This window comes from Prionailurus bengalensis, chromosome B3, assembly GCF_016509475.1.
Source record: "Prionailurus bengalensis isolate Pbe53 chromosome B3, Fcat_Pben_1.1_paternal_pri, whole genome shotgun sequence".
Taxonomy (NCBI): Eukaryota; Metazoa; Chordata; class Mammalia; order Carnivora; family Felidae; genus Prionailurus; species Prionailurus bengalensis.
In genome coordinates, this window is record NC_057355.1 from 11,807,406 (window position 1) to 11,878,932 (window position 71,527).

The 71,527-nt window shown below is 50.0% G+C and overlaps 1 protein-coding gene and 1 long non-coding RNA gene across 2 annotated transcripts; one reads left to right on the plus strand and one right to left on the minus strand.

Moving 5' to 3' along the window:
- Window positions 1–11,098: 11,098 nt before the first annotated feature.
- LOC122468269 lies at window positions 11,099–12,137 on the plus strand. Its single transcript, XR_006293180.1, has 2 exons — window positions 11,099–11,789; window positions 11,912–12,137. It is a non-coding gene; the product is annotated as an uncharacterized LOC122468269 (long non-coding RNA).
- Window positions 12,138–22,442: 10,305 nt separating this feature from the next.
- FAM174B (family with sequence similarity 174 member B) lies at window positions 22,443–56,576 on the minus strand. The gene is made up of 3 exons (XM_043554762.1): window positions 56,197–56,576; window positions 34,134–34,265; window positions 22,443–22,988 (listed from the first exon to the last, which is right to left on the minus strand). Exons 1-3 carry the CDS (start codon window positions 56,559–56,561, stop codon window positions 22,985–22,987), a joined length of 501 nt encoding a protein of 166 aa, XP_043410697.1. The 5' UTR covers window positions 56,562–56,576; the 3' UTR covers window positions 22,443–22,984.
- Window positions 56,577–71,527: the final 14,951 nt, after the last annotated feature.

The following is a 71,527-nucleotide window of genomic DNA, read 5'->3' on the forward strand; positions in this document are numbered from 1 at the left end:
TTTTAATGTTTTATTTATTTTTGAGAGAGAGAGAGAGACAGAGCACAAGCATGGAAGGGGCAGAGAGAGAGGGAGACACAGAATGTGAAGCAGGCTCTAGGCTCCGAGCTGCCAGCACAGAGATGGATGCGGGGCTCAAACTCGTGAACCATGAGATCATGACCTGAGCTGAAGTGGGATGCTTAGCAGACTGAGCCACCCAGGTGCCCCTAGCAAAAGCTTTTGGATCATGAAGTAAATGAAAGTGATGATCAGAACAGAAGGAGTTATCTAAAAACATATCAAAAACAATCTGCACAAAACATAAAAGGAAATGATAAATCGGCTAAAAATATTTGAAGGAAATGAACAAAGAGCTAAAAGGTTTAATACAGCAAATACTTTTATACATCAATAAGGAAGACAATCCTGGGCAGACAGAGAATCCCAAGCATACAATTTTTAGAAGAAATACAAGTGTGTAACTAAATTCATGATAAATGTTTGATCTCAAGGTTAATCAGAAAAAGGCACATCAGCAAAATGAGATCTTTTTTGCAGTTAATAACTGTGTATTTTAATTATATTCACAGTTGATGAGGTGAAGAGGGGTGGCAGGGGGTGGGGCTGTTCAGGCCCCCTTCCAGGGAGCCTGCCTGGGAAGCCTGGGAAGCAGAATTGACTGACAGCTCTAGCTGCCTGCCCCCTGGTGACCCCTAAGGGTCCCAACCACAGCTTGAGAGTGACAAGGGTCCTCAGACCAGCCCATTCTTGCAAGAAACTTTGGTTTGGGGGTTCCCTACCTCTGCTCAAAACTTTCTTAGAATCATGCCACAGTCTGAGCCACTTCTCCACTACCCTTTCCTCTCTCGCCTTCCCAAATTTCCGTCTGAAGGCTCTTCTGCTGGCCCTGCCCCCCTCCTCACCTTCCCCTTCACACTGGCATCACCCCCATCCAAATGCATCTGGGTGCCTGCTTCTCAAGACACTATAGTGACACAGGAAGTGATGTGGGCACCGTCCTACTCTGCTAATGGGACTGCCAATGAGCACAACCTTTTTGGAAACTACCAACGATGGAATTAACGGTGTTTCCTCATTGAATGGGATATTGTGTGGTTGTGAACCGTCAGGTTTGGAAAGAACCCTGATGGGAAAATATTTGTTTTATAATCTTAACTGGCTAAAGTGAGAAACTACATTGACAGCATGACATGAGTTTCAAAGAACCATCACATAAAATAGATGGACACATAGAAGAAAGACGGGCAACAAACCCACCCTGATGTACGGGGTGGCTATGTCAGAGGAAGGGGCTGCGGATGACTTTTTCCTCTTTATACGTTTCTGCGTTCTTTGTATTTTCTGCAGAAAGTAGGTATTATTTCATAGTCAGGAGCTTTAAACAACAAGATTTAAATGCAGGCCAGAACAAGAGGGGGCAATAGAACAGGAGCCCAGTGTAATTGCACAGGATCCACTGTGATGGGCTGGGAAGGGGAAGAGGGCCCCTGGCCCCAGGCCTGATGGAAAGGCCGCAACAGACATTCAGATGACTGGAGTGGCCATGGCCACAGGCAGGAATTGCATGGTCTGAACCATCAGTGGGAAGTGGGAACAGGGTTGGTTTTTTTAATGAGAAAAACAATAGGAAAGATTGAGAAGCTCAAATCAGAACAGGAAAGAGTCTTCAAGTGCTAAGCCAGTCTGTGGAAAGCCTTGGAAGTTTCTTTGGCATTGCCAGCTGACTGATATTCCCTTCTCCCTGCCATTCCTCTGAATCCCCAGATTAAACCCAGAGAAAGCACCCACAGCGAGAAGCAGCTAGAAGGAGTTTGAGGTTTAGTCGTCATGTGCTCATCTACCTGAGTGCATGCAGCCTAGGCAGCCACGGGCCCCCGGGGGGAACTGTCCCCACCCCTAAGGGAGGGCAGCCTTCCCTTGAAGTGACTCTTCCTCAGGAGTTGTTTTTCTTCTCTTTTGCTTCATCTGCCTCTCCCTCACATGGGCGAGGGGGCGGAGATCCATGCCTCTCAGTCTGGACTCTTAGAGAAACCCCTAGAATCCCCCTCCCTTGAGGACCCGTCTCTGGTCACTTCGCCTTTTTGCTTTTTTACTCCTGTATCTGCGGCTAGCCACAGCTGTCTCTCTCGGACAGAAACCATGAACTCTGGTCCTGGATGACTCCTCCCACCCCCAACGCTGTTCCCAGCCCCAGTAGGATATTTCTGGGCCCCTGGGGGCCTCACCTACCCGGAGGAGGGTTCCAGCTCCCCAAAGGCTGCCCTGTTCCAATCTGCCCCTGCCTGTGGAGGGAGAAAGGAGGGAGGCTTGGGGCGGTGGGGGCAGGGGCAGGAGGCGGGCAGGCCAACCCCCTCCTCCTCTTTCTTCCAAGCGGCAGCAGGCAAACCCCTCTTCTTCCAGTCTGGGCATCTCAGAAATGCACAGGATTCTAGAGATGAAGAAAAGCCCGGACATGTCGTTTATACTTTCACAGCTAACTGCCGAATCCCTTTCAGTCAAATGCCCAAGTACACGTGGCAAGACTTGCTCCAAGAAGTGATGGGGCCTGAGGCTCAGGGCGGTCCCTCAGGCCCAGAAAGGCTGGGTCCAGCGACCTTAGATGTTCGAGGGGTAAGGGGGCACCGGGGGGGCATTCCACAGCTAGCCCAGGAAGCAGATGGAAAGGCTCCCCCCTTCCTCTGCGACCTTCCCCACACGCCATTCTGGGCTCACTCTGCACGACTCCAGGATTAGTCGGGGTCGGCTGAGATTCACTCCAGGAGTGACCCCGGACCACAGTAAGAAGCGCCTATGATGTGGGTACCCATCACACCCACGGGTGCACTCCAAGAGGAAGCGTAAGTTTCACAAAACAGTACTTACCCCAGTACGTGTAGTACACACTGATATTTTCTCTTACGGTTTTGATGTTGTTCAAGACCCACTAAACCATTTCATGACTCACTGTTGGCTGGCAGCTGGCAGTTTAAGGCCCCCGGGCACCCTGACAGCCTCCCATCAGGTGTTGGAGAGGAACCATCCGAATTGGAAGGCTTTGGTGACGGGCCTCCCCTCCTTCTCTGTTTCTCCGTGCTAGGTCATAGTAAGCACCTGGCACTTTTAGGTTAAGGGGGGCCCTGGGGGGGGGGGGTGATGGGCTGGTGCCTGTAGGAAAGATGCCAGGGGTAGGAGTGGAGAGGGAATCTCGGAGGGAAACTGCTTCGAGGTATGTCTCATATCCAGGTCAGGGCTCAATCTGCACGGCAGAAGCATAGGCACCTGTATTTTCTAGGCTTTTCCCATTCTCGATGCCAGGCACCCCTCCTCCTCCCTGCTGGGGAAAGACAAAGACTATTTACCCCACGGGATATCCCTCGGGGAATCCTGGGCTCCCAGGCTCCATTCACCCGTCCCTAAATGACCAGAGTTTAGGAGCAGCTGGGACTCCTTTAAACTCCAGCTGGGAGAGGGCAAGATTGAGCTCACCTGATATCTTTTCACAAGGGATACAAGAGATTAGTGATTCCCTCTCCCTGTACCCCTACAAGCATCTTCGGAAAGATCCCTGGGGGACTGAAGCAGGGAAGGTGGGTGAAGTGCCCCAAAGCCCTCCCACACAAAGCCCTGCTTTGGGCTGCGGTCCATTCTCAGTATCCTTGCCTTGCCTCGCATCCCCAGCTCTGGGAAGCTATTGTCCTAACCATTGAGCCTAGTGTTTCCAGGAACATGGTAGTCAAGTCTCCAGTGGCATCCCTCAGACCGCCAGCACCCTGGCATGGTCCAGACGGCCCCGAGCCTCAGGGCGCTGCCCACTAGGATCTGACCCTGCCAGAGCTGGGTTCACTGCTGCTGAGCCAGGTCAGAAGCCTTTCCTTTTGTTGTTCTCTCCTCTTCTGCTCCAAGCCACCAGGGTCTGGGCCGCAGGAGGGGTGTGGTCCATCCCTGACATCCAAGAGTCACTTTCATCTCCATCCGACTCAAGTCACTGCAGCGTCCCCCAAGTTCTTATAAATGCCACTGTCTACAAGTGTTTACAGAATACTCACTACACTGCACTCAAGCCCAAGGAAACAAGGAAACAAGACAGATTCCAAATGCTCACGGAGCTTACAATGCCACAGGGAAGACAGCAGTCCAAGCCATGTATGAGTGCCTGCAAGAGGCCAAGCTAGGCGTCTAGGGGGTGGGAGCTGGGCGGGATGACTGGGGTGCTGTGACAGGGGGCGGTGTGAGGGGAGAAGGAATTTGAGGGGAAGAGAGGGTGGCCACACCAAAGGGAAAGACTATATGGCACCATCCCAGTCCCCCAGGACCACAAAAGATGGGCTTCCCGTGCAAGTCGCTTCTCCCTCCTCCGTGTCATATTTTTGTCAAGTGACAAAAGCCTGTGTCTGAGAAAGACCCTTCCTGTTTTCTTCCTGTAGACTCGATGTCTAGCGTTCCTCAACGTCCTAGATCAGAAAGTCAGCTTAGATACATGATGGCAGCACAGCTCTGTGAGCGGGGAGATTTATGCTTGTGCTGGGTTGGCCATCAGACAAGGAGATCCCGACGATCTCTTCCAGATCCCAGATTGGCGAATCTCTCTACTCCCTCCCAAATCCATCCTCCATTTCCAAGACTGTCAGGTGTCTGGTTGACCAGCTCTCACCATTTTCCTGTCACGGTCGATAGGCACAGCCATGGGGCTGCGTTCTTTCCAGTGTGGAAAGAAGGTGTGGATGACTTCCAGGTAGCCCAGAAAAGCATTATACGCTCCCACATCCCATGAGCTGGAGTGATGATGACCAGAATAGCAACCCTGGAAGCCACTTGTTGAAAATGGCAGAGCCACTCTCCATGTGGGTCCTATAGGAATACACAGAGCAGTATACTTTCTGCCCCATCTCCAACCATCCAAGACATGTGCCTGGACTATTAGGTGAGAAAGAAAGAAACGTCTCTTGCCCTTGAGCTCTATTGTATCTTGGGTCTATTTGTTAAGAGCACTTTGGCCTACCCTAACATAATCTCAAAGACCTAAGTTTTCCTTTATCAGTCAAACAAGTGACTCAAGAATGGTTAATGAAACTCAATTACTTAAAATTCTGGGTATTGATAACTTAGGGAAAGAGAAAATTAGGTGGCAATTTAAATGAAGGGTTACACATTCATAAACTTGCCCTAAAACATTTTGGAGATGTCAACTTTAGCTTTGTATATCTCCATTTGAATTTAAAGACAGAGTTGGCAGCCAGTTCCAAGGAGGTGTCTAATTGAGGATTGCTTTTCAATTCAACAAACATACCCCAAGAGTCCCCCCTGCCAGGTAAACCCAACTCTTAGAAAGGGAGCTGGATACAAAATGGAAGAAGTGGCCTTCTAGAAACAACGGTACCCTTTACTGGGCTCCAGAAAAGCAATCAAATACAGCCACCCAACGGGTTCTCACCTACCGAGCTCTTTCTGCAGGCCTGGAGGATACTGACATCATGCAAATGTTGTGTCTAAAAGAGAAAACCCAAGGTGTTCTGGAAGGAGGGATGGTGCTTTCCCTCCACCCTTAGAATTGTCCTTTAGAGGAGAATTGTGTCTTAGGAAGAAAACTACCGCTGTCAGCACAGCACCAATCATGACCAGTAGGAACCTAAGGCGGTACCTGGGCTGGGGACGGAGGCCTGGCTGTCAGTGGCTAAGATGTCTTCCTGAACCCTCCAGGATGCTTTTAGAGTTTATGTTTTTAAGCACACGCAAAGCGCGTTGTTGACATGTTGCACGGCAGAACCTGATATATACTCTCTCCCCAATTCCCAAGTAAAATATCCCAAAATGTGCTCGCAATGGGGAAGGCCCTCAACTAACCGCTGTATTCATGGTGGCAGCCTGCTGGTGACTTGCGCGTCGTAGGGGAGCTCGGTCACGTACGTGTTTTGAGAAGTGCTAAATTGCAATCATGCAAATATGTTATACATCCCATTTCTTAATCCATGTAATGGAAAGAAAATGCAAATGAAAGTATCCAGAAGATACCGTAACTGGATCAAGTCTTTTTTCAATTGCTACAGTCTTCTGAAGATAGACCTCAAAACCCCAGCAATGCCACGACCTGGGGTCCTGACATTCAAGCTTAAAGCTTCTGCCGTCACTCCCTTAGCTGACCTCTGAGTCCCAGGCAATGTGCCACGGGCTGCATCTGGCCCCCTCGCAGCCCACCCCCCAGCTTGAATTCCTCCTTTGGCAAAAGCCTGCTGGTGCCAGCATGGAGCTCTGCTCTGCCCCACGGAGGGAACTACCCAGCCCCAAAAGGTTAGTGATGGAAGTTAAAGAAACTCCATGCACCTGGGCTGACAAATACAAGTCCTAGAGCGGGGACCGTGCTGGTTCAGGAACAAATAAATCTGGGGGTGCGGGGGGTGACTGGGAGGAGAGGGATTCTGGGCTGGGGGGGTGACTGGGAGGAGAGGGATTCTAAAACATTCCTGAGATTGTGAAGCCTACACAGGTGTAGGGTTTTTGGTGTGTTTTGTAGATCAGTGTGTCCCCAGTGCCCAAAATTGGACTTGGCACATGGTAGGTGCTCAGTAAATATTTGTGGAATGAATGAATGAATGAATGAATCAAGATGGGTTCCTTACTGACCAAAAGTAGACGTGTGGAATTATGTAGTTGAAGAGAGCCCCTGCCAGCTAGGCTGCCCAAGCTGGATGCCAGAAAGGCCAGCTGGCTCACCACCAAGGTGCACATTTCTCCCTAGAGACCACGGGAGGACAGCAGGAAAGTGGAGGACCTCCCTCCACCCAGCCCCTGCAAGCTCAGAAGCCTGGTTTTCCTGGGTATCCAAAACTGATAAACTCCAAGGCCAAGGGTGATCATTAGAAAAAAAGAGGAAGACTTCTGTCCCAGGGGACACCAGCAGGTCCTGCAGACACACCTCCCTGGTATCTGCCCCTTCCTCTCTGATCCTCTGAGGTCTAGAGTCTCCTCCATCACCCTGGACCTCTCCTCTCCCCTCCTGGGCTGTCTCCAGGATGCATCTGGAGTCTACCTTAGGGCTGGGAAGTGTGGAATCAGGACAAGGTAGGTTAACAGGGGCGGGGGGTGGGGCCACTTGGGCAAGATTTACATCATCGTATGTGGCTTCTTGAGGTACTGACTGGTAGCAACTCCTGGTAAAGGCAAAAACGACTATCAAATATACCAAGAATCTTTGCCCTCCGTGACCCACTTCCAGGAATCAACCCTTAGAAGTGATGACAGGAGGCGTCGCAATACACCTTAAAAAGGATGCTTTTGAACGCATTAATAAGGATGGGAACTTGGAAGCTACATACACGCCCTGGAGAGAAGGGTTAAGTGAGAGTGTGGTCCTCAGGAAACCCACTTATGCCCCCAGCATGCCGCAGGACCAAGAGATGACAGGAGCCTCCAAATGTAATTAAACCATGCCTGCAAAGGATTTTAGAAATTTGCACGAAGGGTAGGGGTTTGCAGAGATGGCTTACCCTTGCAGCGCGCATGGCATTTCACTCCAAACAGAAGGAAAAAAAAACCCTACACTCAGCTCCTGTCCCCGGGGCTCCCTGGGTATGTCCAGCCCCTGAGCACCCAGCTGTCAGCCAGACCCTCTGGATCCAGCATCCCCCATGGCCTCTGTCTTCTTCCTTATTAGATATTTATAAAAAGAGAGATCTAAATGCGATGGGCTCCAGGCCAAATAGGGGGTCACTGGCACAGGCACCCACGAGCACGGCAGAAGCGGGCCACTGTCAGAAGGCGCTGTATATACATATGTATGTATGTACTTTTATCTATGTAAAATACATACACGGATGAAAAAAGAATCGAGGCGAATGTGAAGAAATGTAAATGTCATTTGATTTCCACTTAGGCCTCTTTTTCTATACCAATGCCTAAGTTCAGAAAAAACGTGGACTATCCTACCGAACGGCCTCGGCAGGGGTCCCCTACAAGTATGCGGGCTCTTTGTATCTGCATGCAATTTGATCTCTCTTCTGGATCCTCCCAAGGTCTGCAGGCTTATCCAGCACTCCTGCCTCCTCTCTCCTTGTGGGTGGTCCTCATGCCCAAAACCCCTTAGAGAAACACAGACTTGCCAGCTGGTGAACGAAGGTGCTGGTTCTGGAGGCTCCCTTCGGGTGGCCCAGATGCCGGACCCTCCAAGCCTTCCTGGGAGCTTCGGACGGGAGGCTGTGCCTCTGAGCTCTTCCTGCTCCAAAGGCCCGGATGCGCCTGCCTCGTCTGCCTGCCCTAGAGCCCAGCCGGCCTTTCTCTGCCTTTCCCCACTCCCCACCGCCCGACTCCCATCTCCCACCTCCACACCCCCCCCCCACCCCGCACCCACCCCACAAAGAGCTCTGCTGGATGAAACTTCCCGCCGGCAAAGAGGAGCCTAGAGAAGTAACTAAGACTTCTGTTTCTGGAAATGGCCCATCAGGTCACTGAAAACGTACCCCCCCAAAAAAAGTTATTCTTTTTTAAATTAAAAAACAGATAGGATATTATAAGAGAAAGACTCTTTTTAAAGGCATCAAAGAGATGACAAGCTAGTGAGGAATTGATGAGCAGAGTCGCAGAGAAGAAAACCCAGAACGCAAAACCCAGCTCTCAAATCTGCTCTTGCCTCGAGGGCACTGGGATCCAGATGAATCTGCTTAGAAACTAAGCTGTGATTCCGATGGGCTCGTGGGCAAAAGTCACCGCCCAGCGCCCACCACAGTCTGGGGCCCTACTGAGCACCCCCTCCCCTTCGCCAACCACTACCCCGAAGGCGTACACCCCCAGAGCAAAGGAAAACCAGAACTGAGCCAGCCCTCCGTGGGCCTGTGGCTTCACTCCGCGCCCTCTGGTTGACTCAGGGAACCCCAGGCCTCGAGCCTGCATGATGGTGGCCCCGGCTCTCATACTGCCAGCAAGTGTCTGTCAGAAAAGCAGGGAAAGTCTTCTCTGGAAGAAGGTTAACGTCACCCTAGGCCTCAAATCATTCATACGCAGGAAGAGCCATCCTTGAAATGCGGGAACTCCTGGCAGGCCACCTCCCTGAGAAGGACACGGAGGTCACCTCACAAGGACACTGGAGTGCCCGCCCCACGGGGCAGAAACCTACCTGACCGCTCCCCATGCTGTCACGAGCCCTCACTGTGCCCTTTTCTGGGATGAAGCTGGACCCAGATGCAGGTTCTCTTTGACCTCAGAGCTGTGTGCATGAAGGAGGCCCCTTCTCCATAAGAGAAATGCAAACACTTAGAAAACTGAAACCACTAAAACCCATCACCATCTTTTCCCCCAGTGTTCTTTGCAAGGAGCCAGGAGGGTTTCTTGGGAAGCAGGTGGCCCTGCCGGGGGAGGGTGTCTAACACTGGGAAAAGGGCTCGGCCTCTTTGAGAGGAAAGTACCCCTCTTCCATGGGCTCCAGGACACATCCCACCCCTTGGCCATTTCTCCTGAGGCTCACTCCCAGGCCTCCCTTGTCCCATCGCCATCCCTTCCTGCCCCTTCGGATCCAGTTGAGGGCCCACCACCGCTCCCACCCCTTAGAACTCTCCCAACAACGGGGCACTTTCATCCGCTTGACGTCTGACTTCGCTTAGTACGAATTCCACAGACACCCAAGCCAAGACTGTTATGTCCACGAGGGTGTTCACAGTTCCCAGAACACTGCCTAGCACAGAGGAGGGCTCAGCCGTTTGGTTTTTTGTTGTTGTTGTTTTGGTGGGGGGTTTTTTGTTTTAATTTTTTCCCCAAGCAAATGAATGAAATCACAGCATTTCCTGTGAAGCCCGGAGACTCTGAACAGCCAGCTACAGGCCTTCCCCCGGCCTTTGCTTCAGTGACGGACTTCCTCCTCCTCCAGGAACACTGGGAGCCCTTCTCCTTATCTCCCTTCATTTTCCTCTTCTTTTGTCTCCTTTTGTACGAGACTTTTCAGGCGCCTGTGTCCTCCGGCGCTTTTAGAGTAGACTCTTCTAGGACAGTGCCGCTCGACTCTTTTCCATTTTCAAAACACTCCCAAATCCATTTACCGGCAACGTCCTCAAACTACCGTCATTGTCGCTATCAAAAGGGGTCACTGCCTCACTGGTGCCAGTGGGAGACCCCGTACTGAGCACAAAGAGAATTAACAGTCTGTGTCCGCCTGGAAGCTGGAGGGAGCCTCACGGGGAAGGCGGGGCCAGTGAGTGTTCTCTGATGATGTCACAGATACGTCAACAAGTGCCTGGGGAGGGAAGAGGGGGGAGGAGGGCAGGAATAGCTGTGACACCTCCCTAGAGAAGTAATGATATGGGCGGGGGGAAGGGGCACGTGGGAAAGGGTTTGATCAGTCCTTGTGGTAGAAGGTGAGGGCCCCAGAGCCTGAGGGCACGGGGAACAGGGTGAACCCACTACTGCACGGGGACAAGCAGGGGGATTTGGGATTTTTTGGTTGGGGGTTGTGGGGGGGTGATGGGATGGGAGGAGTAAGCAGGGCGAGGCAAGAGGGCAAGTAAAAAGAGTGTCCTTGGCAAGAGTAGGAGGCTGGACGCCGCTGGCCTGGGGCCAAGGGAACATTCCAGTGGCAGGGATGGGGGACAGAAAGAACGCTTACAGGCAGGAACGTCCAAGGCACCCTTGTAAAAGTGTGTGCATGTGTTTGCGGTGCACAAGGCAAGGCCTCTCAGGAACACGCCCGCGTCCTCCAGAAAACCCAAACGCTGCCTCCACGTCTCTTATGTGATAGAGTTTTGATTGCACCTGACACCCAGGGTGATGTGGCGAGGGGAGCGTAGATGTACAGAAGGCAAAAATCAGGAGGCAAAGACGACCCCATGGTCACAGGCCCCCAGGCCTCCAAAGAAAGCCCACGACGGCGGGATTGTGCCTGCCTGAGCTCCTTAGACCTTAAATCTCACCGGGGCCTGGACACCTCAGAGAATAAAGCTCTGGGGAGACAGGGCCGTGGGTTGGTAGGCCACGGCACCACGTAAAAGTGGGGCTGGAACTGGACCTCGACTGGGGGGCGGGGCGGTGCAGGTGACATGGCGCGGAACCGCTGAGGACACAGCTGCACACGGGCACTGACGAAAGGGCTGTTCAGGGACAGGCAGGGGGCGGGGGCAAGGGGGGTCCCGGCAGAAGACGGAGCAGCCTTCGGAGAGACTCCTAGGCTAAGTTAAAGAGTTTGGACTTTTAATCTGTTGGCAATGGGGAGGCAGTGAAGCTTTATTGACCACAGAAGCACTTGGGTCAGAGAGTGCCTGAGACCACCCCCCAAGGGTGGTGTTTGGGCTTCAGCCCCCCAGGCTCTGCCCCAGGGTCTCTCAGAGAGCCGCTAGGAGACTCCACAGGAGCTCAGACTGTGGGAAGGAGGGCCTGGAGGGGAGGAGGGCCACCAAGGCCAACAATGGCGGGGGAGGTGAGGAAGTGATGAGAACCCGAGAACCCACAGCGAGCAGCTGGCTGGAGGCAGGGAGGGAAGAGGAGGGGAGGAGGGCAGACATTGAATCAAAGATGATGCGGACGACCTTGATGCTGGGGAGAGGTCTGGAACCCCGGGGGACCCTGGCGAGATGCAGGTGGGGCTTGGGGAGCACCGGCTGGCAAATGCTCCAGGTGAGCACACACAGGAGGGAGGGAGGCAAGGAAACCTTGACTCACACTGCTTTTCTCAAATGCAGACTTCCATAACACATTCTCTGTCTTCTCAAGTGCACAGAGGCTTCAGGCCATCTTCCTGCCCTAGGAAAGGCATCTGCGTCTCACTGGACAGAGACATGCGCTGCCCCCAAATGCCCACTGGGCACACTCACACACCCAGTCTGCAGCACCGGCAGGTGAAACAGGCAGCCCTCCCCTCCTCGTCGCTCACTTCTTCTGGGGGTCAGGCCGGGGGCCCACCACCCTGCTGTCCTCCTGACCCCACTGTCTGCCCATTTGCCTTTTCTCTGACACTCAGGCGCAAAGGAAGCCCTGAACATATATATCTGCAGTACCCCAGGGGCAAACGTCTGAAATTCTCACCACCACCCCCCCCCCCACCAAAACGCTGAAAACGTTGAAGATCTCCCAAAGAGACAAGTTTGCCAGCCTCTGGCACGAGCCTCCTGACCCTCTACCTCCACTTGCAAAGTTCGAACCTGTAACCTTTTATCTACTGCGACTGAAGTTTTCCGGGCACTTTCTCTTTCTCTTTCCTCTGCATCTATTTCTTCCCCGGGCCACTTTGTGTCACCGCCTGGTTAGTTTCCAAATACTCTGCTCTATTCCTCCTCTCCATGCTCATCATTTCCCTGGACAGTGGGAAACTGCCCCATTCGCCATCTTTCTCTCCCAAAAGTGAGCTCTTCGGCCACCCAGGCGAGCGAGCGTCTGGCAACGTCTTTTTACGTTTGAATCCTCCCCTGCCCCCAGCCCAGCCTCCCCCCACCCCCGGCGCTGACAGATTCCCCGCCCCCCCAAAAGCACTGATCTGTCCCTGCCATACCCGATGACTGCAGGTCCCAGCCGTGGCCCGTTTTGCCTGACACCTGCCTGTGTCACACTTGGGAGGGTGCCGGGACCCGGCTGGGACGCCAAGGTGAGATCTTCTCTGTGACAACCCAGCCTTTAGTGTCCAATGGGCTCTCAAGGGCTTAGACCTTCTCGCTTCTGAATGGGAGCTTTTTTTTTTTTTTCACTTGTAGGTTGCTGAGAAGGAAAGGAAACTGTAGTATAGTGGCTTTGTTTTGTTTCTTAAGTCTTTTCTGCTCAGGAGAAAAAGCCACATGTTCATGTGCTTTGGCAACCAACCCTCCTACTGGGCTGCTTCTCAGACATCAGGGCCATCTTCCTGGCTCCAGCCATCCAGGATGGTTTCCATCCTGGAAACCCCGTTCCTCCAAACAAGGTGGCCCTCATGGGCATGGGAAGGAAGCCATCACCCCATTCAAGTCCCTGCTCCCGGCCCTCCTGCAGGGCGCCGGGCCTCGGTATCAGGGATGGTCTTTGGAGTCGGCACGTGGGACCGTCTGGCTAGGACCTCCGTGAGATTCTAATACAGAGGGCATCATTGTCTCTGGGGACCATTGTGGAAGAGGGGGCAGGTCAGAGGTGACCTCAGAAAGTCGAGGAGTGACAATGAAGCAGGGTACAGGAAAAAAGCAAGCTAAACCCTTGCTCTTCAGGATGTGGTTCCCTGGACCGGTACCTCCGGCCTCCCCGGGGAGCTTATTGGAAATGCAGAGTCAGGCCACAGGCCTGCGAGTTCTCACGAGTCTTCAAGGCTGTGTGGCCTTGGCCTTGGTGGGCCTCACAGTGGTCCCCAAGTGGGCCTCCTGTGGGGCCCGCTGGCCTGGCTGTTGGCAGTCCAGGGCCCGGCTGCCATCTCCCCGCTCTGGGGACTCTGGCACCCCCACACAGAGCACCCAGCTCCAGCACTGCCTCCTCTCAGGGCAGGCATGTTCCGGCACAGCCCCCAGACTGAGAGATATACCGCCAAGCCCCAGCAGCCACAGCCATGGTTGGCCACAGCCAGTGAGGTGGGGCCACCGCTCTCCCCAGTCCTTCTCTGTCCCCCTGAGGACGAAGTTCAAGGCTTTCAGACTCCTGAGTCCCTTGGGTCACCGAGCTGCTTTCAGGAAGAAGCACCTTATGGTGCTTCCCTTTGGTAGCCCCACATTGTGAATCTGAGGTTCTTTATAGATGGGCCCATATCCACTCTCTGCCCCGAGTGCAGTGGCCACACCCTTCCCAGTTGGGACACGGGTCAGGTGTACTGTGACCGCCCCCCCCCCAACACACACACCCTGGCACCCTTGCCTGGACAGGGTGGGAAAACAATGAGGCACAGGTGTAGAAGAAAGAACTGGAAGAAGAGGAGGGGCCTCCTGCTGAGTCTTGCTTAGGGCTCTGGGTGCAGGTGACCGGGCCTCAGAGGGAGCTTGCCCTCCTGTGGAGGCAAGAGTTGGAATTCCCATAAACTCTAGGACCCCAAGTCTCCTCAAGTGTATGTAGCACGAGGACACTGGACTCCATGACCCCAAGTGACAAATCCCCCCATGTCCTCCTGTTCCGCAGTGCGGGACCCTCTAGCACAGACTTCAGGTGGGACCTAGGACCTAGTACCAGGACAATTACCAACACCATGGAGCTAAGCTAAGCAAAAGCTTTCAACAGGAAACTTTGACATAGAACTTAGTATATACTACCACAGAGGTGACTGTCTCAAGTCAGTGGCTGAGGGACAACTAGATGGAAAACAGGTAAGGTGGAATCCCAACCTCACACAACAGCTGTTTTCAGGGCCAGGCAGAGCCCAAGAAGACTGGTGGTTCTGAACCCAGCGTGCACATCAGAACCACCGGGCGCTCCTCATGGGGCGATACCTATAGGGGGACAGGCTGGCGGAGCTCTGAGGGGTTGGGGGGCTTCAGCTCACTTTCGCCACAGAGCCCTCCCTGGGCAGGCTCCACGTGGCCGGCAGCTGACCCTCCACGGGCTCCGGTCAGTGAGGCACAGATGGCCACTGAGTGGCCGTCCACCAGGGGAAGGACAGAAGAGGGTCAGGACCACACACAACCCAGTGGTGACTGTGGGCCCGGCAGCGAGCCGAAGCCCCCTGGTCACGCAGAGGTAAGGACGGACAGCGGTGGGCCAAGTTTCACACTCACACAGGCTTCAGCCTCCTCTTGGCCAGGCTGAAATAGTTGGAAGGGGCATAAAGGGGAGGAAAGAGGAGGAGGAAAGGAAACTAGCCATTATCTGGGCTCCACTTGGGGGCCAGTGCAGACCCCAGAGGCCTCGCTCCCTGTACCTGGTGCTGGGGCCTCTCCCCTCCTCAGCCAATGGAGGTTAGGGACAGGGTCACTCGGTGCCAATCCTACAAAATCCAATTCTAAGGCTCCCATTTAAAGAATTGTCTTAACTATTTACGGACGCACCGGAAACACTCATCGTATTGAGTCTAGGGGCGCCTGGGTGGCTCAGTCGGTTGAGCGTCCAACTTCAGCTCAGGTCACGATCTCACAGTCAAGTGAATTCAAGCCCTGCATCGGGCTCTGTGCTGACAGCTCGGAGCCTGGAGCTGCTTCAGATTCTATGTCTCCCTCTCTCTCTCTGCCCCTCTCCCATTCTTGCGCACATGCTCTCTCTCTCTCTCTCAAAAATAAACATTAACATTTTTTTAATAAATAATTGTCTTAAATATTTACGGATGCCAGAAATGCTCATAATAGCAGCACCAAAAATGCTCATAATACTGAGTGCAAAAACCCAGTGCTATGCCACAATGTTGTAAAGAAGAATGTGAAGGTCACCCCCACACAAGTCCAGAGGTCACTCATCATCCAAGCAGAGCTGGTCCCTCCCTTGTCAGGGCTTCTGAGTCCCCACCCCAGCCCCCAGTGCCTGTCACAGCCCTTTCTTCTCCATCATCCCGGAAGTCCTACATCTGGTCTTTCTCTAGACTCAACTTCTTGAACCTCCCAACTAACACAGAGCCTGGCATAAGTGGGCATTCAATAAATGTTTGCAAATGATGAGTGGATAAATGATGGATGGAGGGAAGGAAGGAAGGAAGGGAAAGGGAAGAGGGGAGTGAGGAGGGGGGGAGGGGAGAGGAGGAGCCAGAAAGGAATGAAGAGGAGGGTAGAGGAAGGGAAGGAAGGGAAGGGAAAGAGAGAAGGGAAGAAGTGGGGGAGGGGAGGAGACAGGGGTAAATTCAGAGGAAAACACAACCAAAATGTCGAGGGTTACTATTCCCTGGCTAACTTATTTTGCCTCCTTTTCAATTGCCTGTCTTCCAAAATGTCACCAATTTTTTTTTAATCACTTTTATAATAAATCCACTTTTTATCAGAATTCTATTTAAGTCGCTCTGAAATGTTTTCTCATAACATTCCAAGTCCTATTTTAGGTGAGTTGAGAAGACACTGGTGCTAGGTGATGTCTATATGGTGCCCACATGTTCCAGAGCCAATACTGGAACACATGATCCACAAGTTCCCAAATGCTCAGAAAAGATATGGAACGGAGTAGCTGGATTCTGGGCAAGACCCCCACATCTGAGGAATAGGCATGCCCCTCGAGAAAGAAAGTAGTACCCCTGGGGGCTGTGGGATCCCTTGGGACGATGGGCCAGTCTCACCCTGAGGTCGGCTGCTCTGAAAGGCCCATGGCAAGGATGGAGAGAGGGAAACGTTAAGGAAGAAGACACCCTACCCGGGTCCCATCTTCCTTCCAACCTACTTTGCGTCCCCAAGGCTGAACTCATTCTGCTTTTAGGAAATCACTCTCATCCCAGAGGAGGAGCTGGATTTTCCAAGTAAAGGCAGACCCTCCAGTCCCCACCCCACCCTCCCTTCTCCCCTCTGCCCAGGCGCTACACCTGTGGACCCCACTGTCCCAAGCACGAGCACCTGTGGCCACGAACGCCCTGCCCAGGGGGAAAGAAAGCGGCCTCAGGAGAGCCCTAGGGGCCCGCACCGTCTCTGGGCCTCTGGAACCGTGTGGCGGCAGCGGGACCTCCAGGCAGCAGGCCCTGGTTGGAACGTGGCCTCCCGGGCTGGGACCGAGACCCAGCACCGGGTAGCGACGCAGCACTGTGCACAGCACTCGGGGCTTTGGACCTGGGCACGTCCACTACCATCCTTCGGGTTCCTGGCTTGTAGAGCAGAAAGGATACCAGAAGCTACTTGAGCGGTGCCAGACACATGAACACATTAGTGCTGATGACACGCCCACTTTGCAGCGCCCCGATGAGGCGGGTGCCACTGCGCCCCTTTTACAGATGAGCAGAGGGGCTCGTGGGGAGGTCAGAGCAGTGCCCCCCAGGTCCCGTGGCTGGTAAATATTAGAACCAGGACTCGAGTCTGGCTCCAGCGCCTGAGCTCGCAAGACGGCGTCTAGAAGCTGTTTAAAGCACGACCAACAGCAGCCGATGCTCTGGTGTTGCAGATGTCTTAGTAAAGCAGAGGGTGGCCAAGGTGGGGCTCTGTGTGCCAACTGCTTCCTTCTACTCTACCAGCCTTCCAAGACAGAAGCATGTCTGGACCGTTCACCTCCGTGGCCCAGCAGACCCCCCATCGTGCCTTGTGGCTCCCTGAACACCCGCTGCACAGGTGATACAATGACACATTTATCAGGCACCCACCACATGCACCTTATCTCATTCAAATCTCTCCCTCCCTCCCTCCCCCACCCCTCACACACACACACACACACACACACACACACACACGGTGTGGGCAGCTGAGAACTGCCTCAGCCAAAGGGTCCAAGCTAGGTGCTGGGCATGCCCAGGCTGGCCTGCCTGACCTTGCAGCCTCTCCACGATCGAGGGGTGAACGTGGAGGGATTCTCGAGGCAGAGCAATGTGCCCCTGGGGTAGCTTTCAAATGAAAATGAGATGATCCCATTTCTATAGCATACAACTCCGTTGTTCTTCACTTTCTATTCCATAACGTGCCCAGCAATTATTTCCACGGATAGTGATTCCAAGTAAAATAAGAGAAAAGTACACAGCTGCCCTCCAAGACCTCGAGGGACTTGGGAGGGAGAGTGAGGGCATCAGAAAACAAGGGCTGATGTCAAGGCCCGCTGAATCAATAACGGTCTCACATCTTATAGTGAGAGAGTCATTATAAAGAAAAACAACGCTATCTCAAAACAGTGGCAATGTCAAAGCACAACCCTACTACATCTTTGATTTCCAAAAAAAAAAAAAAAAAAAAGGAGACTGGGAAGATCCCTTGTGAACCCGACTCCAATCTAGCAAACGGTCCATCCTAACGGCACGGGCACCCAGAGCAGGCTCGTCATCACGCGTGGGCGTCCGCTGGTCTCCCCGCCATTGGTTCTCACGTTGCACAACAACGCTCACAACAAGGATGGAGACCACACACACGGTTTTCCCCGATGCGCAGCCGGTGTCAGTCCCCCAGACTGGGCCCACCCGCTGCCGGCGTCTGCTGCGTCCAGGTCAGGATTTCAGCAGAGGGTCCCGGCCCCCAGCCTGTTCCCCTTCTCTTGCATCCCCGCCTGGTCCGCATCGTGAGGGGCCCTGTGCACACCTGTGGACACTGCAGCCTGCACACCCCCATCCCTAGCTGCTCAGCCAAGGTGTAGGCACACCAGGGGCCCAGGCAGGATGCCCGGAAGCCAGGGACGTTCAGGCAGAGAATTCAACCGTGAGATCTGAAAAGGGAAGGTCATGGGCCCGTGAAGAGGCCACAGACAGAAGGGGGCCTTCCAGAGTGTGGGGTGCCTATTGGGACGTGTGCCTCTCAGTGTTCTTGACCCAGAGCTCAGACGTCTTAGGCCATCCCGCGAGTAAGCTGCAATGGCCTCTGAAGAGAAGCTCCCTGCCTCCTTCCCTCAGGGGAAAGTGCTAGACAGCCCAGGAGACTCACAGCCCAAGATCTGTCCCCTTTAACCAGCAGACCCCGCAGTGACAAGACCTTCCTGATCCTGGTCCTCTAGAAGACCAAGACCATCCCCAGGCTCCCCACGTGGTTGGCCGCACTCCCAGGCTCTTAAGGCACTAGGCCAACAGGAGACTTGTTTTCCAACGGGGATCCCGGGAGGAGGAGGGGTGGCTCTGGATGGGAACAGCCCAGGGTCCGTGGGAAGGACAGCGGAACCCCAAGTGGGTTCCAGGAAGGACACCTGCAGAAAGGACTCTCCAAAGAACTGAACAAGAGAGTGGATGCAAACGCACCTGGCCCACAGGAGGGACTCGAACGCCTCTGGTGACGTGGCTGGCAGCAGCGACATTGTCTCGAGTGACTCTGTGCCAGGCACCTGCAGCGTGCGCTTTGCTAGATCATTCCTTTGATCACAACAATCAGAGGAGCTTTGCTCTCATATGGCCGTTGAGAGGAGTGAGGCCAGGATCCCCCAGTTGGTCAGCAGCCAGGCCAGGAATCGCACTCGGGTGCGTCCGTCTGCCTCCCAATCCTCCTTCCAGTCCCCAACCCCGCCACACCACACTCAACGCCTCAGCTGGTCTTCCTGCAGACTCTGAGGAGAACCCCCCCCACGCCTACCTGCCTCCAGCTCCCAGGACAGGCTGGAGGTTAAATAACGCGGCCAAGACTCCAGGCCCCCTGCTTTGCCAACACCCTAGAGCTCTCTGTGCTCCTGTCCTGTGTGCAAAGCTCCTGGAAAGCCCATCCCCAGGAGGACGGAGCTTGCAGATAAGCCAACCAACCACACCCAGAAAAGACCCAACAGTGTCTCACCTCAGCACATTTTTTTTTAAGTTTATTTATTTTGAGAGATACGGAGACCACGCGAGTGGGGGAGGGCAGAGAGAGAGGAGAGAGAGAGTCCCAAGCAGGCTCCACACTGTCAGTGCAGAGCCAGACATGGGGCTCGAACCCGTGAACCTGTGAGATCATGACCTGAGCCAAAACCAAGAGCCTGATGTTTAACCGACCGAGCCACCCAGGCGCCCTCCACCTCACCAGGCGCACATTTTGAGTATACTTTACAAGGAGACCCACAGCCAGCTACTTGGTGGACCAAAGACTCGGGTAACAATATAGGGTATGGCTCACAACCACCTGAGTCTGTCTGGTTCCCCAAAATCATGCAAAATAGACCCTGTTTTCACTACTGTGTGTGTCTGCCCTTGAGTCCACATCAAGTGCTCTTGAATTCACTCATAAAATCACAAGAATGTTTCAAGATGCCATTACCACCAGGCCCAAGGTCAGCCCTGGCCCCCACCTGTCTCAGCAGGAGCCATCTGGGGGGCTTCCTGGGGGAGACCCTTTGTCTGCAGTGGGGGGGGGGGGCCTGCAGCAGACACCTCCCCAGGCCCCAGAGCTCACTCACCCCTGGCCCTGGTGGTTTCACAGGATGAAACCACCTAATTGCCTAAGACAAGACCTAACCCCGAGCCCTCAGAAGACCCAGGGAACTGTTAGTGGGGAGAAATGTACGGAATACTGGGTCCTGCAAATTCACGGTTCCGGGGCCCTGGGAAGAGGTGTGCAGGGGGGAAGTGGCTGCAGGCGGCTCTATCAGGGAGGACTGCCCGGTGCCGAGTCCCCTCCCCTGCCCTGCCCTCCCCTTTTCTACAACTCCTTTCCCTCCCCTTCCCTCTTCAGGAAATGATACCACCAATGTCCACTCTGCTGACATGGTTGCCACAGTCTCACCGCAGGACTGGGGCATGGGCACACCCCATGATCCTCTCCCCCTGATCGCACTTAAATGGTATCCAAACACAGGAATCCCACTGAACAGGGCAGGGAGGAGAGACAAGACTTTCAGGGACAATGTGCCAATTCCTTACAACACGTCATTTTGCAACAACGCCCCAAACTTTCTCGCACACCCCCCCCCACCCCGGCCACAACGTGAGAACAGCCATATAATGACTACGTTCAGGACAGCACACATGGGTGGTAGAGGGAAGGGGTTGATAATTATGAGTCTCCTTTCCCTTCATGCTTTCTGTAGGTACCAACGACACACCGGGAAGGGTGGGTTTGCTTTGTGTAGAAGGGGGCGCACTGCGGGGGTTGATCCCCAACTGAATCCCCCAAAATAGAACGTTAGGTGAGGTGTCGGCCAACCCTGGGGGCCTCCTGCCGACTCTGGAACACGCCTCCTCTCCGCACCCCCAGCCCGGCCCCTCCCTGGATGCCCACAGGACCCTACCCCACAGGAGACCCTCCGCCACGGCACCTTCCCTGCAGCCCTGCTGGGAGAAAGAACCGCCCCGGACGACTGCAGCTGCAAGAGACGTGAAGAGCAGGGCAGACCGCCCCCCCCCCCCCCAGCTTCTCCAGAACATCTAAGGACACCACGTGAGGACGGAAGCAAATAGCCAGCTTTCCTTCCCGGCGCTCACTCGGCCGGGCGGACCCAGCCTGGACTTGGCCCGTTCCTGCCCCTCCAAGCCAGGTAGGTAGGAGGCAATAACAAGCCAGCACGTTCTGACACTCTCTTCCCTGGAGACACCCCCAAGATTCTCCAAAATCCCCGCGGCAGCTCCCAGGAAATGACCAGATGTGCCTACACGTATGTGCACAAACACCGCACGCCCGCCTCTCCCCCAGCACCATTCCCGTTCTCAGCTTTTCCCTAAACCACCAGGACCAGGTGCCTCCCCCTTAGCCCCCCGCCTCTGCCCTCCTCCAGACCTTGTGCCCGCGCCCCTGATCACCAGAAGGCACCTCGCTGGCCTCCGGCTTAGAAAACATCCAACGCAACAAACCGACGCATGCATGGGTCATGCCAAAAGGGTCATTTTTTGGTTTGTTTGGTTTTTTTTAATTTTTTTTTTATTTAAGAGCCCGCAGCGCTGCAGCTCTGGAATTTGGAAGGTCATTCCTGGCGGCCACGCCTGCCAGGCCCGGTGGAAGGCACCTGGAAGGCGGCACCGGGGTTTCTGTGTAAGGCGGAAGAATCCGGCTTCCCTGCACAGGGTTCCAGTCCCAAGGTTCAGAGGGCACACAGCTGCTAGGCGCCGGTCCCACTGAGTCACCGCTCTGGCCCCCGAGTACCCTGTGGGGGGAGAGGTAAAGCAGGCCCGCCCCAGGGACAAACAGGGCGGAGAAGAGCAGGAGGAAAGTCAACAAAAGACGTGCGAAAGAGGGAATAGAGGCACAGCTGGTTGTACAGGCAGGCTCTGCACCACGCCCTTGCCCCAGCAGTCTCCCCAGACACCCCCCTCTCTCCTGCAGAGGCCATCGCACTGTCCCGACAGCCAGGGCCTGGGGAACCCGTGGACACCGCAGCACTGACGGCCCTTCTCCGGAAACTGAATAACCTGAGAACAGGCGAGTCAGAAACGGCTACAGAGTTTTCACCCACAGCGGTGGTACAGGCCATAAGCCGGCAAAGTGCACGAACCCTGCAGAATGCCAGAAAAGAGGGGATAGAAAACACAAAACCCCTCTCCAGAGAGAACAGAATCCCAGAGCCCCAAAGGCACTGCTCAAGCAGCTAATCTCAACCTCGGGAAAAGAGCAAGACGGAAGGTCTCCATCCACCGGAGAGGTCAGCCCAAGGCCCTGTTTCCGGAAGCCAGCACATGTCTGGGCACACAGCTCTGAAACGAGCCAGCCCCCCAAAACCCCTGATCCACACCTTCAGGAGGGGCCTTCCTGCTGTCACCTCCTGGGTCCCGGTGGGTGTCCGGTCCAGCCTGGCCTAGAACAACTTCAAACGTGGTCCCCGACACTGTGCCTTTTTCAGGCAACCAAATCCCCATCCCTCTGAATCACCACGGTGATTTTCTAAAATTACATTTCCAAGCCCCAACAGTGTAGAACAGGGCAGAGAAACACACGGAGGATGTTACTAACCAAAGGCTGCCTCGTGCTGTCTTTTCCTCCCAGAAAGGGAGAAGTTATTTCACATGTGCACACGCGTGTGCACACACATGTACACATACACGCACATACATATAGGTTTTTCCCTGATACACAAAATTCTTTGTGAACTAGCTATGTCTAATTCTGCTGGACCCTTTTTTTGAAAAAGGAGAGAAAAGAAGCCACAAACACCAGTATATTTCTGCTAGGGCTGGCTGGCTCTAAACATTTCAACTTTGAACTTTCACATAGCTGTCACCAAAGGCCAGAACTTGGCCAAGCCCACAAGACCACTGAAGGGTCAGACGTCTAGAATGTCGTAGATCCAGGAGAGCAGAATATCAGAAATTAGAAGCTGAATATCCTCTAGGGTTTTTTTTTTTTTTTAGGTTCCTGTTAACTTCTGATCTCTTTACTTTTGTGAACAGTTGCCTTAAAGTTACTTTTTTTAAGTCAAAATGTTTCTATCCCTTGCCCCGTAGCAAGGCAAAAACCCTCTTGAGGAAGACAGGGTGACATTTTAAAGGGGCATCCAGAGGGTAGTAGAGGCGACTCTCCTGCAGTGATATTCTGAGCTGATGTGCGACACACACAACTGTGCCAGAGTTTCATAGTGTTTGTTTTGGTTTCAACATCTCAGACAAGACAGCTTCCAGATCCTTCACATCCCAGGCTGCAGCTGACCAACGTTCCACAGGATGCTAACATGCTGGATATAGATTTTACCTAAAAGAAAAAGAAGAACCAGTCAATGCCCTCGGCAGAACCCTGCATCCATTCTGACCCTCACAGTCTCCATCCCATAGGCCACACTCACCCAACCACAGGACCTTTGAACATGCTATCTGGAAGGTAACTCCTTCTGTCCCTTCAGCTCCTCGCTCAGGATCCTAGCTCCCCATGCAGACCCCCTAGTACAGAGCTGCTTTTCTCCTTGTACTTCTCCTTCCTAGCAGTGCTACTGGTGTTTACTCCAGGGCTCCACAAAATTTTTCTGTCGAAATCCAGACAGTAAACATTTTCAACTTTGTGGGCCCTACATTCTCTGTGGCAACTACTCAACTCCACCCCTGTGGAACAAAAGCCACTGTGGATCATAGGAACATGCTGGAGCATGGCTGTGTTCCAATAAAACTTTATTTGTGGACACTGAGATTTTATTTGCAAATTTTTACAGGTCATGAAACGGTAGCCTTCTTTTAATTCTTTTTCAACCAGTAAAAATCATTCTTGGCTCACGAGCTGTACCGAAACCAGGCAGACAGCCATATTTAGCCCATGGGCCATAGCTTGCAAATCCCTGGTTTATGCAATTATCTGATTCATGTCTGGCTCTTGCTTAGGCTGGGGGCTCCTTGTAGGCAAGACCCATGTCTGAGCTCACTCATCTTTAAACCCCCGGCACCAACCACAATACCAGGAGTGAAAGAAAGCCTGGAAACTAAATCCACTCAAGACATCATCCAAAGAGACTCAAGAGAGGAGGGAAAATCTGTGAGGTCAGAGCCACCAATGTCCTCTGCTCATGTTTGATCATGGGCATCAAAAAATCATACATGTAAAAATAGTGGGGATTTAGGAGAATTTACAAAATAATTTCTTTTCATAATGTTCCATGACCCCAAATATAAATACTATCATCATCATCAGGTAACTATTTTCTAAAAGATAACAAACATCCTATTTTTAGGAAATACACACTTAAGTATTTGCCAGAAAGGAACATGATATATGTAACTTGCCCTCAAATGGTTCAGGAAAAAAAAAAAATCTGTATGTACACACACACAGAGCCATCATCATAAGGCAACTGAGGTGAAACATTATACCAGGAAAATTCGGGTAAAGAGTATACTATTTTGGGGAGCACCTGGGTGGCTCAGTCGGTTGAGCATCCGACTTCGGCTCCGGTCATGATCTCACAGAGACTTCAAGTCCCGCATTGGGCTCTGTGCTGACAGCTCAGAGCCTGGAGCCTGCTTCAGATTCTCTGTCTCCCTTCCTCTCTGCCCCTCCCCCACTTGAGTTCTGTCTCTCTCTCCAAAATAAACATTAGCAAAAAAATGTTTCAAAAAAGAGTATGCTATTTTTGTTTTTGCAACTTCTTTTAGGCTTGAAATTATTTAACAAAAACTTTCAAGAAAAAAAAAAAAAAGCAGGGGCTCCTGGGTGGCTAAGTCGGTTAAGCATCTGAGTCTTGATTTCAGCTCAGGTTGTGATCTCACAGTTCACGACTTTGAGCCCCACACTGGGCTCTGTACTGACAGCACAGAGCCTGCTTGGGATTCTCCCTCTCCTCTCTCTCTCTACCTCACCCCCACTGTCTCTCTCAAATAAAAAATATACTTTTAAAAAAAGAAAAAACACAAAGATACACTCATATTGGCCACTAGGATACCCTACGCAGCAGACTGGTGGGCAGAAAAGACAAGTTGCCACAGCCGTGTCCAATCTGTGCAGGGTGGCTTTTTTCCAGCATCCACATGCGCCCTCCTCCCTTGGGTTGGGGAGTGGGGGCTAATCTCCCCCAACTGAGATCCACGGAGCCCAGATGCTCACCCCCACTCTACAGATGCAGCCTGAGGACCTCAGATGTAAAGACTCCCACCAGGGCTGCCCCCCTCCCACAAGAGTCAGGCTACATCCACTGCGGGTTCAATGTAGGGGGACCAAGGGACTGGGGACCGAGCTTTCAAAGCTTCCAAAGACCAAGAAAGGGACCCGAGTGAAGGGACTGGATTCCCAATGGCTCCACCGAAGCGGCCGTGCCTAGGAAGGGGAGCAGACTTGGGCGCTGGCCTGCTGAATCTGGGAGGAGCAGAGCATGAGGAGTCACAGAGGCACGGACTTCACGTAGGGCACACAGGCCGGAGACTCACCTTCTGATCCGGGGACATACATCTCAGGGATGACGTGAGACCACACCCAGGGTCGTCCGCCAGGCCCCTGTCTGTGCCCACACCCCCAGGCAGCCACGAACACCCCTATGCTTATAGAATAAATGTGCTCGAAGGACGGAGTGGGACGGGGCGGGCGCAGGGGGGCCCCCATGAATCACCACGCTCTGCACAACTACTCAGCTCCTCCACAGCACAGTGGGACGGGGGGAAAGGAAACAAGAGTTTACACACACCTCCAGAGGGGAGCAGTCACCCTGGGTGCCTGCGATCGCCCTCAGGGGGGTCACCAGCTCTCCAGAAGCAGGCGAGCCCCATCACAAGTCTGGGCCGTGGGGTAGGCTTCAGACTCTCCGGTGACGTTGTGACTCAGGAAGCTCCAGGGGACCGTGGACACGGACACTAGGGCTCTCTGTTTCATCTCCCTGCCTCCCCAAGGCCATGCAGATTTGGGGTTCTCCCCCGGAGGGCCCCGTGGGGTGGGGGACAAGCTCACGGCTGCAGCTCCCCCGGCTCTCCCTCCACTCGCTCAAACCCACACACATCACACATGCTGTCGACTCTCCCCCCCTCACTCCTCCCCGCCCCTCAGTCCGCCTTGGGGTGCTTCCTTTCAAACCCACCATGAGCTTCACCTCCTCTGGAAAGAGCTTCCTGCCCCGGCGAGGTAACCCTCCTGGCTGTCCACAGCACCCCGTTCTTTCCTCCCAGCGGTTCCCAGGTTTCTGGCTGTCCCTCCCCAACCCCTGCCCCGGTCTCAGCACAAGCTCCCGGGGCACAGGCCAGGTTCACCCAACCTCACTCACAGTGAATGGAATTAGCAGGCTCGCGAGCCGGACACACAGAGGTGGGGGATGCGCAGAGATTTCTAGAAAGACTCTCTCAGCCTCTTTCTCTCCCCCAGAACAGCCAAACTGCTAACAACACTCCTGCTTCATCAAGAAGAGAAACCCGAGAGGGTCTCAGAGCTGAGCCCCCCGCCCTCCCTGGCAGCTCCCTGAGAAGTGAAGACACATTTGGGCTCCATACCCCATGCTTATTCCTTTCAAACCTCCAAGCGTCCTGTGCAACGACACTGGGTTATAACCATCCCGGAGAAGGAGAAGGGCGTGTCCCAACCTGTCTGTGTCCTGTGCTTTGTCTGTCAGCAGAAAAAAGCCCTCGGGGCGCCTGGGTGGCTCAGCCAGTGAAGCATCCGATTTCCGGCTCAGGTCATGATCTCAGGGTTTGTGGGTTCGAGTCCTGAATGGGGCTCCGTGCTGACAGCTCAGGGCCTGGAGCCTGCTTCGGACTCTGTGTCTCCCTCTCTCACTGCCCCCCCTCAAGAATAAATAACATTTTAAAAAAGAAGAGCCCTCAACACACAGGGTGTTGCATCTCTGTACCTGTGAGCACCTAGCAGCCGACCTCTCCGCACAGCAGTCCAGGACACCTCAGGGAGGTGAGGCGAGGACCACCACTGCATGTCAACCGTGCTCCCGCTTTCATCCAGGACACCAACCACAGTAAGGAGCAACCAAACAACGTGGCCAGCTTTGCAAAAGCATTGCTAAGATTATTTGTGCTAGGTTTTGGGTTGTTTCGTGGGGTTTTTTTTTTCCTTTGTTCTTTTCATTTGATTCTTCTGTAGCCCTATAAGCTCTGGTGTGTGTGTGTGTGTGTGTGTGTGCACATGTGTGTAGGCAGGAGACAAGTCACATTCACTTCGTGGTAAATTTTCATCGCCACTCAAATTCCTGTTGGTATAGGTTCTCTGCTCAGAGACCTAAAACTCAAATAGTTTTACGGTGCATGATACCTTAGCGGAGGACTGCCCCCAGATGGCCAATACTGCTCTTCAAAGAAACAGAAACGTCCCCTGACATGCCCGTCTTTCAGACAGAAGCTCAGCCTATACAGAAGAGGGCTGGCAGAGCTTCGTCCAAGCAGGTAGGGGGGTGACGCCCTGCTGTTGTCTGAGGTCCAGGTAGGTTACTCTGGCATCTTCTGGGGAACCTGTGGGTCGCTGATTCCTTCCCGGCCTCAGAAGCTCACCATACCCCATTGCCCCCACAGCTGCCCACATGTTGATGCTCCTAACAGCTTCGTTCCTCACTCTAGAACCTTCGTTCCAGAAGACGAGGAAGCAGGGAACAGAAGGGCCATTTGAGCCCAACCTTCAAGAAGTCACTGCTCTGGGGCACCTGGGTGGTTCAGTCCATTAAGCATCTGACTTCAGCTCAGGCCATGATCTTACGGTCCATGAGTTTAAGCCCCGCATCGGGCTCTGTGCTGACAGCTAGGAGCCTGGGGCCTGCTTCAGATTCTGTCTCCCTCCCTCTCTCTGCCCTTCCCCAACTCTCTCTCTCTCTCTCAAAAATAAGTAAACATTAAAAAAAAAACATTTTTTTTAAGTCACTACTCTGTGCTTAGCAACTTCCATAAGGTGCCCAGGACTCTGAGCCCCGGGCTCAGTCTAGCACAAGTAAGTCAATCTGCTTTCTCCTGCTCCCAGCCTTGCCTCCAGGGGCCTCTTGCTGCAAACAGCCACCTAATGCCCTTTGTTCCAAAGACAAGATGCCAGGCACAGCGCCTGGCATCCCAGAGGAAAGCTCATGGCTTTCTAATGAGATTCCCACAGGAAGCTCTATTCACAAGAGGGTGGGAGGCGGGCACTTGTAGAATGCATGCCTGGATTCCCACAGGCCACATCTTTTCCAAACCTAAGAAGCAGAGGGACGTAGCACGCAAGCTTGGGCGGGAGGAGCAGTGGGTCTCCCCGGCTCCCAGCACCCACCTTTGCACCCCACGTGTCACAGCCACCACTACCACCTACAGACAACCGGGAGGAAGGGTGGCACCTGCCTCGCCACCGGGGGACACGCCCAACGGGTGTCACAGGGGACTCCTGTAGGAAAGTGGGGATGCACGAAGACCCAGAACATCAGCCACAGCCGCACGCCAGGCCAACCAAGCTCAAAGCACAAACAGCCGGGGTTCAAACGCCTTTGGAAACATGGAACCATTCCAAAACCCCAGGGTTCTCTGTACTCCGGTTAGCTGTCATTTATTTCTTCTAATTAGCCTTTTTAAGGACAGAACGGGGAACACATTTCCACAGACTTTGTTTCCCTCCACGCCCCCGCCCCATCTGGCCCTAAACGTTGGAGGTCTTATCTCATGGACTTGAACATCCCAGTTGCCCAGGAGCCTAAAAAGAGGGCTACGCACAGAAGTCGGGAAGCCCTGGCCACCTTCTCTCCATTTCCTGCCTGGCTGATGCGGGCCAGGCTCTGCGTCCCAAAATGTCATCAAAGAACAGCACGTGTAATAGTACGGACCAAGTTACTGCCTCACTGCCCTGGGCACCGAAAACACGACTTTCCTCTTTGCAGTCACTCATAAAATAACCCAAGGTCATAGTTCAGCTGCATCGATTTAAATGCAGTCTGTTTCCCAGAGGGAACCCCAGTATTTCGCTGAGCTAGGTCTAAACAGGAAAGACAAGTACCTGTGAAGAGATTATCAGGGGCAGACAGAGGAGTTCTCCAAAAACACTAACCCGAACATAAAACTGGTCTTAAAATTCGTGTTCTTTCAAGCTTATTGACCTATGAAGTTGTTTGTAACATTCCGTCCAGGTGGAAAACTGTTCCAAAGCAGCACGTGTAACACACGGTCCTACTTATACAAAAAAAGAAAACTCACAGATATGTACTCACACACACTCTAGTGGTTGCCGTTAAGTAGTGAGATTACAGCAATTTGATTTTTCCTTTCTCTTCTCTGTAATGTCTATAGCATACATGACATCTGTAACAAGGAAAGCTGTCACTCTCAGTCTTCCTAAATGGTCGGTCATCTCCGGGCCTGAGGGCTAGAGCAGTCTTGTGTCTGGTGACCCAGCTCCAAGTTCGCTCACGTCCTGGTATCATTTCAACCACAAACAACACAACCCGGAGCTGCTTGAAGTTCAGCAGACAGGAGGATGGTGCCTGGTGATGAGGAAAGCCTGTGGGAGGCAGCTAAAGTAGATTGTTACAGAATCAACACTGGGGCGCCGGGGTGGCTCAGTTGGTTGCATGTCTGACTCTTGATCTCAGCTAAGATCTTGATCTCAGGGTCATGTGTTCAAGCCCCATGTTGGGCTGAAAAACACAAAAAAAAAAGAAAGAAAGAAAAGAATGAAAAGGGGACCGTGTCTACACGATTCAAAGATTAAAAAGATAGTAAGAGAATGCTGTGAGCAACGTTGGGACAATAATTTGAAAACTTGGATGAAGTGGAAAAAATCCCAGAAATACGACCCATATCAAAACTAACCCAAGAGGAAACAAAGACTATGTAGTCCTATCACTGTTCAAAGGACTGAACATCAATAGTTTTTTTTGTTGTTTTTTTTTTTTTTTTACTCTTTGCACACAGAAAACATCAGGATCCGGTGAGTTTCAGCATGTTCTACTAAACATTTAGGAAACAAATAATTCTAATCTGATACAAACTGTTCCAGAGACACGGCAAATAAGGAACCTACCCTACCTTGCTTTATAAGGAAAACGTGTCTTGCTGGTAAAACATTTACCAAAGCCTGACAAAGATATCACAAAGTAGGAAAAGGACAAAGCAATCTTGGTCACTCAGACAACCAAAGAAAGCCCTAAATAACTATCATCAAAGTAGAGGCAGCGACGTGCATGACAGGATAACACAATGAGAATCACGCTCCTTTTGTTGCACAGACGCAAAGTTGGTTTAATATCAGAAAAACCTAACACAATTTCACCACCGTAACAGATGGAAGGTTAATAAACAGTATGACTGACCCTCTCAACAGAGCTAGAAAAGGCATTAAAATAAAATTTGACATTAGCAAACTAGGGACAGAGGGAACCTTTGCAGGAAAGAAATTCTACGAAACCCTACGGCCACCACCACTCTTAGTGGCCAGCATGGAAAGCACACACTTTAAGGTCAAGAATAAGGCAGAATGTCTATCGCTTCTATTTAACAATGATTTAGAGGCAGAGGCGCCTGGGTGGCTCAGTCCGTTAAGCGTCTGACTCTTGATTTTGGCTCAGGTCGTGATCTCACAGTTCAGGAGACCAAGCCCCGAGTGGGGTCTGTGCTTGGGATTCTCTCTCTCCCTCTCTCTCTCTGCCCCTCCCCTGCTCATGCTCTCTGTCTCAAAATAAATAAAGAAATATCTTTTTAAAAAGTCACCACGTGTTGAGGGGCCCCAAGTACTGCTGTGTCATGTGGAGCTGGAGCCACCCACTATGAAAGTGGCCAATGACCTACTCCAGAGCATATGCTCTGAGACCCTGTTTCTTTTTTTTTTTTTTAATTTTATTTATGTTTGTTTATTTTTGAGAGAGAGAGAGCACGAGCTGGGGAGGGGCAGAGAGAGAGAGGGAGACCCAGAATCCGAAGCAGGCTCCAGGCTCCGAGCTGTCAGCACAGAGCCCAACGTGGGGCTTGAACTCAGGAACAAGGGGATCATGACCTGAGCCGAAGTCGGATGCTCAACCGACTGAGCCATCCAGGCACCCCTCAGACCCAGTTTTTTACCTGTTCTTGCCCTTGAAACAAACCAGGGAGCATACTCAGACTTTCGTAAAAGCAAACGTGAGGCTCCCGGGTGGCTCAGTCGGTTGAGCATCCGACTTCGGCTCAGGTCATGATCTCATAGTTCATGAGTTCGAACCTCGCGTCGGGCTCTGTGCACACAGCTTGGAGCCTGGAGTCTGCTTCAAGTTCTGTGTGTGTCTCTCTCTCTGCCCCTCTCCCCTGCTCACACGTGCTCTTTCTCTCAAAAATAAACATTAAAAAAAAATGTATTATCTGTTACCTAACACCTACCAGGGGGTTCAATTTAATCATCTGCTTTTAGAAACAAAATCACTATGCCGAAGACATACCTGCCTTCCTATGTTTACCGCAGCATTATTTATGACAGCCGAGACATGGAAACAACCAAAGTGTCCGTCGACAGATGAAAAGATAAAGAAAATGTAGTGGGTATATATATATATGTAATAGAATATTATTCAGCATAAAAAAGAAGGAAATCCTGCCATTTGCAACAACATGGATGGACCTTGAGGGCATTATGCTAAGTGCAATATGCCAGACAGCGAAAGACGAATACAACATGATCTTACTCGTATGTAGACTCTCAAAAAAAACACACCATACTCATAAGAAAAAGAGACCAGATTTGTAGTTAGCAGAGGTGGAGGGTCGGGGTTGGGGGACTCGGGTGAAGATGGTCAAAAGGTGCAAGCATCCAGTTAAGAGATAATACGTACTGGGGATAGCTGTGGCTAACACTGCCTTATGGTGTACCTGGAAATTGCTAACAAAGTACCAATGTCAATTCAGCGCGTACGGTCAGCCTAGAAGAGGCACTTGCTCCATTGGTTGAAGTACTGAGATGAGCCGTGGAATTTTCTTAATCCGACAGTGGTTTCAATACTTCTTTTCATGATACCAGACACAATACCAATCCAGCAGTCTTTAAGCCACAATAATACTTGTGTCCATGTGCTCAGGAAAGGGCCCCTTTGGGGATGCCTGGGTGGCTCAGTGGTTAAGCATCCTACTCTTGGTTTCAGCTCAGGTCATGATGTCACAGTTCATGGGTTCGAGCCCCACATTGGGCTCTGCGCTTAAGAATGCAGAGCCTGCTTGGGATTCTCTGTCTCTCCTTCTCTCTCTGCCCCTCCCCCGCTCACCCTCTCCTTCTCTCTCTCTCAAAATAAACATTTTTTAAAAATGTTAAAAAAAATAAAAGAAAGAAAGGGCCCCTTTTCCTACCTTACACTAAAGTACAAGCCTAAAGATAGACTATCTGGACAGACTGATTGATATATTTCTTTGTTAGGGTCTTTTCCTATTTAGTGAGATGCAAGGCTTCCACAGCTAGTTCAGTCATGAAGTATGGATGAGATTCTATTTAAGTGTCTCAGCATCAAAATAGTACATTGAGCCCCGTAAGCCCACAAGGGCTCCCTCCTGTATAATACTTCCAGGCCTCCAGGACACAGCAAACCCTCTTCATTGTGACTAATAACGAGGACAGAGTTTTCTTCATGTTATGTTTTATTTCTGTGCATTGAACATGAGACAGATGAAATGGCTAAGCAATAAAACCAGTACGACCACGAACTTTCTTACGTGTATATTATGTGATAGTATGGATGAACATCACTGATTGTTCCCATTCTAGTCAAAGGGCTACTATTTACCTAACATGCAAATTATAGCTAATGGTTTTGCTCTGCTATCTACTATAATCAATCCATGCTTTAATGTTTGTGTATTCTTAATAAAATGTAGGTGTGATTTTTTTTTAATGTTTATTTATTTGGGGGGGTGGGAAATGTGAGCATGAGTGGGGGAGAGGCAGAAAGAAAGGGGGAGACAGGATCTGAAGCAGGATCCATGCTGACGGCAGACAGCCCGATGCAGGGGTCAAACTCACAAACCATGATATCGTGACCTGAGCCAAAGTCAGAGCCAAAGTTAAGAAACCGGCTGAGCCACCCAGGCACCCCCAAGAAAATAGCATTTTTTTAAGTTAAAATACATACCTATATATGTAAAACACCTGGCAATATACGTAACAGAAACTTATAAAACATTTATGGAGACATTTTTGAAAGTACTGAAAGACATTTTTTTCTAAATACCTAAGTAAATGGAAAGTCATCCCATATTCATGGATTGGAAGGATTCTCACAAAGGGGCTGATTTCCCCCTAAACTGATGCATGGAGTCAAAATCCCAAACATGCTTTTGTTGAACCTGACAACTGATTTATAAAGAAGGGCCAAGAACAGCTGTGCTGACAAAGAACAAGTCAGGAGAGGTTGTGGAAGACTGGCCTTCTCAGGAATGGAAACGCTGCATGTGCTGGTTAATCTGACATGTCAACTTGACAAGAGTCACAAGGTGCCCTGACATTTGGTCAAACATTCTGAGTGTGTCTGTGAGGGTGTTTCTAGAGATTAACAATTTTATCAGTAGACCTAATGAAGTAGATTGCCTTGTCTGATGTGGGTGGGCCTCGTCCAATCAGTTGGAGGCCGGAATAGAACAAAAGGCGGGTAAGAGGGAATTCACTCTCCCTGCTGACTGTTTTCAAGCTGGGCCACTGGTCTCCTCCATCACTTGGAATAGGACTTACATCCCTGGCTCTCCTGGTTCTCAGACCTTCAGACTTGGACCTTTATAATAAATCTTTCTTTATGTAGATACATATCCTATTAGTTCTGTTTCTCTGGAGAGCTGTCCAGGGAAAACTCAGGATTGGGTCCAGCCTGGACCTGTAGTTCCCCTTTGTCGGCAATAACTGAAAACTTAAGCAAACAACTTCCTCTTCTCTGAGGCTTTGAGCCCTCATCTCTAATCTACGCTCACCCCCGTCCTTACATTGAGAATCTCATACTCCAAAGAGCACACTCCAAAAGAATCCAAAACGCAAACTACAATCCTGAAGTCACAAAGTCATTCTGACTTTCCTACAGGCTCCCTTTCTCATCGGTAAATTCCAGCCAAGGAGTAACCCTCGCCCCACTCCATGCTCTCAGCCATCAGTTTTAGAGTGGCTGAAAGAGAAGTGTCCATTTGTGGGCAGTCTGTGGCACAGGCAGCTGCCGGAACCAGATCCCCGCAGGCAGTGCGCGACAAGCTCGTCGTCTGATATTCAGTGCCCCTTTTCTTCACGCAAAGCTGATTCCTCCAGCGTTCGCATTTGGGGAAAGTGGGAATAACCATTTCTCTGCCAGCTTTCTGGGTGCTGTGCATTCTAGGAAGGGATCAAAGCGGTTCCCCCCATAAGCAGAACGCCCCAAGGTCAAACACATAACCAAAGAACAAGGACACGTGGACGCCACACCTGGCCTTGCGGTGTTTTCCAAGGTGAACCGTCCCACCACCCCAACACCCGAGGGCCCAAGGAGGAAGCTGCTGCCCCCCCCCCCAACCCCCGTACCTGTATTTGATGTCAAATACTGTGGAGTCCTCATCCTCATCATCTTCTTCGTTCAGCGGGGCCATTTCCACTCGCTCGGCTGGAGTAGTGATGATGTCATACTTGCGGGTCTTCTTCAACCTCTTTCCCGACCTGGAGGAAGGGAGGCACGTTCCTGAGAACTCTATGATGCCCAGAGGTAAGTGACGTTGCCCCCTCCCACTTGCTCCGGGCAGCCCTGGCAGACGTCCCAGCTCCCTCCCTTTCGGCCATGGGAACTCTTACAGATTCTGGACCTCGCCAATCCTCTTGGTCCTCACCTGCAAAGTGGAGATGATCATGCCTGCCCTGAGCACTGAAAAGCCCAGTGAGCAAATAAATAGTACCCCAATGCAATATTTTTTTTTTCAACGTTTATTTATTTTTGGGACAGAGAGACACAGAGCATGAACGGGGGAGGGGCAGAGAGAGGGAGACACAGAATCGGAAACAGGCTCCAGGCTCCGAGCCATCATTAGCCCAGAGCCTGACGCGGAGCTCGAACTCACGGACCGCGAGATCGTGACCTGGCTGAAGTCGGATGCTTAACCGACTGCGCCACCCAGGCGCCCCCCAATGCAATATTTTTAAAAGGGCAAAATTAATGCAAAGAAAATCTGCGATGAGCCAAAGATGAAAATGTTCAATGAAGACAGGATCCAGCCCTGGGTTTGCATGGGCGTGACACATCTGTCCCCTTGCCCCCTCCCCCCACCTCCCCAAGCATAGATGTCACAGGTGGCACCGACAGGCCAACCAGGTGGGATCTGGGTCAAGGCTCAGGTACTCTCCACCTGTGTGATCTCAGGCAAGTCGGTTAATCTCCCTAAGCCTCAGTTTCCTCCTAAATAGAATAGGATACAGACAGTATTTGCCCCTCACAGCCAAGAGAGAATTAAATGAGATGGTGAATTCAAGGAGCCTACACACAGGAGGCTCTCGGCAAAAATTACTGTTAGTAAAAATAATAAACAAACAGAAGTGCTAAAGCCTCTCTCAGATGACAAGGGCTTGTAAAAAAAAACAAGTCAATATCATTTCCAGCATGAGGATTTATGGGGACAGTGAGTTATAACACGAAGCTTTTACCTCTGGGATGGTAAAGGGTCACCGCGAGCCACCGGGAAAGTGCTAAGACACGTCCTTCGGTCTCTGGCGTTAGTCACTCTGCACGAAGGATGCTACATTTATCAGGGCAGGGCTGAAAGTTTATAATGCCACTGGGAATAATACTATTATCATGACTACTGATGCTCTTTGCATTTATTTCTCCACTATCTTGACTATTTTCCCAAATGCCTTGTATTCTACGGTGTCTCTCCGTTTTGACTACATTTGATACTGTCTATGAGAAGCCAGACAACCTCCTCCCTGCAAATAATCATAAATGGGGCACTGAAGAATCGTACACTCTGCACATTCCTCCTGCAGACTGTCAGCTCTTCCCAGGTGGTGACCACATCCAGGATACACGCAAGACCTCTTTGTCCCCCACATGCAGAAATTCTTTGCTCAGTTAGTAAAATGATGAAATAAGAAATTCACTTTAAGGTTTCTTTTCTGTATATCATTTTTTAAGTTTATTTCTTTATTACTGAGAGAGACAGAGCACGAGCAGGGGAGGGGCAATAGAGAGAGAGGGAGACACAGAATCCGAAGCAGGCTCCAGGCTGTCAGCGGTCAGCACAGAGCCCGACGCGAGGCTCGAACCCACGAACCATGAGATCATGACCTGAGCCGAAGTCAGATGCTTAACTGACTGAACCCCCCAGGCGCCCCAACTGTCAGGTTTCTCATAATTTCTTAGCAACAGCAAATTGTTCTTGTTTTACCTGGTATGATTTACCAAAAACATGAAAGTGTCACTTACGTAGAAGAAGTATATGTTTATCTGTATGTGTACCTGTATCTTCGGCATAAAGCACCCTATACAACCTCTAGTACCTGCTCCTTGTGGTTTTTCAGGGAGAGACTTCGAGAGACACGGAGAAACCAGCTATAAATTCTGATGATTGGGGCACCTGGGTGGCTCAGTCGGTTAAGCATCTGACTTTGGCTCAGGTCATGATCTCGCGGTTCATGAGTTTGAGTCCCACATCGGGCTCACTGCTGTCAGCCTGTCAGCACAGAGCCCACTTGGAATCCTCTGTCCCCACCCCCTCTCTCTCTGCCCCTCCATTTGCCTTCTCTCAAAAAGATATGAAACATTAAAAATAAAAAGTCTGGTGATCACACCCTACCATAAAGCTATCTGCCCTACCTGGACAGACACACACACACACAGAGGCATGGGTGTGATTGCTTGTATTTCAAACGTGAGATGAGGCATGGTACCAGTACCCAGCTTGGGGGGTAAGAGGGGCACAGCCAGTCGTCTCCCCAGTGGTCCTGGACAATGGCATTTTAGAAGGAGGCTTTATGCAAGAGTATAAACACTAACCTTGTAAACACCACTAGTCCTACATTCTGAACCCTCAACAGACTCTTCTTTTCTATCCACCTCCCCCCAGAGGAGTAAAGTAAGTCTCTGCCTTCTGCCCTAGCTGACTCATAATCCTTGACCAACTCCATCTCCGATACTGGACAGGGGAGATTAGAAACAGCTCCAGATGCCACAAGCCACCCAGGACAAAGGCACAAGGAACCACCCATCCCCAAGCCCTGAAGACGGGCCAACATCCCCATCTACGCAGACCCTCACACCACACCTTTGTCAGGAAAACAGCCCCACATCTCCACCCAGATGACTCACAGCTGTTCAGAGCTCTCTGCAAAGCCTGGCTTTGCAAAGGTTTTTGCCCAAAGAGACTGACAGCCTGATGGTTTCGGGCTGAGGAATCACAGTGCTGTTTGCAGCTCTTTTTCGGGTACAAGGAAGCCTAGAAAATGCGAAATCTGATCTGAAAACCTCGTTGTACACTCGGAACTTGAAACCTAATTTAGTCATTGGCCCTGGAGCAGGACTGACTGCTGACTCTGGAAGAAGGTTCTGGAGGCTCTGACTTTAGCTCTGCTTCATGGGAGTGGATCCCTATCACCCCTAAAATCACCTCCCTTCTTCCTGATGGTTTATAGAGTCTCGCCATGAGAAAATTAACTTAGCTAGTTTAAAGTAAGACCCTTGAACAGTTACCCAGGGGAGAAACTGGAAAACACCACCAGCTTCTAGAATGTCACGGCCTACTTGGTTTAATGCCACCCATTCCAACCATGTGACCTCAGCAAATAATTTTAAACCCCAAGATTACACCAAAGGTGTAATGGTTAATTCTATATGTTAATTCTGTATGTCAACTGCCACAAGGCGTTCAGGCATTTCATCAAACATTACTTCTGGGTGTTTCTGTGAGGGTATTTCTGGATAAGATTAACATCTGAATTGACAGACTAAGTAACAGACTGCTCTCCTCATCCAATCAGCTGAAGGTCTGACCAAAACATAAAGACTGACCTCCCTGCCTGACTGCCTTTGAGCTGGGACATTGTTTTTTGTTTGTTTCTTCCCTATGTTGACAATTAAGCTGAAAAGCTAGCTTTTCTTGGGTTTCAGGCTTGCCATCCTTGGGATGGGAACTTACACCATTGCAAGCTCTTGGGTTTCTAGATTGCACGTTCTCCTTGCAAATCTTGGAACTTGTCAGCCTCCTCAATCTTGTAAGCCAATTACTTAAAAAAAAAAAAAATATATATATATATATATGTATGTATATGTATACATGTATATATACATATATATATATCTATTGAGTGATTATATACAAGTGATTAATGTTTTAATAATATAATTCATGTGTTACATATTGATATATGTTCCATGGCTCTTAGAAAGATAGAAAGATAGATCGATCCATCCATCCATCCATCGACCCTCTTGGTCCTGTTTCACTAGGAGGACCCTGACTAGGGACAAGAGGCCACTAACAAGGGCCCTCATGCATGCTTTAAATGCCAGTTCTGACGTAATGAGCTGAAGAAATTACATTTCAAATGATCAGCTCTCTGAGACACAGAAACATCACAAACAAGGAGCGATGTCACTGCTCCATGGCTGGATGTGGTAACAGGGAAACTGGGACCCAGTGAGAGGCTGAAGAGACCCAGACGCATGGACAGCGGCCTCCAGGGACAAGTGCCTTTGGTGGAGGGGGGCAGTCACGGTCAATGCACAAGCTATGCACGCATTCAGGTGGGGTGGGATGGGAGGCTCCCCACATATTTGTCACCAGAGGAGGCGAACCCCTCCTTTCCTAGCAGTGCCCAAGTCAGAAGCAAGGAAACACGTGAACAGTGAGCATTTCCCGCAGACTCCAAGGGTCCTGGGGCTGGAGAACAGTGTCATCCTGCTTCAAGGAGGGAGAATGGGAGAAAACAGAAAACGGATAGTTCTCCAGCCCGAATAACTTCCCCCAGTCCTGCTCTGTCTTCTCTGAGTGTGGACACTCTAATGTGTCTTTTCTAATTAATACCAGTCCACGACAGGTGAGCTCTTGCTGGGCTAAGTCATTTACACATACGATCACGTGTCACAGCTCATCAAGCACTCTACAAGGTGCCGCCGCCTGCCTCACAACTGAGGAAAAGGGGGCTCAGAGAGGTTGATGTTCCCACGGCCAAGGCCAAAGGCTGCCCCAGAACAAAGCTCCCTGGCGGTCACCTTGAACCACCCGTGCCTGCCAAGAGGCAAGGCGCCAGCTATCTCTAGATACTTCCTGCTCACTCTCAAACGCAAGCCCACTCCGCACCCCCACCAGACTCCACCCCCACTCCACGTTAACACCAAGAAACTCTCTGCCCTTCTAGGACCTGCCACTTAACAGAGCTCGCACATTCCTACTCCAAATTGATCTGCACACACTCCTAATGAACTCGCTCTAAATCGTGGACCCTCACGACGTGAGTCGGTTCAAAGCAGGCCAGTTTCCATTTCCTCTCTCCTTTCAGAGTCTATCTTCAGGGGCCTGGGTGAGTCCCCTTCCCACGTAGTCCCCGCGGTTGAGGGGACCTGGTCACCTACCACACCCCCAGTTCCAGGAGTAGCTGTGGGACTGAAGCCCGAGCCAATCAGTGTGTTGCAATCCCCAGGCCACGGCAAGAGGGGCGGGACTGGGGACCAATCAGAGCCAATGGCCTTTTGCTAGGAAGGCTGGACCGGGGGCAGTAAATGCTCCATCCACTGGTCTTGAGACCCAAATGAAGCAAGCCATCTTGCCACCTTCTGGAAATGGAAAGTAAAGGGTTGCCTGGGCAGCTCAGTTGGTTAAGCGTCAGAGTTTGGCTCAGGTCATGATCTCACAATTCAGGGGTCAAGCCCCACGTCTGGATCTGTACTTAGAGTGTGCAGCCTGCTTGGGATTCTCTCTCTCTCTCTCTCTCTCTCTCTCTCTCTCTCTCTCTCTGCCCCTCCCCCATTCATGCTTTTTTTCTGTCTCTCTCTCAAAATAAACAAATAAACTTAAAAAGAAAAAAAAGAAATGGAAAATAAAGCCCATATGGCAGAAGGCAGATTGGGAGGGAGAGAGATCAAGTTCCAAATCTACTATAAAGCCAGCCCTCCTTGGGGCGCCTGGGTGGGTCAGTTGGTTGAGCGTCTAACTTCAGCTCAAGTAACAATCTCACCATTCATGAGTTCGAGCCCCACGTCGGACTCTGTGCTGACAGCTCAGAGCCTGGAGCCTGCTTCGGATTCTGTGTCTCCCTCTCTCTCTGGCCCTCCCCCACTTGCACGCGCGTGCTCTCTCTCTCTCTCTCTCTCCATCTCTCTCTCAAAAATAAACATTAAAAAAATTAAAAATAAATGAATAAATAAATAAAATAAAGCCAGCCCTCCTTGACAGCTACCGAAGCCAGCCTGGGATGAGGTTTCTGTCACACACCACATGGAGAATCCAAACAGTCACAGGATCCTGACAGAACAAAGGCAGGCACAGCATGAAGTGAAACCATCGCTGTAACAATACAAACCATCTTGGGATTTTCCTACCTGCTAATGGTAAAACTTCCACATGTACATACAATTTCATTTCTTCTAACCCTTCAAAACCCCAGGACTCATCCCTGCTCTAGAAAGAAAGAACCCATACATACAAAGTGCCCCAGTGACAACATCCTAAACATTTCTGCTTAGAGCCACCAGGGAACAGGTTTTCCAAGAACACAAACATCCTGGTGACTCCTTCCCACAGGGATGTTTTATAAGCACACTGGCCTGCGAAAAAAGCCAAGGCCACATGGCCACAAAGACTCTGAAGTCCCCCGAGTCTGTCTCTCCAGGGGACAGTGCGTCAGCTTGTGGGCACAGCCCTCATCTCGGTCACCAACCTGAGGAAGAAAGTTCTAGACACCTGGTTCTAGAGCCCAGGTGCAGAGTCAGATCTGAGTTCATAACCCAGCAATTCTATACACAGGCCTGTTTCCACAGTCATACACAGGGGCGGGGGCGGGGCGGGGGGGGAGCAGGCAGGGGAGGAGCCTGCCAAAACTGTCAGGCATACAGCTTCCAGCTAAAGAAGATTCGAGAATCAAAGAAGGGAAAAGATATAGCTGGCCTGTGCTCTACAAGATATAGCATGGCCCCGTTGATACCATTTCTCTTCAGTGAATAAGGTCCCTTTATTTTTTTATTTATCCATTTTTTGAGAGACAAAGAGAGAGAGAGACAGAGTGCTTGGAGGAGGGGCAGAGAGAGGGGGGGAGAGAAAATCCCAAGCAGGCTCCGTGCTGTCAGTGCAGAGCCCGACCCGAGGCTTGGAACCATGAGATCATGACCTGAGCCGAAATCAGGAGTTCGACACTTAACTGACTAAGCCACCCAGGCGCCCGTGGAACAAGGTCCCTTTGAACCAGATGGCCTCAATGAAGAGATGGCAAGCGGTGGCTTTAAGTAAATGTTCACATTGTGTTTCACAGGAAGAGGCAAGACCAGAGAAGTTCTATGAGACAAAGGATCCTTCCACAGGAGCCAAAACACACATTTCTAACAAGGCAGAGGAGAAGTTCAAGATTCTTTTACTCTGAAATGTGATCCTAAAGCCAGAGGATTTGTTTACGAGGAGGCCCTGTCAGCAGCTGCCCAGAAGCGGGTTTCCCAGTGAGGGGGGGCTGTTCCGCTTATGCAAACACAGAGGCCGGGGAGCAGAGCATCGGGGCTCAGCGGGCCAACGTGGAGGGGGGCCTTCCGTCCCTGCCCTTCCCCGCCAGGAGGAACAAAACTAAACCAACCCTTAAGGGTTAGTTTGTTATGAGAAATCCAGCTGGGGGTGCAGCAGTCAGATCCATAGACTGCACATCCAGAGATGGGGTTTGGACCTCGGCTCCCCAATTCCTCTGTTATGTGCCTCCGGATGACTCACTCCCCTGAATCTTTAAAAAAAAAAATTTAAACTTTAATGTTTATTTTTGGGAGACAGAGAGAAACAGAGTGCAAGCAGGAGAGGGGCAGAGAGAGAGGGAGACACAGAATCCGCAGCAGGCTCCAGGCTCCGGGCCGTCAGCACAGAGCCCGACGCGGGGCTCGAACTCATGAACGGAGAGATCATGACCCGAGCCGAAGTCAGATGCTTAACTGACTGAGCCACGCAGGCGCCCCTGAATCTTAATCTCATGTCCATTGGTACCGCTGGCCAGGCTCAGTTGGGGTTCTGGTGATGGAGCCTCATGGTGCCTCCCGCCTCACCCACTCCATGGGCCACAGCACGCCCGTTTCCCCCACGAGGCCTTCCCAGGACACCCCACAGAGGTCAGGTTTCCTGCTGCCTCAGATTTCTGTGATCTCCACTCGCAGACACTGCCCCCGCTGTGGGGCACCATCCGCATGTGACTCCGAACCACATGTGGCCCTCTTGCATCACTGTTCCGCTGGGGTGACAGTAATAGCAGCCACCACAACGGGGCAACACTCAGTGCCAGGCATCACCCGCGTACTCTTAGTGGAGCCTCCGGCCATCGTGGAGTCAAGGAAACAAAAGCCAGGAGGCACTGGGCGACCTGCCCCGCGAGTGGGGCTCAAGGCTACGTCTACCACATTCCAGAACCCAGGCTCTTCACACTCCAACAGAGAGCAGGAGACGCACCGGGGACACCGGGGATCCCCACACTGTCAGACAGCAAGAATGCGATTGCAAATTCTTGTGGTCGCCCCCTGCCTCCTCCACCACCGAAAAACAACGGACGGAGGACCGTGCCAGCAAAGGGAGGGCGCGCCGTGCTTCCGACCACAAAGTGTCCACGCCAATGTCATGCCTCTCATATTAATCTACAAGTTTAACGAAATCCAATAAAATATGGACAGATTTTTGTTGGGGGATCTAGACGAGTTAGTCCCAAAGCTCAGAGAAGGGGGAAAAAATGGATAACAAGAATAGCTAGGAAAATTCTGGAAAAGAGGAGTTTGAAGGGAACCTGATCCTAAATAGGGTTTACCTAAGCCTGGGGGTTGGGAGGGAGATGGGGGTTCTGCTAATGGGCTCAGAGTTTCTTTCTGGGGTGATGAAAATCTTCTAAATTGATTGGGGTAATGGTGCGTAAGTCTGTGCATGCACTAAAAACCATGAATTGGACACTTTAAATGGGTGAATTGTGGGATATGAGAATTATCTTATAAAGCTGTTACTAACGACAGGGAAAGACAGGGGCGCCTGGATGGCTCAGTTGGTTAAGAGTCTGACTTCAGCTCAGGTTATAATCTTGCGGTTCATGAGTTCAAGCCCCACGTCTGGCTCTGTGCTGACAGCTAAGAGCCTGGAGCCTGCTTCAGATTCTGTGTCTCCCTCTCTCTCTCTGCCCCTCCCTGGTTCGCACACTCTCTGTCTCTCTCAAAAATAAACAAACATTAAAAAAAATTTTTTTAATGTAAACATGGGGTGCCTGGGTGGGTGAGTCAGTTAAGCATCTGACTGCTGATTTCAGCTCAGGTCTTGATCTCACAGATTGTGGGTTTGAGCCCCACATCAGGCTCTGAGCTGACAGCACGGAGCCCGCTTGGGATTCTCTCTCTCCCTCTCTCTCTCTCTGTCCCTCCCCCACCACACACACACACCCTCTCTCTCTCAAAAAATAAATAAACATTTTTAAAAAACAGGGAAAGATATGTATTTATTTACATGTGTCTGTACATACATTACACTCATGTCTCTACTTTTAAAACCTCCCGGGAAACAGACACAGGAAATTGATGGCAAGCAGAGAAGAAAGCGTGGTGGCTGAGGGGACAAGAGGTAAGAAGGACATTATTCACAATATATTCTTTGGCTCCTCAGGAATTTTGAACCATGTGAACATACGATCTATTTTTAAAAGGAACAAACGAGGAAGTAAAATTCAAAGTCAGTAATTAAAAAAATACTTTAAATGCATCAGGCCTGCTCTCCCCTTGGAGCTGGCCCAGGGGCCCCTCTGCTCCGCCCAGAGGCCTCATGTTGCCTCCCCTCATCTGGGGACTTTAGGAGCCAAACCCAGCAACCGAACCTTTCCTGCACCCTGGCTGATTTCATTTTTAAGCCCATTAAAGTAGGTCTGTAGCTCGAGGACCAGCTTGCTGCAGAAACCACACTACTTGTCACAAAGAGCATGTCACCTCTGACATTTAGAAAAATTAACAGGGACCCCTGGGTGGCTCAGCTGTTGAGCATCCGACTTTGGCTCAGGTCATGATCTCACGGTTCATGGTTTCAAGTCCCACATGGAGTGAGCACGAGCCCCGCCTCAGCTGAGCTCAAGCCCCACTTTGGGTGAACTCCACTTCTCTCTCCCTCTCTCTCTACTCCCCCTCCCCCGCCATCGTAGGATTCTCTCTCTCTCTCTCTCCACCCTTGCCCACCTGCGCCCTCTCTCCCTCAATAAAAATAAAATATTTAAAAACAAAAAAAAATTAATAAAGAAAATAAGAACGAAATGGGGTGGGGGACACAGAACCAAGAAGGTGCTGGGAGCTGGCTGAGATGCCACACAGCCTTAATGCCTGGTGGGGCTTCTGCTCTAGGGTCAGGGGCTTTTCCCATTTTTCCCTCTGACCTTGACCCTGCACCTCCAACCTCAGAGCGTAAGACATAACTACTGAGGCTTCCCTAGAAAACTAAGTAACCTCGGGGTGCCCAGGTGGCTCAGTCAGTTGAGCGTCTGACTCCTGATTTCGGTTCAGGTCATGATTCCAGGGTCATGGGATCAAGTCCTGCATCAGGAAGATTCTCTCTGCCGCTCTCCCCTTCTCTCTCTCTCAAATTAAATAAATAAATAAATAAATAAATAAATAAATAAATAAATTTTTTTTTATTAAAATAAAGAAAAGTAAGGCGCCTGGGTGGCTCAGGTGATTAAGCCTCCAACTTTGGCTCAGGTCATGATCTCATGGTTCATGGGTTCAAGCCCTGTGTTGGGTTCTGTGCTGACAGCTCAGAGCCTGGAACCTGCTTCGGATTCTTCATCTCCCTCTCTCTCTGCCCCTCCCCTGCTCACACACGTTCACGTGCTCTCTCTCTCTCTCTCAAAAATAAATAAAAACATTTTTAAAAAATTAAAAAAAAAAAAAGAAAACTAAGTAAATCTGAAGAAAGAACCCAGTTCCAAAACCCACCTTCAAGCTTCCCTGCAGGAAGGAACAATAGTGCTGTCCCTGGAGAATAGGGCTAGGATTAGCCCCCAGCTCAGGAGGCAAGGCCAGCGCCACTGCTCACCAAGGCCGGTGGCCAGGATACAATTCCCAAGTACAACCCTCCTTCCTGGGGCCCGGCCCCTGCGCGCCACCCAAAACCTTCCTTTTAAAGCAGTTGAAACAAGCCACTGAAGGAGGTAAACACGCTAAGCTCCAACAGGAACCTCATCGCGCTAAGCTCCGGGTGGGCACCTGGGGACTGATGGTCAGGTCCATGAGACAAAGCTTTTCCTCCAGCACAGTGTGAGCTTCAAGGTCTCCAGCGGCCCAGCTCTACCATGGCTCCAGTCAGGCCCTCCTGAACACTGGTGTTCGAGAGCCTTCCAGGTGCACCCAGAAGCAAGCACCTCCATGCCTTTCTCTGTCCTTGGACTGCACCCTCCCCACCATGCCAGGGCTCCTCAGCTCCGGCACCTGGCTCCCGGTCAAGTGCAGTGACTCAAAGCACCGCGTCAAAAACCCAAATGCCACAGAGCCCCGCAGGCACAGGAAACCAGCGAAGCAGGCCTGGTGCGACACCAACATCGGAACGAACGGGATGACAAACGCCGACCAACGCTCTTTGACTCAGAGACGCAAGGTGTTCACAGCCCCGGCCGAGAGCGATGGCTGCGACCCAGCGCCTACCCGCGACTGTCACCTGGAACAGAGGCCCTATGTTTCCAGGGATTCTCGTCTGTCGAGAAAAGCAGACCTCGATTCTCACATGAAGACTTCCAATTTGTAAGTGTCCTCAACCATCTCAGTTGTCAAAAACACAGCGCAGATCAAAACAAAACAAAACAAAACAAAACAAAACAAAACAAAACAAAAAACGTATCTGTGGACCATCAGTTTGCAACCTCTAGCTCCTGGCCATGGTCATGGATGCCAAGCAGGAGTGATATTCAACAACTCAACGAAAAAGTCATGAGCCCAGAAAGATGGAATGACTAGCATGTTCAACCAAGGCCTTCCTCATACCTGCTCCCCAGCAGTTCAGTTGTTATTCACACAACCTAGCTGCCTCCCTCCCTCTTGGGCACCATCCCCTTGGGGTTCACGGAAGTGGTGTCATTTCTGACGGAGCCCAATGCCTACATCCGGCACACAATGCGCGTTGTGCCCCGGGGGTGCGTACAGTTCATATAAACACGGATCATACAAAACGGGCCACAGGACCCCAAAGAGCTTGATCACAAGCCTTAGGGCTTTTCTTCGTAACACCACAGCTTCTGGCCTCCGTCTGCTCTCCACACTTGTTTGTCTGTCGCTCCCTGGGGACTGTCTCCAACTTTCATTCTTCCAAGACAAAAAATAAGCACACCACCGGCTTTAACCAGTTGGAGGAGTCACGTGCGGTACGGCAACAGCCAACGCACCAAGCAAGACCTGTTCCTCCAGCTGCCAGGTGTGTTTGCAAAGGGTTGGGTCAGCCTTGTTTTTTTTAATTTTTTTTTAATGTTTATTTATTTTTGAGAGACAGAGAGAGACAGAGAATGAACAGGGGAGGAAGAGAGAGAGAGGGAGACACGGAATATGAAGCAGGCTCCAGGCTCGGAGCTGTCAGTACGGAGCCCGACGTGGGGCTCGAACCCATGATCCGTGAGATCATGACCTGAGCTGAAGTCAGTTGCTTAGCCAACTGAGCCACCCAGGTGCCCCTAGGTCCACCTTGTTTTTATACGAGGTACCAGGTGAGGGAGGCGAGGCATAAACGCGATGCAGGCAGCCTCCAGGGGCGGCTCCATGGGTTTCAAGGGCAGTGGCGAGATGACGGAGAGGGACTCTTTTGATGGACCCAGCGGACCCAACTACAGCCTGGAAACTGTGAAGTCACTGTGCTTTGGGACACATGTCATGAGTGACCCTTTCAGCACCCACTTGTCCCTGCCATGTGGTAGGGGAGGCGTGGGAATGTCACTCCTTGCCACCCTCACCTCACTTCAGGGGCAGTCACTTCTCACAGAAGCTCAGCCCAGATGTCCAGATGTGTGGGATGGAATTTCTGTGAGCAAGTGTCACCTATACAGCACCTTCTTTTTTTTTTTTTTAAGTTTATTTATTTGAGAGAAAGTGTGTGTGTGTGTGCGAGTAGGGTAGGGGCAGAGAGAGAGGGAAAGAGAGTTCCAAGCAGGCTCCACACTGACACAGTGCAGAGCCCGACACAGGGTTCAAACCCACAAACCATGAGACCATGACCTGAGCCGGAAATCAAGAGTCAAATGCTTAACCGACTGAGCCACCCAGGTGCCCCTGCATCATCTTCTTTCTCCCCTTCTCCCCTGCCTGACCCCGCCGTGACCCCTTTCTCCAGGTCCTTCAGGGCCTCCTGACACTCTCCTCCCCCTCTTCCTCTTCATAGGCTCAGACCTCCAGCCCTCCCTACTGGTCCTTCCAGCCCCTTCCACAGGTCTCCACAACCATCCTGAGTCCCCACTGTAGCCACATCACTATTCACTCAGTCACTCAGCAAATACTTACTAAGCACCTAGCATGGGTCGGCATTAAAGCAGCACTTTATTTCATTCCATACGATTCTCCCATCCACTACAATTCCCCAAATCCTCCAGCTAGAATTGGTGTCTTCCAAAATCTGGCGGCGAGAAGGGAAGGGCAGAGAACCCTGGCTCGGAAGTCAGATTCCAGCCCTTCACCAGCGGCATGGCCGTGAGCAAGACTACATCACTCTGTGCCTTGATTTACTCATCTGGAAACTGGGCGCTCTGGCCTCACACCAATCGGAGGAATGAGGAAACACAGAAAATGTTTAGCACAGAGCCTGGCACACAGTGAGGGCTTCATGGATATTAGTTGCTACTATTATTGCCATCCTCATGATTTCCAAGTGATTGTTTTCTCACACCCCCCCCCATGGCAAAATCCTCTTCCTCCCCACTTGCCTTCCCAGACCATTCGGTCTGGGGCCAAAGCCCCTGGGGCCAACCTTCTTCAGTGTATGCTTTTGCTTGTGAGTGTGGCTTTTGTTATATCATTCCTCAGTTGAACTGGATTCTTTCTTCTCTACCCAGTAGAATCATCCAGGGGCATCAGCCTATCTCCTGGATTGCACTAGAAGCTCCTTGGACAGCACAGTCCCCCCTATGCTGACAGTGGGCCTTGGTAAATACACTGGGAAGAAGAATGCTCCATCCATTCAACCATGGTTTCTCCTGGGTCCTTGGCCGAATATGCTGGGGAGACACAGCGGGACCAGACCAAAACCCAGCCCACCACAGATTGGAGGCCCAGAAAGGAGCAAGCTGGGCATCAGAACTCCTTGCACTTAAGTTCTGTTTTTCCTACAGACTCACTGGATGACCTCAGTAAACCCTCCCCTCTTGTGGCCCTCAGTTTTCTCATCCGTATGAAGGGAGGGAGGTCAAGGGAGCTCTCTGTTGCCACAGCCTCTCCCCTGCGCCACACCTGCCAATAAACGTGGATTTCCTGTCCCCTGCACCCTGAGGAAAATAAAGTCTGGGTTCCTGGCAGATCACCCTTAGATTAAGTACGGATTTTTTTTAAGTGAAACCATGACAACATGATTCCAAATGCATGGTTGCGGAAATTACCTCTGCAAATAGTTAGCACCAAAGCATCAGCCATAAAACTAAAATACCAGCTCAACCCCTCAAGCGTTCTCTGCTTAAAGCTAGGAGGGTGCTACACAGACACTAACACTGGAGACCCCATCCACCCCACCCCTGCCTCATGTGTCAGGAGGGACCTGAGTTTGCAAAGCCCACCCCCCCAACCAATGCATACGTGCGCATGAAAGTTTATAGGTAAAGTTATATAAGGCAAAGGGCTCAGGGTTAAATTAAAGAGGGATTTTTCTCCCTTTCAGATTTGAGAGAAGAAATCATTGGCAGGTGCCCAGTCCTCACAGACACATTGGATAAGCAGCCATGAGACACTTCCTCCACTCAGGGTCTTGTGTGTCCAGGGAGGCTCACGCACATTAGAGTCACCAATTACATCTGAAAGAGGCTCTCAGAGGCAGATGCACCTGCCTGATTACTTTGGCCATATGGCTGTGTCCTCATTTACAGGCAGAAGCAGGACCAAAAGGCTGGATATAAACTACATCTGTTTTCAGAATCGGATTTTTAAATACAAGAGGATACTTCGCTATTGAAAGGGGAGCCACGGACTTGGTCGACTTGATGTCACTCTAAATATCCCCACAGGCCTTGGAGGCGTGTACTCCAATGAATGCCCAGAAAGGCCCAGTAAACCGCTCACGTGAGGCGACCAACAGCCTCCCAGCCCAGACTGTCAGGGAACCTCAGCACTACCGGAGTCTCAGGCTATCCTTTGTTAAGGGGCTGTCCTGTGCTATAGGAGGATTCTGGGACATCCTTGGACTCGAAATACCACATGACACTAGCATCCCTCTCCCCAAGTCATGACAATCAAAAATATCTCCAGGGGCACCTGGGTGGCTCAGATGGTTAAGTGCCAGACTTCAGCTCAGCTCATGATCTCACGGTTCATGGGTTCGAGCCCCGCATCAGGCTCTGTGCTGACAGCTCAGAGCCTGGAGCCTGCTTCAGATTCTGTGTCTCCCTCTCTCTCTGCTCCTCCCCCGCTCACACTATCTGTGTGTGTGTGTGTGTCTCTCTCTCTCTCAAAAATAAACATTTAAAAAAATTTAATCTGAGTTTTTGCTGTATTATTTAACACTCTTTCTTCACTGTGGTATATAAAATTAAACGGGAGAAGGGGGGAGCGGGGGATTGGACGCAAATGGCCCAAGGATGCAAACTTCCAGTTAGAAGACAAGTTCTGGAAGGTATAATGTTAACCTGATGATGACCGTGGCTCACACTGTGGTACAGTGCTTCTGAGAATGGCTAAGCGAGTAGATCCCAAAAGTTCTCGTCATAAAGGAGAAAACAAAAACCTTTTTTTTCTTTTTTTGTTTGTTTGGTATCTGTGTGAGGTGATAGAGAGTAAGTAAACTTATTGTGCTAATTGTTTCACAATATACGTAACCCAAACCATTCGGCTGTATACCCTCAGCTTACAGCGCCGTATGTCGATTTTATCACAATGAAACTGAAAAGGAAACAGAAAATCCAGTAAAAAATTAAGATTAAATTAGGATAAATATGTTTCACTTCCATAGCTTTTCCCCCCAATTCAAAAACTTTGGTCAAACAATCAAAAATGACCTGATGCAAAACAAACTGCATGATCTCTCTCAAAGTCATAAAAAGGGGCTTAACTTTCTAACCATGCTCTGCCTACAGCCCCAGTTTATTAAAAGAATATTCCTACGCTAACGAGCAATAACTAAAAACATGTCAGAACGGTTAAGTTTCCCCAAATCCCAAAAGTATGAAGCTGCTATGTTTTCTCTTAAATAACATTTGTTCTTATTATAAATGTAAATACACAGACGATGGGAAATTTGGGGAATCTGGGGTAAGCAGAAAAGTCTTCATTCCTTTTCAAAGACCTGGGTTAGATTTTTTTTTTTAATTTTTTAATGTTTATTTATTTTTGAGAGAGAGAGTGTGTGATTGTGGCAGGGGTGGGGGGGGGGGCGGGACACAGAATCTGAAGCAGGCTCCAGGCTCCCAGCTGCCAGCACAGAGCCTGATGCGAGGCTTGAACCCACGAACTGTGAGATCATGACGTGAGCTGAAGTTGGACCCTCAACCGACTAAGCCACCCAGGCACCCCTACTTGGGTTAGTAAATTCACGGAGCTTCTGGGGTCCCAACGTCTTCAGGACGTGGCGGCACGCACCTCTGCCACTGTGGCAAATGTGACAGCCGGGCAGTGTCAGACCACCAAGGATTCATCTTCCTCCCCCGTCCTCCAGGAAGCACCAAAACCCTCCTTCCAACATAAGAGGATTTTGCAAAGCTTTTGAAATAAGAAATGGCTGGGAATGCAGCCAGCAGAGATCTGGGAGAAATGTGGCCTGGGCAGTGGAGCTCGGAGACTCGCCAAGATGGGGAAAGGATCCCCATGAGGACAGGAAAGTCGTGGCTGAGGTGGTAGTTTCTCTGCCTCGTCTCCACCCCGGTCATAAGACACCGGAGAGGAGAGCCGGATTCCTCCCAGATTGCAAAGGGTAAATGTCAGACCTGAGAGAGCATGTGGGGCACAATGCTGGCTTAAGTTGTGTTATCCCTGACTCCATGCAACCCACCAGATCTTTCCAAACATCCACAAGTTAGAGGAACTGACGTTTTCTACTTCCTAGACAGCCTCCTTGTTGCTTCTCTTCCAGCTCTCAGAAACAGATCAAGTAAGAGACCTGGGGAGGCAGCCCCACTACCAGCTGGGCAGAACTGCACGTGTGGACACACACACACACACACACACACACACACACACACACAGAGTGAAGGCACCCTGCATCCACACTGCCTTTCTCTCCTTCCAATTTTGTCTCATCTGAAAACAGTGTTGCTTAATGATTCAAACACATGAACAAGGTGTCAATGATTCTGCAGATGGCAGGATCGGCTCGATTCATAAGTCCGGGAAGAGGGAGCTGTTCAACCTCAGTAGAAAATGGAAAAATGCAAAACAAACCAATGAGATTCCAATTACACCCACCTAATTGGAACAGTGAGAAAGCCAAATGGTGCTAATACTCGACAGGATGGCAGAACCCTCAGGCACTACAGGCGGAAGGGCAAACTGGTACATACTCCAGAGAATCATCTATGAGTCACCCTGGGGCCCAGAAACCCCACGTGCACACCCCAGATGCCCCCACACAGGTCCTCGAGAAGACATGTCCCAAGCCACAGCAACGAGCTGAGTGCACAGACAAGGGACAGCTAAAAAGAACATATGTCTGTTGTAAGGAAACTGAGAGCATGTAAAAATTTTTATTTTTCAGGTTATGTAAAAACATAACCTGAAAAATAATAATCACCCACATCCATAAATGTGCACACACACAGATTTCTTTGCACACTCATTGTATGTATATAATTTATGATTTAAATGCCATCGTACTATCCATGCTACTTTGTAACCCGTCCCACTCGATAATAGCTATTAGATCAATGCCATCATTTTTTTTTCACCTGTTTCCTTTTTTTTAAATTTTTTTTAATTTTTAATATGCCATCATTTTTAACAGCTGTACCGTATTCCACATGTTCCATAAATTATTTAACCAAGACCCAGTTGTTAAATACTGAGGTTATTTAAATCCTTTTACTACCAAACAGAACTGCTCTGAACCTTCCTGCCCATGGACCTTTGCTGCTTCTTCTAATTAATACAATTGGAAGAAAGACGGATCACAGTGAAAAATGTGTGTCCCCTGGGAATGGAATGGCTTCATTAAAGGTATCTATATATTTCACTACAATATACATTCTGTGCTTTCCTTTTCTTTTTTTAAATTTTTTTTAATGTTTACTCATTTTTGAGAGACAGCATAAGTAAGGAGGAGAGGGGCAGAGAGAGAGGGAGACACAGAACCGAAAGCAGGCTCCGGGCTCTGAGCTGTCAGCACAGAGCCCGAGGCAGGGCTCGAACTCACGAACCACGAGATCGTGACCTGAGCCGAAGTCAGATGCTTAATAGACTGAGCCACCCAGGTGCCCCTCTGTGCTTTCCATTTTAACAGTTTCCTTGGCTCCACATTTTTCCTGCTGTCTGGCCAGGTGGCTCCTTCAGGGAAAACACACAAAGGGGCTAGCATTGCTGCTTGGTAAGCAATACCCTGACTATACTCTTCCTCCCTTGTCTGGGTTGTTAAGGAAATGGAGAGTCTCCATCCAAATATATCCCTACCTCGCAGGCTTCTGGCATGAGCCAGGCATCTGGGCACAGAGGACATTTTGAGAAACAGCAGTAATATAAAATACTTAGAGGAGTTCAACATTCATTTGCTAACAACATCTTCATTAGATGCCAGCTTGTGCTTGGAGGCTACCTGGTGCCAGAGAGGCACAGACGATCAAGGGCCAGCCTTGCTCTTGGGAGTCCCCAGGCTGGAAAGCAGAGGGTCACGTTCAGTGACTGTCTCAACTCCATGTAGGAATTTCCAAACTCCAGAGGTGCTCAGGGAGCCCTGAAGGGCCCTGTTGGAGGAGGTTTCTCAGAGGAGGCAACAGAGGAGGGCAAAGAGCCATGAGCTGGCTGTGTAGTCTCGGTGGCAGAGGGGACTCCAGGCAGAGGGTCAGAGCGGAACAAGGCATGCAGGTCCCAGGCCACGTGGCACCTCTGGAGAACCTCTGGGAGCCCCGCGGGGCTGGAGCGGTGGGCAGAGCTGACACAGGGACTCGAGAGAGAGGCAGAGCCCTGTTCATGAAGAGCCAACATAGTCTGCAGCCTAAGGAGCTTGTTTGGGGGGGAGCGGGGGAACAGGTGGGCAGAGGAAGGACAAGACCAGAGAGGGAGGATGGACGGGGCGGGGACAAGGCTGGCAGCAGGGGCACCAGTGTGAAGGTTACTGCTGTGACTTAGAGACAAGGTAGGGAGGCAAGCCCAGCGGAAGTGCTGGCAGGAAGGGGCGCCTGGGTGGCTCAGTCGGTTAAGCGTTAGACTTCAGGTCATGAAGCTCAGGTCATAATCTCACAGTTGGTGAGTTCAATCCCCACATCGGGCTGTCTGCTGTCAGCACAGAACCTGCTTTGGATCCTTTGTCCCCCTCTCTCTGCCCTTACCCCGCTTGCTCTGTCTCCCTCTCTCTCATTCTCTCTCTCAAAAATAAACATTAAAAAAAGAAGAGGAAGAAGAAGAAGGAGGAGGAGGAGGAGGAAGAAGAGGAGGAGTACTGGCAGGTGGAGAAGCCTCCATGGGGGAAGAAGGGATGTGGGCACAGGCGAGATAGCCTCAGGGTCACTCGAAGGGTGGAATGGCCAGGACTCAGTGACTACACGCTAAGGATCTGAGAGAGGGAGCACATAAAGCACGACCCCCGGCCGGGACAGCAGGTGGTCAGGGAGGCCCGACGAACCGAGCCTGCCAAGGGCTGTGGAGAGGAGGAAAGCTCACGGTATAGACCACGAGCAAGATGGGGCGCTGGTGCTGCCTCAGCCACAGATTTATAGCACATTCTAGAATCTAGTACACAATCTAGAATCTATAGCACAATCTAGAATCTAGGCAACTCACTCTACTCCCTGGAATGTGACTTTCTCGTCTGCAAAGGACCACATGGGGACTGTGTACCACTAAGGCCCTTCCCAGCTGTAAAATGCTTTAAGCTCCTGTCGGCATCAGAAACCGGGATGCCAGTGGTCCACCTGCAAACTCACCCCAAGAAAGACACCTTCCATGGACGAAGAGGCAAGTCATATATGACCAGCTTCTATAAAATCAGAACCTTCTTCCTACACGAAGCAAACAAGCAGACGAGGCCTGAGCAACAGGCAGCTCACATCTGGCCACATGCTGACTGCCTTTCTCCCCCACCCCTTGGTAATAAGGAGCAGACTAGCAAAATAGTTCAAATGCCTTCTTAAAAAGCACACTGCCTTGTAGGCTCAGAGGCCTATTTTGAGCAAAATGTTTCAAACCTCTGTGCTCAGAGCCAGTCTAGGCATCAACAGCTCACTCCAGCTGAACGACCAGGGAGTCAGTGAAGGACTCTGGTGCATCCGCTGGATGCCAGGCCAGCATCCGGCACTGAGATACGAGGGGGGACTGGACATCCCTGTCTCCCAGGCCTGTCTGCTCAGAATGGGAGCTTGACAGCAAACCCAGCCACCCAGCCCTGCGCAAGAAGGCTTGTACGGAGGATGCGCAAGGCTAGCGCTGGGGGAAGCCAGAAAAGGAAGTGGACCTCACTCGAATGTCCAGAAAACTACTCAGAGGAAGGAGCATGGGAGCTTGATGCAGACCTGGAAGGTGTGCCGCAGGAGCTGGCCCAGCAGTGGGAAGGCACAGGCCAACCATGGAGCATAAGGAAATAAGCAAGGGACGGAGAGAAGCTCAGAAGGGCTGGCTGATGGCCACCGGGTGGGCTGGGGCCAGTCTGTAAGAGCCCTGAAGGCCACACCCAGGTAGCAGTACAGGGAGCCGCCGAAGTTTGCGAGCAGAGGAGCGAAGGCAGTGGAAAGGATGGGGTGAAGAGGGGCAATTCAATGACCAAAGTACATCAAGGGGACCAGCACAGTGAGGCACAACATGGCCGGGACCAGGGCAGGGGACAGAGTGGGGGTGGATGTGGGAACACTATTCCCCTTTCTCCATTTTCTCAGGACCACTGGCATTTAATCCTACAGACCCGCAAGGAAATACTTGGACGCAGAGTTGCACAGCACCAACAGCAAACCTCAACAGACAGCCCGACCCTGCCTTTCCAGGTCTGGTTTCCACTCCTGTGCTGAAAATGCTCCCCCGAGGAGAGTCAGCCCCTGGCCCCAGCCCTCCAACAGCTGATCAAACAGCAAAGCACACTGTGTACACTTAGAAGGGGGGTGGGGTGGGCACGGAATAACTCACTCACACACACACACCCAGATTTCCAGGTGGCCCGCCTGAGCAACAGGACACATTTGCTTCATTTCCTGCAAAAACAGGATTTCCCAGGCATTCAGAGAAAATGTCCCCCTTGCATTCCCTGTGGTCTTCTCCATCTCTGCTCCAAGGACCCAGGGTCCTCCTTCCTTATTTCCCATACACTTTCCCCCTGAACTTGAGCAACCTACAAAAGCCTCCCCCAGACCCTCATGCCCCAGTAAGTCTTCACTGGGGCAGCCCCGTCAGGCAGGAGCACAGGAGAGCCATTTGAATCCCCCAAGAGAAAGTCCCTCAGACCACCAAGGGTCGCCAAGCACCCACCCTGGTGCCCAGCTCCAATTCCTGGTGCAAAGTCACGTCCAACACACGCCCTGGGCGCATTCCATCCTCGATGCTTTTGTTGTTGTTGTTTTTCTTTTTGGTAGCACAAGGAAGGAAAAGGAAAAGGGCAGGTGGAGCACTGGGGAACCTCCGAAGCAAAAAAAGGAAAGAACAGCAAGATGGGTAAAGTTGAGGGCAGACGGACTTGGGCTCAAATTCTACCTCCACCACTGAGTTAACTTGGATAAACCACCCCGCTTTTCTGGAGGTTTCTCCCCCATCTGTGAAATGGGTGTAAAAATAAATTCCGTGTAAAAATAAATACTGAATTAATTACCAGAATTGGTAGCGCTACTGTTAGCTTAAGAGCTAGCAGAGAGTCCAAAGGAATCCAGTATTCACGACAGCTATCGTTAAAGGGGGGAGAAAATTTATAAAACGTTTGGGGGGCGCGGGGCGGTCGGCAGAGCGCACGCCCGCCGGGTAGGGCCGGAGACGCTCGGCTGGGCTGGCTGGAGCGCACCGAGGCCCCGAGCGGAGCCGCGCGCCCGGAGCAGCCGTGCGCGCGGGGGTGGCGGGCGCGCGGTGACAGCAGGTTGGCGGGGCAGGTTGGCCCGCGGGGGAACGACAGCGAGCGTGCGGACCCACCTGAAGACGCGCAGCAGCAGGCAGGCGATGAGCAGCGCGGTGAAGGCGCACGCCACTATCACGGCCGCCTTCAGGGTGGGCAGGTCGCGGAGCAGGCTGGAGATGCGGGTCACCAGGGCGTCGCCGCTGCTGTTGGAGCTGCCGCCGCCGCCGCCCGCCGCCGCTGCCGCCGCCGCGGCCCCAGACCCCGTCCGGGTGGCGTTGCCGGGCCCCGGGCCGGGCGACGGCCGCGGCTGGCGCTCGGCTTGGGGCTGCGGCGCCGGGGCGGACTCGGCTCTGCGGGCGCGGGCGGCGGGCGCGGCCAGGAGCGCGAGCAGCAGCAGCAGCAGCGGCAGGAGCGGCGCGGGCGGCGGCGCGGCGCGCATCGTGCGGTCGGGCGGCGCCGGGCCCCGCGGGGCGCGCGCGCGGCGGAGCCCCGGTCCCGCACCGGCGCCGAGGCCTGCACCCGGGGCTTCCGCGGCGGAGGCGGCTGCGCGGTGCTCGGCAGGAAGCTGCGGCGCCCGGAAGAGCCCGAGCCGCAGCCGCCGCCGCTGCCACCAACACGTTGCACGGAGTCATTCGACGGGCCGCGGCCCCACGTGGGCGGAGCAGGCCACCCGGGCCCCGGTGCGGGCTGCGCCCCGCTCACCGGCGGCTTCAATCACCCCCGCCAACCCCACCCCGGGGAGCCCGGGACCCCTGCGTGGAAACAATCACCGTCAGGCTCACTATTGCGCCGGCTCTGTGCTTCGGAGTTTTCGTTTTATTTATTTCATTTAATCCTAAAGCCCCTTTAGGAGGCAGGTAATTCTTTATCCTCATTTAATTGTTGATTTAGGACCCAGCGAGCCAGCTCACAGTAACCCAGATTCTGTCAGACTAAGAACCAAAGCCTATGGGACGTAGAGGTAAACCCCCATTTTACCGATGAGGAAACAGACCTCCAGAGTGAAGGGTTTGCCCCATGCCCTATGCATTGCAGTATATTTTAGTATCTCCCCAATTTCCCTCTGTGTCTCGTTTCTTATGTTACCAGTTTTCAGACATTTTGCACCTCTGCTTATGAACTGGATTGGGAAGTGCGTTCCTACCTTGAAAACTTTGCTGTGGAACAGTAGTTGGGGGCATTGACAGGCTTCCTCCGAGACCAAAGTTTTAGGCTCCAAAAGTAATTGGCTGCCTCTGGTTTGGAAGCTACATGATGCGGAAGTGGAGAAAGATCATTGTGGAGGGTCCAGTGTGAGGCCCAAAGGTGGGAACTGAGGGCTTTCCTGGAGCATTAGAAACTACACTGAGGACCTGCCACCTTTCACTTTGAGGACCGAACGTGGCAGTAAACTCTCTAATGGCAGTTGAACAGGTAAGGACACACGACAAGGATTCACTGACCTTAAACAGCTCTCTCCTGGTCCTGCTAGAGAAAGAGACAGATAAAGATAATACAGTGTATCAGTTAGCTGTTGCTACCTAACAAATTACCTCAAAACTTTGAGGCTTAAAACAGCACACATGTATTATCTCACAGTCTGTGTAGGCTAGGAATCTGAGCATAGCTTAACAGAGACCTCTGTTTTAGGATCTCTCAGGGGTATATGCAGGTTAGCAGGTGCTGGGGTCTTATCTGAAGGCTCAAGTGGAGAGGGACCTTCTTCCAAGCTCCATCAGTGGTTGTTGGCCAGAAGCAACTCTTCACAGACTGTTGGACTGACAGCCTTAGTTCCCTACTGATGATGGCCTGAGGCTGCCCTAAGTTCCTTACCATGTGGGCCCTTCCAGTATGGCAGCTTGCTTCATCAAAATGTACAAGCTTGGAAGCCAATGGGAGTCTACTACCAAGGCAGAAGTCACTATCTTATGAAACCTTATCATAGAAGCAACATCCCAGCACCTTTGCTGTATTCTGTTGGTTACAGGCAAGTTACCAATCTTGTCCACACTCAGGAGGAAGAGATTACACAGGGGTGTGAAAGTCAGGAAGCAGGGATTATCGAGGCCATCCACGAAGATGCCTGCCACTGTATGTGATACATTTTGATTCAGTGGGATGAACAGTAATCGGGTTATCACCCAGCAAATACTATTTGAAATGTATGTTGAGTATTTTGGCGTGCCCCAGTGGTGATAAATTTGGACAGATCACATGATTCAGGTCTCTTCCATCTCTAAAATGCCACGTTATGGCATGTCAGAAATGTTGCTTTGGTAGAAAGCCAACATTATCATATCAGCATGACAGAATTTATAAAAAGAAGTTCCTTGAAGAGCTTACTCTGACACCCATGACTTTACAGCACAGCGTTCAAGGGCATAAACCTTAGACATCACAGGTTCATATTTTTGTCCTTATCCGAAATTCCTGTGTAGTGGAGCAGAGAGGTCCTGAGCTCTGGAGTCTCTCAGCCAGGATGAGAGGTTTAAGCACGGAGTGGCCTCGGTCAAGGTGTTTAACCATCAAATCCAAGTTATTTTTAATGTCTACAATAAAGACAATAATACTTACCTCAGTAAGGTCACTGGAAGTATCCATAAGAAAGGAGAAAATATTAGTACCTTATCCTTCTTTTGCTATAATTCCTGGACCTGTGTAGACTTATTTTGATTATTTAACATTGACTTACCACCGAGGATGTAAAAAGTACAAATGTTAGATATTTTTAGTAAAGTGAAACTTTAGAATCTTTCATTCCTCCTATTTGCTGCACAAATCATCATAACAAAGGACTTATTTATAAATTGCCCTAAATTAGAGTTCCTTAAACATTTAGATTAAACCATCCATAGACAGTGACATTTTTAACATGGAACACAGATGACCGGCAACAGAAAACTCTGGCTGATTTCAGAAAAGGGGAGTTTATTGGAAGCATGTTGGGTTGCTTCTAGAATCAACTGGTAACTAGAGCAGAAGTTCTAAAAGTGTGGTCTGTGGAGCCCTCAAGTCTCTGAGATCCTTTCAAGGAATTTCACTGATGGAGTGAAGATTAATGCCATAATAATACTAAAATATTATTTTACTTTTTCACTGAGTTAACATTTGCACTAATATTGCAAAAAAAATGGTGATAAAAACCGATGGTGTCTCACTTCCCCAAAGAAGACATCCAGATGGCCAACAGACACACAAAAAGATGCTCATCCTCACTTATCAGGGAAATGCAAATCAAAACTACAATGAGCTATCACTTCACACCGGTCAGAATGGCTACAGTCAACAACACAAGAAATGACAAGCGTTGGTGAGGATGTGGAGAGAGAGGAACCCTTGAGCACTGTTGGTGGGAATTCAGCCACTGTGGAAAACAGTCTGGAGTTTCCTCAAAAAGTTAAAAACAGAATTACCCTACGATTCAGCAATCACACTATTTTTTTTAACCCAAAGAATACAAAAACACTAACTAAAGGGATACATGGACCCGTATGTTTATAGCAGCATTATCTATAACAGCCAAGATATGGAAGCAGCCCAAATGTCCATCAATTGATGAATGGATAAAGAAGATGTGAGTTGTGTGTGTGTGTGTATGTTACATACATATATGTTATGTATATGTATATATATATATATACATACACACACACACACAAGAAGATGTGATATGTATAAGATGATGTGATATATATATAAAAGAAGATGTGATATATATAATATTATAATGGAATGTTTTATATATATATGATGTGAAATGTTATTCAGCCATTAAAAGGAATGAAATCTTGCCATTTTCAAGGACGTGGATGGAGCTCGAGAGTATAAATGCTAAGTGAGGTAAGTCAGTCAAAGACAAATACCATATGATTTCACTCATATGTGGAATTTAAGGAACAAAACAAATGAACAAAGGGGAAAAAAAGAGACAAACCAAAAAAAAACTCTAGGGAACAAACTGATGGTTACCAGAGGGAGGTGGGTGGGGGGTGAGTTAAATAAGTGAGGAAGATTAAGAGTACTTTGATTATGATGAGCGTGGAGTAATGTATGGAATTGTTGAATCACTACATTGTACATATAACACTAATAGAACACTGCATATCAAGTAACTAAAATTAAAAAACTTAAAAAAAAAGACAACTGATGGTGTCTTATCATGTATCAACACAAACTATACCCATAGTAATTGACTTCTTCACAACCATGCGCGATAGGGGGAAAAAAAAGCTATAGCCATGAAATTATTCAATCTTGACCCTTGGGAACAGAACATTTTAATATTACATGTGATGAAATGGAAAGTATGAATAAGTCACTTCTGCTGCACACTGAAGCATGATGTTTGTCTTAAGAAAAAGCACATGTGCCATTCTTAGAGTTGCAAACTGAACAAGCCACTTTTTTCATGGAATACCATTTCCAATCAAAAGAGTGCTTTTAACCTGGTTTTTGGCAGGCATTTTCTCAAAAATGAACGAGATGAGCCTGTCACTTCACAAATAATAACTGACTGCATTGTAGCCAATGATAAAATTCAAACCTTCGAGTGAAAATTTGAATTCTTAGAAAACTTGTCAATTAGGATGCTCTCTGCAGTGAGCTAGACCACTTCCCAATCCTTCAAGACTTTTCTGATTAGCTTTCGAATTTAGATGTTATATAATGATATATGTCAACATTTAGAAGCTCTGCATAAATCAGCAAACCAATTTTTCTAAACGGCCAATGTGCAATGTTACAAAATCATGCATGGGGTGGGGGTGGGGGTGGGGGTGGGGGAATCACGTGTGGGTAACAGATCCATTCAAAGTGCACGGTAAACAAACAGATTTTGAGGAAACAAAGTGCAGCAGTCCATTGTCATGGTTTTAGATTTCACGTTGTAACTGATGTTTAAGAACGACTAGTTGTGGGGAGCCTGGGTGGCTCAGTCGGTGGAGAGTCCAACTCTTGGTGTTAGCTCAGGTCATGACCTCGAGGTTGGTGAGATCGAGCCCAGCATCAGGCTCTGTGCTGACAGCGTGCAGCCTGCTTGGGTTCTCTCTCCCTCTTTCTGCCCCTGCCCCACTCATGTGCACACTCTCTCTCTCTCTCTCTCTCTCTCTCTCTCTCTAAGTAAATAAATAAACATTAAAAAAAAAAAAACTACTAGTTGCAAGTTCGGATGCACTATCAAAGAAGAATGTCTATACTATTTGAAGACTATTAAAATTCTCCTCCCTTGTCTGAGCACATATCTGGGTAAGGCTGGATTTCCTTCATATTCTTCAGATTCGCAACAGATTGAAAGCAAAAGCAAATATAAAGATCCATTTATCTTCTATTAAGTCAGATATTAAAAATATCTACAAAAATAAAAAGGTTGGGGCACCTAGGTGGCTCAGTGGGTTAAGCGTCCGACTTCGGCTCAGGTCATGATCTCACAGTTTGTGAGTTCAAGGCCCACATCAGGCTCTGTGCTTACAGCTCAGAGCCTGGAGCCTGCCTTGGATTCTTTCTCTCCCTCTCTCTGTCCCTCCTCTGTTCACGCTCTGTCTCTCTCTCTCTCTCTCTCTCTCTCTCTCTCTCTCTCTCTCCTTTAAAAATAAACATTAGGGGCGCCTGGGTGGCTCAGTTGGTTAAGCAGCCGACTTCAGCTCAGGTCACGATCTCGCGATCCGTGAGTTCGAGCCCCACGTCGGGCTCTGGGCTGATGGCTCAGAGCCTGGAACCTGCTTCCGATTCTGTGTCTCCCTCTCCCTCTGCCCCTCCTCCATTCATGCTCTGTGTCTCTCTGTCTCAAAAATAAATAAAACGTTAAAAAAATTTTTAAAAAATAATAAAAATAAACATTAAAAAAATTAAAAAACAAAAAGTTAAACAATGCCACTCTTCTATTTTTTGAGAAAACTTTTGAGAAAACAGTTATTTTTCCATAACAATGTTATCAATGTTAACATATTGATGTATTTGTAATTTTGTTTTTAAAATGAGTTAATAGGGGCACTTGGGTGGCTCAGTCAGTTAACTGTCCAACTCTTGGTTTTGGCTCATGTCATGATCTTACGGCTTCGTGGGTTCAAGCCCCAGATCAGGCTCTGCGCTGACAGGACAGAGCCTGCATGGGATTCTTTCTCTCTCCCTCTCTCTGGCCCTCCCCCACTTGCACTGTCTCTCTCAAAATAAATAAATAAACTTTAAAATTTTTTAAATGAATTAATAAGTATTTTTAAGTTTTCTCCATTTTAAATTTCTAACGTGGTATGTGACTGGCTCACTCAGTGGAGCGTACAATTCTTGGTCTCTGGGTCATGAGTTCGAGCCCCAGGCTAGGGGTAGAAATTACTTAACATAAAACAAATTGCTTAAAAATGTTTAAACAATAAACTTCTAATACAGTAAATATCAATAGGTATAACCTACATGAACAAAGACTCTCTAAGGTCCTTCATCTTTATTAAGACTAGAAATCAAGAAGGAACCAAAACATTCAGAGACTAAAACTCTATTTGAGAAATGCTGAGCTTAGAGAATCAGGTCTGGAGGAGAAAAGAAGCGAATCAGTTAGGATACTTTCTGCTATGGGAAACCGAAAACTCCATTTGGGGGCACCTGGGTGGCTCAGTTGATTAAGTGTCTGACTTTGGCTCAGGTCATGATCTCCCGGTTCATGAGTTTGAGCCCCGCATCAGAGTGAGAGAGCCTAAAGCCTGATTCGTATTGTCTCCCTCTCTCTGCCCCTCCCCCAAAGATACCCTTTCTCTCTCCCTCTCTCTCTCTCTTTCTGTCTCTCTCTCTCTCTCTCTCTCTCAAAAATAAATAAGCATTAAAGAAAAGAAACTCAATTTGAACTGATTTAAAGGAAAAGGAAATCTCTTCTCTCACATGGAGAAAGTCCCAGATGGGGCTGCTCCAAGGTTAGTTGACTCAGCAGCTACATCACATCAAGGACCCTGGACCCTTCCACTCCTCTGCTCTGCTGCCCACAGCTTTGGCTTCAACCCTAGGAAGGTGGTCACAAGATCATGACAGTGACAATCAGAGTGGCATGTCTTCTTGTCCACATACAGCAGAGAAGAAACAAGAAAGAGAAAACCTTCTGCTGCCCACGGAATATAAACCCTTCTGTTGGTCTGACCAGTCCATCATGAGTTAGCACCCACCAGGGGAATGCCATGCACTGATCTGACTGGACCTGCCTTGGAGCTGAGGTCTGGGAAGCCCCTTGAGGAAAACTAAAGGAGAGGGAAGGTTCTTAAGAGAGGAGGAAGGGAAGAAGTAGATGCCACATAGGCTGCAACTCTCATTCCAACGGGCAGGAAAACAGAGACATGAGTCTGGCTGGGCTGCTAGTGCCAAGGTCAAAATCAGACCCCAGGAAGGATCCAGCTAGCAAGCTAGTAACCAATGGCTCTGTCCAGCAGATGTTCTGCTGGTTCCACCACAACTACTGTCTCCTTTGTCACTGGACCATAGATGCCACTGCCATTACCGCCACTGCAAAAGTGACCTTGAATTGCATCACTTGAATGCAAAGTCCTGGGCTGGAGCATCAGACTGGTTTACCTAAGCCGCATGTCACTGTCAGGAGCAGGAGAGGGCACGTCCCACCCCCTTCAGCTCCCACAGGAGAGGCGTGGCCCTTCCACCAAGACTCACAGCCCTGGAGGAAAGCCACCCAAATAAGGACATTTGGATGCAGGTGGCCAAAAATGACAAGTACTCCCTTTGAACAGATGAAAATTCTTCAGAAATAACTCAGATCAAACAAGGATAGATAGGTAGACAGATGATGGATAGAGAGACAGACAGACAGACAGCCAGACACAGATGAGATTCTTATATACACATACTTTGGGGCGCCTGGGTGGCTCAGTCGGTTGAGCATCCGACTTCAGCTCAGGTCATGATCTCACAGTCCGTGAGTTCGAGCCCCGCGTCGGGCTCTGTGCTGACAGCTCAGAGCCTGGAGCCTGTTTCGGATTCTGTGTCTCCCTCTCTCTCTGTCCCTCCCCTGTTCATGCTCTGTCTCTGTCTCAAAAAAATAAATGTTAAAAAATAAATAAATAAAATAAATGTTAAAAAAAAATTTATATACACATACTTTATATATACATACAAAGCTGTGCTTATTTACTTACTTATTTATTCATAGCAAGCACAAGAGAAGTCATTTAATTCCAGTATACTGTTTACTAGCTGTGTGCCCTTGCTTAAACCTGCTATGTCTCTGTTTGCTATCTGTAATACAGGGATAATAAGAAAACCTACCTCATGAGAATACTGCAGAGACTAAAGTATTTGTAACATGCTTAGCACAATGTCTAGAAATGTTCATTATTAATACCAGAGCAGTGAAGAAGGAACATTGACATGGCAGAAAATATTTTTAAATTTTTAAGTTTATTTCTTTATTTAGAGAGAGGGAAGGGGCAGAGAGAGGGGGAGAGAGAGAATCCCAAGGCTCCACACTGTCAGTATAGAGCCTGACGTGGGGTTCAAACTCAGGAACCTCGAGATCATTCATCACCTGAGACAAAATCAAGAGTCAGACCCTTAACTGACTGAGCCACCCAGGCACGCTGACATGGCAGAATATATTTAACTGAACATTGTTTTCTCAACCTTCAAGGCTCACCAATAGCCAAGGAGGGGAGTTTCTGATTTCCTGCTGGGGACACCTCCAGGGTCAGGGGCTGAGAAGCAAAACTAGTTACCTTAGGTAGCAGCATGGATGCCACCTTTGACCTCAGAGCAAGACAACTTCTGGACGTGTCTCACCTATTTGCTCTCACCTGTTTCCCTATCAGCCCAGAGGCAGTGAGTCTCAGGCAAGTACCCTAAACCTTCAGAAGACAGATCTCAGTCCTCAGGCCACCAGAGAGAAAAGTTTGAAGGAAAATATATATCTATATAATTTTTAACCAACATATTAATAGTAACTATCCCTAAGGGTGTTGTCATGGGCGTTTGTATTTTCTTCCTTTCCTTACCAGAATTTTCTAGTCTCTAAAATAAATACATATTAATTTTGTTATCTTTATGTGTAATAATATATAATTATGTATTCATATATTATTTATTACATTTAAAATATACACTATATATTTTAATGATTTTGTCTAAAACTGATCAAGACATCACTCTTTTTTTTTTTAACGTTTATTTATTTTTTGAGAGACAGAGAGAGACAGAGCATGAGCAGGGGAGGGGCAGAGAGAAAGAGAGAGTCACAGAATCCAAAGCAGGCTCCAGGCTCCCAGGTGTCAGCACAGAGCCTGGCACGGGGCTCGAACTCACAAACCGTGAGATCGTGACCTGAGCTGAAGTCGGAGGCTTAATCAACGGAGCCACCCAGGCGCCCCTCAATCATTCTTTTTAATATGACTTTGGGAACACGTGTATGCAGATGACCTGAGATCACACTTCAGAGTGTGTGTATGAGGAAAACGTGAAAGGTGGGCTTGGGAACCTCAGGGCTGCTCAACCCCCAACACTCTTTAGTGAAAATAATTTTTCTCTCTCTTTTTTCAAGGTTTTATTTTTAGGTAATCTCTATACCCAACACGGGCCTTGAATTTACAACCCTGAGAGTAAGAGTCACATGCTCCACCGACTGAGCCAGCCAGGTGCCTGTTAGTGAAAATAATTTTTTTTATGTTTATGTTTGAGAGAGAGAAAGAGCGAGAGCAGGGGAGGGACAAGGAAGGGGTGGACGGAGGATCAGAAGCGGGCTCTATGCTGACAGCAGACAGCCTGACGTGGGGCTCGAACTCACAAACCACGAGATCACAACCTGAGCCGACGTCAGATGCTTAACAGACTGAGCCACCCAGGCGCACTGAAAATAATTTTTAACAAAAGACTTCATGAGGATAAAGAAGGTCCAGATAATAATGGCCACTGTTCATTGAGCTTTACATGCATGACTGCACCAAACCATCCAACCCCTGGGGTAAATAAGCATCGGCACGCCTGTTTTACAGATGAAGAACCCGGGGCTCATCTGCCTTCTCAATTTAGGGACTCGAGAGGGACACATGTGCTCAGGCAGTAGGAGAAAGGTCTGGCCTGGTGAGGGGTCCCCTGTAGGCTGGGGAAGCAGCAACCAGCTATCCTCCTGAAGGGCACTCATAGCAAAGGACTGAAGAAGGCCCGGCGTTCCTCGGCCAGAAACCCAGGGGAGCAGTCCTCGCTGTCTCGGCCAGTCTTTCACTTTTCCTTATTCCATCAGCAGAGCTCATGTCATCTGGAAGCTTCTTTCCATGGCAATGGATTTTTTTTGCGTGTGCTCCTGTTATGAGCTAGGCGCTGCAGGGAGCGAAGAAGCATGTGACACGTGGCCTTTGGCCTTAATGAAAGCCATTCCGATTCGCAGACAAGACCTATCGGCCACTAATCTAATCACTAGTGAACAAAGTTTCCAGACCTCAGAGAAAGGGGTCAGGGAGAGTCGATAAATAGGTTTTGGCTGTACTACACAATCACTGCTAGGGAAGTTTGGACAGGAAACTCATTTACAGAGTGCTAGCTGTGTGCCAGACCCACTTCACACACTCCCTCTTTCCATCCTCGCAGCAACCTCTGTGGCCTGTGGTCCCCCTGGGGACCTGAAGCCCTGAGGGGCCCGACGACTGTCTGAAGCCACACCAGTTGGTACCAAGGGGCAGAGCCCGATCCCTACCCCCGGTCTGTCCGACTCCTAATCAAGTCTGAGACCCCCTCCAGATGTCTGTTACTCAATTAGAAATGTCCTGTGAGCCTCCAACGTGCTGTGAGTATCAGAGTGCATTTAGGAGAGTAATGCTGGTGTGGTGGGAGAAGCTTCTGGAACCCTGTTGCACAGGCCTCAGCCAATGGTATAAAACACACGCCTGGAATAGCAGTAAATGTCACGCTCAAATCAGAGTCAACAATAAGCTCTTTTATGCACAGTTTCGTCACCCATGTGATAAAAGGGATCATACTTCTATCACCGTTGAGTTCTTGTGGTTTCCTCCCGTTTCTCGTGGGTGGGTTAGGAGGCCTGGAGGGCCTGCTGGGGGACAGGGAGCTGGCTTCACAGCCATTCTGTCCCTGTGCCCCACAACCAAGTGGCCGGCAGGGACGGAGGGACATGCAAGGTGGCTCTCCCCCTCCCCTCCACTTGCCAGGGCAGTCAGTGTCCTCGTCATCAGGAGGACAGGTGGCCTCGTGCGTGCCACAGCTCTGGCACTGCCGCACTCTCCAGCTGAGAAGAGAGGGCACATAAAAGTGGGCATCCGAACTAACGCAGGAGGGTGGCCAGCTCTCCAGGGCACCGGCATCTCAGAGAGCACTCAGCAGGCAGGATTTTGCCTTTTAAAGTCAAGCTAGTCCCGGACAAACCAAGAAAAGTTGGTCACCTCACCCAACCTCTCCTAATGTGACCTCCTGCTCTTGTCTTTCCCAGCCACGTGAATGCCCCATTCCGTGTGGTCCCCGGAGGGTAGGGTTTGCTAACAGCTAACACCGTCATCACCGTTTCCTCGGGGTCAGGCACTTAATGTAGTTGTGTCATTTAAACCTCGGCACAGGACCAGGGAGAAATTACAATGATCACCTCCTTTCACAGATGAGGAAACTGAGGTTTAGACAGGTAAACAACGCATATACAAATAGCTCCATAAAACAGTTTCTTCCCACCACCAAGTTTACTCTGCTTTCTGAAGTTTGCCAGAGTGACAGGGAGGGAGGGTGGAAGTCAAGAAGGATTCAAGAAGGAAATTAGGAAGGAAGGAAGGAAGGAAGGAAGGAAGGAAGGAAGGAAGGAAGGAAGGAAGGAAGGGAGAAGGAAGGATGGGAGGGAGGGAGGGAGGAAGGAAAGGAAAGAAGTTGGACAGAAGGAAGGGAGGGAAGAGAAGAGGGAAGGAAGGGGGAGAACAGATGTAAGAAAGATGGAGAGACGAAGGAGGGTAAGAGAGAGAGCAGGAGTGAGTTGGGAGACTTGATCATCCTCCCGGAGAACATGCTGCATCTGGGCAACCCCTTCCGAAGCAGGCACTCGGTCCCCATCCTCGACTTGCTCCCCACTCAGCTCTCTGGGGGAGCTGACAGAGCACCAGCTGCAGCTCATTTTACTCCCCGCTAGAAATGAGGATATTATCATAGGATATTCATGCCTATTTTTATAAATAATTCATCTTTTTTTTTTTGCACGAAAAGTTAAACAGCCTGAAGCCAGAACATTTAAAAGGAACGTTGGTGCCTTATTCATAAAATAATAATGTGCTGGTTTGCCAGACAGTTTGTGAAAGTCCCAAAGCTAAAATACACCGAGTTCTGGGGCTATTTTTAGCCTGGAAAAGGCCTTCCGATGTCTTTCTCAGTTCACACTTGATAAGGGCAGTGTTATGCTTTCTCTGAATGCGGGCTTTCCCAAATCAGTTACATTCACAGAGGGAAATCTAAAAGACAACTTGGCAAATAGCATATTTATAAAATCCAGGCCCCCGGTACACAAATGCTTTTTTTAACTCCACAAAAAAATAAATCATAAACAAAAGGATAATGGAGTCTAGGGTCAGCCACAGCTATGGAAAATGGGGCCACAGATTGTTAATGTTTACGTGAGCCTTTTTCCCAAGGCTGACAGGGAGAGTTCTTTTGCAGAGACAGCATTTCCAGAGTTGGAAACGCTTAGAAACAACTGGCAGACAATAAGATTTGGGCGTCCGTGTGACCATGGGTCCTCCCTTCCCCTTGACATCATGTCTTTTACAAGATCTTTATTTTTGCCACCTGTGATGATCTTTCATATACTAAGATTACTCTTGCCATATTATCTTCAGGGGAACACACAAAGACTCATAATGTCGGTTGCCTGTGACACAGGGTAACCAACAACTTGGTTGGTGACTGAGGGTTTTCCTGGAACTCGGGACTCTCAGGGCTAAGCCAGAAAGTCCCAGGCAAAGCAGAACCAGTTGGACATCCCACCCATGCTGAGGGACTCTGGATCACTGGGACCCTGGGCGAGGGAGAAAATGGTGACGATATACCCTTACACACATTTGGAATACTGAACCATGTGAGTTTATTACTTGTTCCAAAAAATAAGTTAAAAATGTTTTGTTAAGAACTAATCACCATCCTGTGTTTTACAGCAAGGTGATACTCTCGAGCCTGCCCAAAGGAGTACAAACCATTAAACTCCATCCCATGGTATATGCTCCATTGATCAAGTTTAATCCACACAGCTAGGTAGGACTAAAACGCAGCACCACAAAAAAGCAAATGAGCTGACGGATACCCACTGAAGCCATTGTCTCTAAATCTGACCACAGGTGAAACATCTCAAATATTACATGATTTCACCTCTTGGAATTTGTGGGAAGGAAATAAGAATGAGCTTGGGTATTTAGCAACCAAAACATCTGCGGCAGTATTGTTAGTGATTGTAAAAAGACAGAAACGACGTAAATATCTAACAATAGCAGCTTGCGAACATAAATAATAATGTCCAGACAGTAGAATAATATGTAACAATTTTAAAGATTTTATTTTTTTAAGTAATTGCTATACCCAATGGGACTCGAACTCACAACCCCAAGGTCACGACTCACATGCTCTGCCAACAGAAGCCAGCCAGGTGCCCGAAATGATGCCGTAGAGGAATCTTTTATCCTGAAATATGTTCCTGATATATTAAGGGATACATTAAATAATAAATATATTAAAAGCAGGTTACAAACTATGCATGTTTTGATCTCACTTTTATTTAAAAAGAAACAGAAAACAATCTAAAATACAAAGTGCTGGGGTGCCTGGGTGGCTCAGTTAAGCATCCGACTTCGACTCAAGTCATGATCTCACGGTTCATGGGTTCACGCCCCACAGCTGCTGACAGCTCAGAGCCTAGAGCCTGCTTTGGATTCTGTGTCTCCCTCTCTCTCTCTCTGCCCTTCCCCACTCACACTCTCTCTCTCTCTCTCTCTCTCTCTCTCTCTCTCTCTCTCTCTCTCTCTCAAAAATAAATAAACATAATTTTTTTAAAAAAGTATCTTTGTTTCTTGTCTGCATTTTCTGATCTTTCTGAAATGGGTATGTATTGCCTTGTAACAATAAAAATGATACATTTTGAAAATGAAAGTATAGGCCTGGATCTATTAAGTATTATGGAAACGAATGAAGCAAAGGTTATTTCGCATCCAACTTTCCCCCACACAGCAGTCTGTGCTACCAGGACGTGCGATAAAAATGTTTTAATAGCATGTTTAAAAATGTGCTGTTACTATCAGGTGAGAGGGCTCTTTACTAAAATGAGTTAGACCTCTACGAACGGCCAACGATAGTTTATGAGACCCGTGCAAAATTAGCATTATTACATTTAAGTTCTGCTTCGTTTATTATTCCGTTAGTTCCTAAAATATATACTCCAAGGGACTTTACCATGATTCACCCAAAGAACTCAAAACTGTGCAAACTTCTGTAATACTCACTCTCACAACACCGGAAGGTAAGTGGGGCTCTTGTGATTGTTCCATTTCAAAGATTAGAGGGGCGCCTGGGTGGTTCAGTCGGTTAAGCGTTGGGCTTCGGCTCAGCTCACGATGTCACAGATCGTGAGTTCAAGGCTTGTGTCAGGTTCTATGCTGACAGCTCAGAGCCTGGAGCCTGCTTCAGATTCTGTGTTTCCCTCTCTCTCTGCCCCTCCCCGACTCGTGCTCTGTCTCTCTCTCTCTCTCAAAAATAAACAGTAAAAAAAAGAGAGAGAGAACGGAGGCCTGATGAGGTCATGTAACTTGCCCCGGGCTGGACACGAGTGTCTGCGGGCCTTCTCTGCCCGAGGCCGGCCTCTCCTTTGCTGGCCTCCATCTGGTTAGTATTGTCAAACCATGGAAACGGTGGGCCGTTGCCAAAGAGAAATATTTCTATCAAAGTTTCTCCAGTGTCCACTAGGAGACCCCCCAACAACCGGTGATGACATAACATTGGCTGATGGCGCCCTCCCGGCCAATCACGCTGCAGCAGAAGGTACCACGCAGTGAGGAACTTTCTATGGGATTTCAACAGGACACAAAGCCCTGGGGGCGTGATGTGGGGGGGGCCCACCTCTGAGCCCGGGCTACACCGTCTGTCCACGGCTCGTCTTGCACTGCCGTGCTGGTCTCATACACGTCAAGGTCACATCCATTCGCTTTCTTCTCAAAATGAAGATTCTGAGAGGGGAAGACCAGCTGGGCAGAACTAAACAAGCCACAGACTTCTTTCTCCAGCCAAGTGGAGGGTGAGGAGGGGGGCAGCTCACCCTCTGGGGGGCTGTTTATAAAATAAATAGCGAACATCGTGAGGCCAACTCCAGCCTGCTTGACGAGAACACATCAGCTATTGTCTCTGTGTTTCAGGGTCTGCGCTTCCAAGCGGGAGCCACCCCCCCCCAACCCACCCACCTGTGTCCAGAGACACCCCTCTAGGCCTGTCCTG

Coding starts and splice junctions, on each gene's coding strand:
- FAM174B (XM_043554762.1), bottom strand. CDS start 56,561: ATGCGCGCCGCGCCGCCGCCCGCGCCGCTCCTGCCGCTGCTGCTGCTG. Junction 34,266..56,196: donor CTGCTGCTGCGCGTCTTCAG/GTGGGTCCGCAC, acceptor CCCTTCCTCCAG/GTCGGGAAAGAGGTTGAAGA.